Source organism: Microcaecilia unicolor, chromosome 12, assembly GCF_901765095.1.
Source record: "Microcaecilia unicolor chromosome 12, aMicUni1.1, whole genome shotgun sequence".
NCBI lineage: Eukaryota > Metazoa > Chordata > Amphibia > Gymnophiona > Siphonopidae > Microcaecilia > Microcaecilia unicolor.
The window spans coordinates 100423904-100495992 of NC_044042.1; the positions used below are offsets into that span (position 1 = coordinate 100423904).

At 45.7% G+C, this 72089-nt stretch overlaps 1 protein-coding gene across 1 annotated transcript; it reads left to right on the plus strand.

Annotated features, from left to right (window-relative positions):
• Positions 1-8522: 8522 nt before the first annotated feature.
• CCR10 (C-C motif chemokine receptor 10) lies at positions 8523-56951 on the plus strand. Its single transcript, XM_030221467.1, has 2 exons — positions 8523-8605; positions 55799-56951. Exons 1-2 carry the CDS (start codon positions 8579-8581, stop codon positions 56888-56890), a joined length of 1119 nt encoding a protein of 372 aa, XP_030077327.1. The 5' UTR covers positions 8523-8578; the 3' UTR covers positions 56891-56951.
• The last annotated feature ends 15138 nt before the right edge of the window (positions 56952-72089 follow it).

Sequence of the window (72089 nt, forward strand, 5' to 3'; positions counted from 1 at the left end):
CAAGAAAACCTCCAAAAGGGCTTCATCAGACCCTCCTCTTCTCCAGCGGGGGCAAGTTTATTCTTTGTAACCAAGAAGGACAGCTCTCTGTGACCTTGTATAGACTACTGGGGTCTTAATGAAATAACCATTAAGAACCGGTATCCGCTCTCTCTGATTCCAGAACTTTTCGACCGTCTGCAGGGAGCATCGATCTTTACAAAGCTGGATCTCCGAGGTGCCTACAATCTCGTCCGAATCCAACATGGGGATGAATGGAAGACTGCCTTTAATATCCATGAAGGACATTTTGAATATCTAGTCATGCCATTTGGCCTCTGTAATGCACCTGCAGTCTTTCAGGAATTTATTAACTTCATTTTTCAAGATCTCCTGTACTCCTCAGTCATAGTTTACCTGGATGATATTTTGTTTTTTTCTGCTTCTGTTCAAGACCACCCTCGTCATGTCCGCACCGTTCTCCAACGCCTCCGGGACTACCGTCTGTTCGCCAAACTAGAGAAGTGTTCGTTTCATCAACGGTCTATTCCTTTCTTGGGATATATCATTTCTTCAGAGGGGCTACAAATGGACCCCACCAAACTCCAAGCCATCCAGGACTGGCCCATGTCCCAGGGTCTCCGGGCCTTGCAACGTTTTGGAGGGTTTGCTAACTACTACCGGCAGTTCATCCATCTGGCAAGCGTCATCCCTGTTTCTTTTTTTCTAAAAAACTTTCTCCGGCAGAGCATAACTACAACATTGGGGACTGGGAATTGTTGGCCCTTAAATTGGCTCTCCAGGAATGGCAATATCTCCTGAAGGGGGCCTTGCACCCAATCATAGTAATCACCGACCACAAGAATCTCCTATACCTTCAGGATGCTAAGAGACTAAACCCGCAACAGGCATGCTGGTCTCTTTTCTTTGCCCGTTTTAACTTCTGCCTGGTATTTCGACCTGCTGAAAAGAATATTCAGGCTGATGCACTATCCAGGGCCTTCAACCCTCCCGAAGAACCCAAGGAATCCTACCCCATGCTTAATCCTGCCTGTGTTGCCTCCACGACTGTAGTTTCTTCCGTCAGCACGAAGACATCTGTTCCACCCCAGTCCAGGAAGAAGATTCTCAAATGGGGAAACTCCTCCACTTTTGCTGGTCACTCCAGATTCCGCAAGACTTTTCATTTAATCTCTCAGTACTATTGGTGGCCACACATGGCTCAGGATGTCTTACATTTTGTTTCCATCTGTCCCGTCTGTGCCCGAAACAAATCCTCTCCTGTCAAGCCGTGGGGATTCTTACAGCCGCTGCCAGTTCCACAGCTCTCTTGGCAGAAAGTATCCATGGACTTTGTTACTGATTTACCTCCATCCCAAGGTCACATGGTCATTTGGGTAGTGGTGGATCGATTCTCCCGTATGGCCCATTTAATTCCCATGAAATCTCTCCTCTCAGCTGCTACTCTTGCCAAGAATTTCATCCAGCATATTTTTTGTTTACATGGTCTACCTTTCCGGATCATAAGTGATCGGGATTTCAATTCACTTCTAGGTTCTAGAGAATATTACATTCCCTGGTGTGCTGGTCCTGTCTACAGGATTACTTACAGTCTCACCAGGGTAATGTTCTCCTTTCAGAAGGCCTGCTTCCTCCATGGCAGCACAGTGGCTGCCAGATTGGAGGTGGGACAATGTCCCTGTAGGCCTCCTCTATGTACCTCTCTGTCTCCCTCAGCTCCTCCAAGTTTGCAACTCTAGCCTCAAGAGAACAAACTCGTTCTCTGAGAGCTAGGAGCTCTTTGCATCGAGCACACACATATGACATCTCACCAAATAGGAGATCATCGCTGTCCCTATGCTTCTTCCATGGCCAGCATCTCTTTACTTCTCTCCTCTCTCTTCCTTCTGTACCCCCCACCCTCTGTGGTGTGGCATCTCTCTGTATCTACAGTGGTGGAAATAAGTATTTGATCCCTTGCTGATTTTGTAAGTTTGCCCACTGACAAAGACATGAGCAGCCCATAATTGAAGGGTAGGTTATTGGTAACAGTGAGAGATAGCACATCACAAATTAAATCCGGAAAATCACATTGTGGAAAGTATATGAATTTATTTGCATTCTGCAGAGGGAAATAAGTATTTAATCCCTCTGGCAAACAAGACCTAATACTTGGTGGCAAAACCCTTGTTGGCAAGCACAGCGGTCAGACGTCTTCTGTAGTTGATGATGAGGTTTGCACACATGTCAGGAGGAATTTTGGTCCACTCCTCTTTGCAGATCATCTCTAAATCATTAAGAGTTCTGGGCTGTCGCTTGGCAACTCGCAGCTTCAGCTCCCTCCATAAGTTTTCAATGGGATTAAGGTCTGGTGACTGGCTAGGCCACTCCATGACCCTAATGTGCTTCTTCCTGAGCCACTCCTTTGTTGCCTTGGCTGTATGTTTTGGGTCATTGTCGTGCTGGAAGACCCAGCCACGACCCATTTTTAAGGCCCTGGCGGAGGGAAGGAGGTTGTCACTCAGAATTGTACGGTACATGGCCCCATCCATTCTCCCATTGATGCGGTGAAGTAGTCCTGTGCCCTTAGCAGAGAAACACCCCCAAAACATAACATTTCCACCTCCATGCTTGACAGTGGGGACGGTGTTCTTTGGGTCATAGGCAGCATTTCTCTTCCTCCAAACACGGCGAGTTGAGTTCATGCCAAAGAGCTCAATTTTTGTCTCATCTGACCACAGCACCTTCTCCCAATCACTCTCGGCATCATCCAGGTGTTCACTGGCAAACTTCAGACGGGCCGTCACATGTGCCTTCCGGAGCAGGGGGACCTTGCGGGCACTGCAGGATTGCAATCCGTTATGTCGTAATGTGTTACCAATGGTTTTCGTGGTGACAGTGGTCCCAGCTGCCTTGAGATCATTGACAAGTTCCCCCCTTGTAGTTGTAGGCTGATTTCTAACCTTCCTCATGATCAAGGATACCCCACGAGGTGAGATTTTGCGTGGAGCCCCAGATCTTTGTCGATTGACAGTCATTTTGTACTTCTTCCATTTTCTTACTATGGCACCAACAGTTGTCTCCTTCTCGCCCAGCGTCTTACTGATGGTTTTGTAGCCCATTCCAGCCTTGTGCAGGTGTATGATCTTGTCCCTGACATCCTTAGACAGCTCCTTGCTCTTGGCCATTTTGTAGAGGTTAGAGTCTGACTGATTCACTGAGTCTGTGGACAGGTGTCTTTCATACAGGTGACCATTGCCGACAGCTGTCTGTCATGCAGGTAACGAGTTGATTTGGAGCATCTACCTGGTCTGTAGGGGCCAGATCTCTTACTGGTTGGTGGGGGATCAAATACTTATTTCCCTCTGCAGAATGCAAATAAATTCATATACTTTCCACAATGTGATTTTCCGGATTTAATTTGTGATGTGCTATCTCTCACTGTTACCAATAACCTACCCTTCAATTATGGGCTGCTCATGTCTTTGTCAGTGGGCAAACTTACAAAATCAGCAAGGGATCAAATACTTATTTCCACCACTGTACCTCCTTTGGTCCAGTGTCTCTACCCCCCACCCTCTGTGGTGTGGCATCTCTCTCTACCTACCTCCTTTGGTCCAGTGTCTCTACTCCTATCTCCTCTGGTCCAGTCTCTCTCTCTCTCCTCTCCCCCTACCCATCCAGCATCTGGCTCCTCTTTTCTCCCTCCTCTGTGGTCCAGATCGATCTCTCTCTCTCTCCTCTCCCCCGACCCCAGTCCAGCATCTGCCTCCTATCTTCTCTCTCCCCTTTGGTCCAGATCTCTGTCCTCCCCCCCCCCCCAGTCCAGCATCTACCTCCTCTTTCCTCTTTGGTCCTTATCTCTCTCCTCCCCCCCCCCAGTCCAGCATCTGCCTCCTCTTTTCTCCCTCCCCTTTGGTCCAGATCTCTCTCCTCTCACCCCCCAGTCAACATCTGCCTCATCTCTTCTCCCTCCCCTTTGGTCCAGATCTCTCTCCTCTCCTCCCCCCCCCCCCCCCCAGTATCTGCCTCCTCTCTTCTCCCTCCTTTTTGGTCCAGATCTTCCCCCCTCCCAGTCCAGCCTCTGCCTCCTCTCTTATCCCTCCCCTTTGGTCCAGATCTCTCTCCTCTCCCCCCAGTCCAGCATCTGCTTCCTCTCTTCTCCCCTCCCCCAGTCCAACCTCTGCCTAATCTCTTTCTCCTCTCCCCAGTCCAGCATCTGCCTTCTCTCCTCTCTCCCCAGTCAGATCTCTCTCCTCTCCCCTCCCTCCCCTTTGGTTCAGATCTCTCTCTGCCCCCCCCCCCCATACACACACACAGTCCAGCATCTGAACCCTCTTTCCCTTTTGGTCCAGGTCTCTTTCTTACTCTTCCATCTGCCCCAACCCCCAAGGTCCAGCATTACTCCCCCCCCCCCCCATTCCCTCTATGCTCTCTTGCGCTCTCTCTCTCTCTTTCCCCTATTCCCCTAGCATCTCTCCTGTCCTTCTGACTTCTCCCCTGTGCTGTGGCAGATGAAAACTGGCTATCTCCAGCCGGTGGGGCCTTTCCTCTGCTGTATTCCACATTGCTGATGCAAATTTCCATGGGTGGGATGCAGCACCTGGAGACAGCCAGTTTTCAGGGCCTCCTCTGCCACAGCACCGGGGAGAAGCCAGAGGGACAGGGATGGGATGGAACAATACCAGGCTAGTTGTGTGTGGGATGGAGGGGGTGTTGGAGGAGAGGGTGAGAGGAAGGTAGGGATGCCAGACCTGCGGGCAAAAGCAAAATAATCACATGCTTAGGGCACCAAGGGAGGGGGGGGGGGCATACCACAGTGTTTTTCCCCTAGCTCTCATGACCTTAACTCTTTCACTGCTGTCTGCCACACCCACTATCCAACATGAATTTTAGTGTTTTTGTAATCACTATAAATATATATGATATTTTGTTTCGTACAATAATGATATTTCTCAGCACTTATTGGATCTTTTCAGTTAAGCCATTGTTGGGTTGTGCTTAGGGCATCAGTTGGACTTAATCCAGCCCTGTTTTAATGGTAAAAGACTGGTTTCAAATTATTGTTTTGTTTTGAAGTTCTCCAGTGCTCTCCGCTACAGGAAACAATGTTGTAAAACAAACAAAAAAAGATACATTTATCAGATCTCTTATCCTGTTAAGAAACTTGTTTGAAGAAAATAAGATGTTCAACAAGAACAAAATAGTTGTTAACTTTGTATTAGCTTTGGCATTTTCATGGAATCTGAAGCTTTTTAACTTCAGGATAACATTTTTGTCTTTAACTAAGGGCCAGATGCACTAAACTTAACGAGCCATTAATGAGCAAGTAGTAAACCCTGGCATGCACTAAAGGCTTCTCCAAGCCATTTTCTGATCACAGTAGCAGCTAACGAAAATGGAATGCAGATGATCCAAAGGCTATTGCAAGGCTATTATAATGAGATGCACTACGGTTTTCCAATCCCCTTACCGTGAAAAAACTAACGGGAAAAAAATGTTGTCAGGGACGTCCTTTTTGGACGTCCTTCACCTGAAAAAAAAACCCACTCCAAAGACATTCTTTTTTGATGTCCTTCACTTAATAAAAGTCTGTGCCGCCCGAAAAGAAGGCGCCGCGCCACTCACCCCCTCCACGGCCTGCTGCAAGAAGGCTCCGATGCGGCTCGATTGTAGCAGGAGAGTGCAGTTGAGGACATTGTGATTGGCTCAGAGACTTCAAGGTCTATCAGCTGAGTGAAGCACGTCCAAAAAGGATGTTTTTATTATTGGGGGGGGGGGGGGAGGACGTCCAAAAAGGACGTCTTTTTGGATGGACGTTCTCAACTGCACTCTCCTGCTACGATTAAGCCGCATCGGGGCTTTCCTGCAGCAGGCCTTGGAGGGGGTGAGCAGCGCGGCGTCTTCCTTTCGGGTGGCACAAAGGCGTATTTGGCATGTGCAGAGCAGCTAGCATAACGCTTGGCTGCTCTGTGCATGCTCGACCGGCCAACTGGCCGACTGTTTACCGATGGAATAGAGAATGCAAGTGAGCTACAACGAACTGCTCATTTGCATTCCTTTTCCTTGATGCATGCCCGTTTCTTACCGATTCGCTAAGGGAATCGGTAAAGGAAGGGCTTTAACGATTTTTTAGTGCATCTTGGCCTAAGTGCTGACAGTGTAAATAACCTTAGCTAAGCTGGTACACATGGGGCAGGCAGGCATTTAGCCAGATAAGGCAGCCTGACTAAATGCTGTCGTCCTCAAAAGATGGCTACCATAATGCTCGCGTTTCGGAAAGTGTGTAACATTAGTTGTGAATAAGCAAGGTGCTCCTGTGGATGCATTTAGGTCAGGGGCAGAAAATGTATGTGTGCTATTTGACACACACCCTTCCCCCTCCCAACACCTGCAGAAATAGAAGGTGGACAAGGCGCAGATGCTTTTAATGTGAGTGCTTTGCATTTTGTGATTTTCAGAGAAACAACTCAAGCCATTGCTTGAAAATACATGTAAAGTGCACACATTTAACTACCCCCAGAATCTGAAAACTAGGACTGTTGGAAATTTACCCCCACCATGGGTTGTGCCTTAAAATTAGATTTCATTAACCTTTACAAAAAAAAAAAATCTACTTATTAGTGACTCTATGGAGTGATTAGCGTAGCTCTTTTGATAACAGAAGTATAGAAACATAGGGGGTCTTTTACTTTGCAGCAAGACCCATAGGAATAAAATGGGCCCTGCTGCAGATAACTTGAGCTAAGCTTTAGTAAAAGATCCCCATAGTAAAGACTGCAGAAATCTGTGGTGGCCTTCTCACTTCCATGTTTTGAAGCACGACTTTTTTTTTTTTTTTGTTACATTTGTACCCCGCGCTTTCCCACTCATGGCAGGCTCAATGCGGCTTACATGGGGCAATGGAGGGTTAAGTGACTTGCCCTGAGTCACAAGGAGCTGCCTGTGCCTGAAGTGGGAATCGAACTCAGTTCCTCAGGACCAAAGTCGACCACCCTGACCACTAGGCCACTCCTCCACTGTTGCTACTATTTGAGATTCTACATGGAATGTTGCTATTCCACTAGCAACATTCCATGTAGAAGTCGGCCCTTGCAGATCACCAATGTGGCCGCGCAGGCTTCTGCTTCTGTGAGTCTGAGTCTGACGTCCTGCACGTACGTGCAGGACATCAGACTCACAGAAACAGAAGCCTGCGCAGCCTTCTACATGGAATGTTGCTAGTGGAATTGCAACATTCCATGTAGAATGTCCAATAGTAGCAACATTCCATTTAGAATCTCCAATAGTATCTATTTTATTTTTGTTACATTTGTACCCTGCGCTTTCCCACTCATGGCAGGCTCAATGCGGCTTACATGGGGCAATGGAGGGTTAAGTGACTTGCCCAGAGTCACAAGGAGCTGCCTGTGCCTGAAGTGGGAATCAAACTCAGTTCCTCAGTTCCCCAGGACCAAAGTCCACCACCCTAACCACTAGGCCACTCCTCCACTGTTGCTACTATTTGAGATTCTACATGGAATGTTGCTATTCCACTAGCAACATTGCATGTAGAAGTCGGCCCTTGCAGATCACCAATGTGGCCGTGCAGGCTTCTGCTTCTGTGAGTCTGACGTGCAGGACGTCAGACTCACAGAAACAGAAGCCTGCGCAGCCTTCTACATGGAATGTTGCTAGTGGAATAGCAACATTCCATGTAGAATCTCCAATAGTAGCAACATTCCATGTAGAATGTCCAATGATAGCAACATTCCATGTAGAATGTCCAATAGTATCTATTTTATTTTTGTTACATTTGTACCCTGCGCTTTCCCACTCATGGCAGACTCAATGCGGCTTACATGGGGCAATGGAGGGTTAAGTGACTTGCCCAGAGTCACAAGGAGCTGCCTGTGCCTGAAGTGGGAATCCAACTCAGTTCCTCAGTTCCCCAGGACCAAAGTCGACCACCCTAACCACTAGGCCACACCTCCACTTTAGAATGCACGTCCTCAAGATTTAAGATTTGTAGCTTCTTTCATTTCTTTTAGGAAGCAGTTGAAAACATATTTGCTGATTTGAATTTATACTTTTACTAAGCTGTTTTATGAAGAATTGAATATTTTAGATGGTTGTATTCTCTCCATTATTGTAGGAGACTTCTTTAATATGTAAACCGCTATAAATCCCAATGGGAAGTCTAGCGGTATAGAAAACTCCATTAGAATAGAATAGAAAAAAAAAGCCCCTATATCCTCTTCAGTCTGCCCATCCATAACAGTTTTTAATCACTACAGTCCCGTTCTCTTCCTTAGAGATTATCTGTGCGTGTCCCATGCTTTCTTGAATTCAGACCACCTTTTCTGTAAAGAACCATTTCCTTAGATTACTCCTATCCCCTTTCACCTTTATCGTATATGCTTTCATTCTAAAGTTCCCTTTTAGTTGAGAAATGCTTGCCTCCTGTGCATTAATGCCATGAAGCTATTTACCACATTTTCAGCTTCCTTTCTTGTGGCTTTCTGCAACAGTACAAGTCTATTTAAATAGGGTTTCAGTTCTCTCAGAGAGGTAAACTGCTTCTCAAGGCTAAGACAATCTCTGCCAGTAATACTTTCAAATGGAAGAACTTCAGGAGCCATATCAGGTGAGTAGTATTTCCTGCAGCCGTCTGATTAAGCCAAGTCCCCTCTTTAAAACAGTTGTAACAAATTCATTTGATTTTGCAGTCTGTCAAAGCATATTCACATCAGATCAAAGGAAGAAAGTGTAGTCAATGTGCCTACCACTTTATAGTTACTATATCATTACTAATATTTTTCATTTTCTGGTATTTGTATATTAATCTCCTTAGTTGATATGCACTTTTTATTTGGGAGAGGGGGTAGTTATCAACATCGGCTACTGTTATGTCAGGTTGTTTTAGCACAGGTCCCATTTTATGCAATGAGACCCTGTACTTAACACTGAATTGAAATATATTAATATTGAAGTGAGGTTTTAACAGGTATTTTTTTTAAGGGGGATATTTTTAATAAAATTGGATAGATAGGGAGCCTTGAAAGCTTTAAAACTGAATATTGTTTAGAGTTTGGTGTAAATGAAAGGGCAGTCCAGTGCCATGCACCCACATTAAAAAAAAATCATAAATAATACCCAGATTAAAACATGGACTGGAACAGCGTGTCACACAGAGGACACAATCACTGCACAGTAAGAGTTTAGTTTTCTAACAGATTGTCAATAGGAGATGTCCAAAAAACATTTCTCAGTGACTGGACCGTTGGAGTGGAATAAGCTGCCTCTTAGACTTAAAAATGAGCAACATGCACAAACATTTAAACAACAAATGAAAAAAGCACACTTGCTATGCCTAGCATATTATGTGACTGTTGGTGCTGCTTCTTGGTTTAATTAGGGGATTTGGACATTGTTTTTTTAATTAAAATATATTGTCATTTCTTTTCAACTGTGTATCATGAAGAATTTGTTTTAGTTGTTTTATGTTTTTTATTTTTTTAATTTCTTTTCTTTTTAGCTGTGTATCATGAAGAATTTGTTTTTGTTGTTTTATGTGATTTTATACATGTACTTTTGTTCACCGCCCTAGATAAGGGTGGGTTAGAAGTAATAAATCCAATCCAGTAATTTGTTTTTTTAATAAAAGCAACAGAAGCACCAATGTGCCTTTCTAGAGCAGATACCTAGATCAAGTCCCACTAGCACCCAATGCCCAAATTCACAGCTACTGTAAAGAAGTTGAAATGTATTGAGGAACTCACCCCCGGATTCTATACATGGCACCAAAATTTGGGCACTCTTCTGAGATGTATGTGCAAATTAAATGGCTAATGAATCAATTAATGTCAATTGGGTGCTAACAATGAATTATTGACTTTAATTGGCACATACATCTGACTGCGCACTATTCTGTAAGGCATGTCGCCTAACTAATAGTGAGTACCTCAAAAGGGAGGGGTATGGGCATGTTCAGAGTGTTCTGAAAAGTTATATGTTGTTACATAGCAACATAGGAGCCCTTTTACAGAGGCGTGGTAGGCTCTACATGCGTGCAGAGCATGTCAAAACAAGACTACTGCCAGGCTAGCATGCCCCCTGGTGGTAATTTCAGATTTGGCATGCACCCATACCGCGGGGTCAAATTATTTTTTTTATTTCCTACCACGTGTGGTATTTCCGGCGTTAATCGGCAGTTGGCATGTGCCGACCACTCACTGCACATGTAGCATGTGAACTCTTACTGGTAGATCAATGGGTCAGCGCTGTAGCGAGGGCTAATGACACCCGGGGTGGGTCGCCGCTGCGCACCCCTCCCCCGGGTGCAGCACGGCGCAACCCCCCCCCCCCCCTCTGCGGTGCACCCCCCCTCTGGAGCGAAAAAAAACCCCTGGAGCGCAACCCCCCCCTCTGGAATGCATTCTTACCTGCGGGAGGGCCGATCCGCCCCGAGTGCACGTCACTCGGAGCTGCGTCGGCCCCGCTGGTTCCCTGCTCTCTCTGCCCCGGAACAGGAAATAACCTGTTCCGGGGCAGAGGGAGCAGGGAACCAGCGGGGCTGGCACCCCCTGAGTGCGTGCACTCAGGGCGGACCGCCCCTCCCGCCCCCCCCCTTCCTATGCCACTGCAATGGGTGATATTAAGGGCTCAGGCTGTAAATAGGCACACTCTGGTTTCAATTTTACCGCAAGCCCTTTTCCCGGCCCTTTGAAAAAAAAGCCTTTTTTCCCAGATGTTGTAAAAACTGGCCTGGCACGCACAAAAAACACGTGCCCACACTATCACAAGTCACTTTTAGTAACATAGTAAGTGACAGCAGATAAAGATCTAAACGGTGCATCCTGTCTGCCCAACTGTCACATTCATTATCAATTCAAGGTTAAGTCAACAATGAGCGTGATATTATGTACTTGATCATGGTCTTTCTTTGGTGTTTCTGGGACAAAGACTGTAGAAGTCCGCCCGACTCTATCTTATGTTCCAACTACTGGATACACACCTAACTTGAGCACCAGTATTTATATCAAGTTTCAGCACTAAGCCCGATGCTATAAAGGGTGCGTACTTTTATTGAATCATGCTTAGCAACATTTCTTTTCCGACACTGATTTTTGAGCACCATTTATTGAATTTCCTCCTCAATGGGTGTACAAAATCCACATGAAAATTGGAAGTCTACCTCCGGTCTGCCCAAGCTATACATAGATCACCTAAAAGCAGGCACACTCTTTCCATGCATGTAATTTGTGCATGCATACACAAATCAAACAGTTTTACAAAGCCATTTTCTATGCATAAAACAGGCTTTATATGTGGAAAAATTACCCCCTAAAAAACACACACACACACATCGTATGCGCACTAGGGCTCAGCAAACAGTAGAGACAGTGAAGAGCATGACATAATGTTGCAGTGCAAGGCACCTTCTTTACCAAGCTTATTAAGGAATTTGAAGCAGGGTTTGCACCTTTGTTAACCATGCAAGTCACTAACCTGCAGTATCTCAGTATTGCAGATTAGTGACTCCCACAATACATGAATAGCGCAGCACACGATCCACTTCACAAAACCAGGACTGGTCAAAAATTCTACTTCCTGTAACTGGGTAACTTGGCAGCTCTACTGGTGACACGGGTGGTTCAAAATGACTTACATTTCTTATGGAATATTCTCTTTATTAAGTTGTATACATATACATTCTATAGATCAAACGTTACAAAAGTGTGCACATTATATCAAACAGCAATAAACAAAACAATGCAGAACCAACTAAAATTTTGGACTTACTATATCCCACCCCCACCCGCCAATCCACTCCCTCCCCAAAAAGCACAAACTCCTTCCCTCATGAGAAACAGAGTACTGTCTCAGGTATGACTTACATTTTTTAAACAAAATAAAATATACTGATTAAAAAAAATAAAATATGGTAATATTGATCATTAATGCAGCATTGTAATTAGGAATTAGATCAGTTATATATAATTTAGAACTGGTAGACGACATAAAGTATTTCCATGCTAAAATAGTTGAGACAAAAATGTTACTATTCAATGTCAATATATCAAATACATTGGAATTAGAGAAAATCAAAGTCCTGAACTGGTTCACTTCCTATCTAACTGACAGACCATACATAGTCCAAACAGTCAGTTGCGTTCATGCCACTCTGTGGTGTTCTCCGGGGATTCATACTTACCTTCACTGTATTTAGCGTGTTTATGTCCCCTCTACTTAGTGCAATCACTTGATCTGTCTTTGTCTATGCAGACAACAAACAAATATTAACAACCATGTTTGGTGACAATGCCCACGATATCCTCTCTCTAAATGACAGGCTGGCTCAGATTATAGCATGTCTCCAATCAAACAAACTCAAGCTCTAACCAGAGAATTTAGGGGAATTCTCCTGGGCCATATGAGCCCCCCCCCCCCTTAACATCCCCAGTTCTCTAAAGGTACTAGGAGTGACCTTGGATAACACCTTATCCTTTCAACAGCACCTATCAAACATAGTCAAGAATTGTTTCTTTAAGCTGAAAAATATTTATTCGGTTCAACATTTTTTTTAACAAACCTGCTCTTCACGTTCTTATCCATTCACTCATAATAACCAACTTAGATTACTGTAATTCCCTCCTGCAAGGGAAAAGGTCCCACAACATCCATCATCTCTAACTCCTACAGAACTCTAACGTCCAGTTACTGACTGGATCTTCAAAATATGCTCATATCACTCTAAACTTTCATGAGGAATATTGCCTCCCAGTGGCACACAGAATTTCCTGTATAAAGTTCACAACTCAGAACCCCCCGTATACTTGTCGCAGCTCTTGATACCATATTCCCTCTCCAAGAAAGCTCTTCACAACACAACTACCTTGTCAAACCATCATTTTGACACATCTGTTTGACTCTATCCAATCGGAATCTACAGCATTGTTTATTCTTCCCAATGAAATACTCTTCCCTTACACCTACAACTGGAAAAATCATTAGACAAATTCAAGACTAGACTAAAAACGTTCCTCGTTCATGAAGCCTTTGGCTATTGACTCTCTAGCAATCTCCCAATGGCTCCTAAGTGGCCTGAACACTGCTGTGTTGGAATAGCGATACTGCCCTTCTTCTCCCTTCCTCCATCTCTTCCTTGCTTTTCCTCTATCTTGTCTAACTTTGTAGTTCCTTTCTTTTTCCCATCACTTAGTTTATACCAATTTGTAAACCACATAGATAAGGTTCTCTTAGGTGGTATATCAAATATGAATAAACTTGAAACTATATATCAGTTACATACAACAGAATAGAATATTTGTGTATTTCAGATATTAGAAAGCACTCACATAATGTGACGTGGTGGTATTACAAACATGCAGGGCCCACCACCAATACCTGACAGTACTAACTCACTTGTTTCTGGGGGCTTTTAGCATTCTGGCATTAACTCAACTAAGACGTGGCTGCTCAACAATTCTACATTTATATGATGGTAGGTGTTTTATATCAATAATTATTTGAAGCCTTTCATTTAAACCAAATGCATCTTATTTCTTACTCTCTAATTTATCAAGACCTTCTCATTGAGGAACCACATAAACGTTTTATACAATGTAAACATATCAAGCATGTAAAAACAATAAACAAACATAACACAAACACAGGGAAAATGCAGTCAACATTCTCCAAGGACAAGCAGGCTGCTTGTTCTCACATGTGGGTCGACGTCCGCGTCGGCCCAGGAATTGGCAAATTTTTGCAAGCAAAAAAGTAAAGTTTTGCCAGAGTCTTCTGGTGTGCGAACAGTGCACACCGCACATGCACGGACTACGACCATCGTGCGAGCATGCCTCTTCAGTTTTTTCTTGTCCGCGGCGGAGAGACAGCGTACTTCGGTTCATCTCTTCGTTTTTTGGCCCAGGAAGAGTCGACAATTTATTTCTACTTTCTTTTGGACATTTAAAAAAAAAATTTACTTTCTCGTATTTTTCTTAGTTTTAGACCCCTTTTGTAAGTTTTCTTTCTTTTCAAAGCAGCCGTTTTTTTAGGCCGCTCGGTCAGGTCTTACCCCTTTTCTTTTGTGCCTTTCTTCTTTTCAAGGGCACAATCATGTCTTTTGATTTCACAGAAGCCGTTTTTCCTTCCATGTCATCGAAGACACCCAGCGGCTTCAAGCGTTGTACGCGGTATAACCGGAGTATCTCAGGTACCGATACCCACGCCTGGTGTATCCAGTGCCTTGGCCCCAATCATAACCCAGCCGCTTCTAGTCTGAGTCTTCGTATGAAGAAATGGACTCGAGCGTCTTGAGAAGCCCAACGAGAAAAACGTTTTGGGGCTCAGTCTGGTCCTTCGACATCGACATCGGTACTGAGATCGTCGGCGTCAATATCGACAAGAGCATCGACGTCAGGAGGGAAGGTAATGACTACTGAGGGACGCACTGGGAGGTGTTGAGTGGGTCTCCACCTGCCTCGAGGCCTCCTGTTATGCAGCCTCCCGCCTGGGACCGGCCTTTGTCGGACCCGGCCCCAAGGAGATGCGAGGATTCCACGTCCTCCTCATTGGTACCGAGGAGTCTTGATGATGGGCATCGAGCAAAGGCGAAGAAGCACCGTCATCGTTCTCCTTCGACACACGGTACCGGGAGCTCCGGGGCATTGAGAGAGTCGGCACCCGAGAAGTGGCAGCACCAAGAGGATCGCTCCCCCTCCATACAGGAGGTGCCGATGCGTCGGTCACCCAGTAGCCCGGTACCTGCCCCCGAGCCTTTACAGATTCTGACACTGCCTGTCCCACTGATCCTGCAGCCTTCTCTGATGGCGGCTCTCGGCGAGCGCATCCGGGCCTTGTTTCCAGAACTTCTGGAGGGACTGCTACGTCAATCAGCTTCGATGTCGGGGGTGCTTGTGCCTTCTCTACCATCTACTGCAGCGGTTCTGGCCCTTTACCTGTGGTGAGGTTCCCGACTGTGATGCCACCTGCGGCGTCAACGTCGGCTGCCACCCAGGTTGACTCCCCTTCAACGTCAGTGGAGGCAGCTTCGCCGCAGTCGGACTGGGCATCGGCCTCTCGACATCGCCATAGAGGACATCGTTCCTCGGCGTTGAGGCAGGTCCAGTGTCGAAGCACCTTAACTCAGGTTTTATCCGACACTGAGCAGGAGCATTCATTGGAGTCAGATGAGGATCTCAGGTACTTCTTTTCTGATGAGTCCTTTGGGATTCTCTCTGATCCTTCCCCTACGCTAGAAAGGAGACTATCTCCACTGGAGAGTCTGTCCTTTTCCTCTTTTGCCCGGAAAATGGCTATGGCTATTCCCTTCCCTGTGGAGGTTGAGGATGAGCCCAGGACTGAGATGCTCGAGGTCTTGGATTATTCTTCTCCACCTAAAGAAGCTGTCACAATTCCTCTGCATAAGGTACTGAAGGAAGTCCTTATGCGAAACTGATCAGCCCTTCTGTCTGGTCCCGTGGTCCCGAAAAAAGCTGAATCCCAGTATCGGATCCACGGTGAACCTAGGTTGATGAGGTCTCAGTTACCCCACAATTCCATGGTGGTGGACTCCGCCCTCAAGAGAGCCAGGAGTACTAGAGACTATTCTTCGGCGCCCCCAGGCAAAGAAGCTAGGACTCTTGATTCTTTTGGAAAGAAGACGTATCAGGCCTGCTATGCTCGCTGCCAAGATCCAGTCATACCAGCTCTTCACGTGCGTACACTTGTGGGACTCGATACATCAACTGTCCAGCTTGGTTGATGCACTCCCTATGGAGCTGGCCGAGCCTTTTCGCCAGGCGGGCAGGCAGCAGAAGGCGTGTCGCAAGTTCCTGGCCAGGACTAGTTTTGACACTTTTGACGTGGCATCCAGGATCGCTGCTCAGGGTATAGTGATGTGCAGACTCTCATGGCTGCATGTCTCTGACCTGGATCATTCTGTCCAGCAGCAAATGGCGGATGTTCCTTGCCGGGGGGATAATCTTTTTGGTGAAAAAGTAGAGGATCTCGTTGATCAAATCAAGAAGCATAATGATGCTATGGATTCTCTCTCCCACCGGGTGCCTTCTGCTACTGCCTCCTCATCTAGGAGGTTTTTTGGCGGGAGGAGGAGTGCTCCCTATACCTATTCTAGGCGTAGGTACACTCTTGCTTCTCGGCAGCCTGTCCAGGCTCAACCCCAGTGTGCTCATTCTCATCAACAGTGTGTAGCTAAGGCCCATTCTGCTCCCCAGCAAAAGCAAGGGTCGGGCTTTTGACTGGCTCCAGTTCAGCATAGCCTCAATAAAAGTGTCCGTACCGGACGACTTGCCAGTTGCGGGGAGGTTGATGTTTTTTCACCAAAGGTGGCCTCTCATAACCTCCGACCGGTGGGTTCTTCAAATAGTCCAGTTAGGATACACGCTCAATCTGGAATCCAAACCTCCAAATTGCCCACCGGGAGCTCATTCTTACAGTTCCCAGCACAAGCAGGTACTTGCAGAGGAACTCTCCGCCTTTCTAAAGGCCAGTGTGGTCAAACCAAGAAGGGCTGGGATTTTTTTAGATTGTAAGCTCTATCGAGCAGGGACTGTCTCTGTGTCAGGTGTTCAGCACCACTTGCGTCTGGTAGCGCTATACAAATGTTAATAATAATAATAATTCTATTCCAGGTACTTCCTTGTGCAGAAAACGACAGGGGGGATGCGTCCCATCCTAGACCTAAGGGCCCTGAACAATTTCCTAGTCCGAGAAAAGTTCAGGATGGTTTCCCTGGTCACCCTTCTTCCCATGATTCAAGAGAACGATTGGCTATGCTCTCTGGACTTAAAGGAAGCTTACACACACATCTCGATACTTTCAGCTCACAGGAAGTATCTTCGATTTTGGCTGGGAACTCAGCACTTTCAGTACTGTGTGCTGCCTTTTGGTCTGGCGTCTGTGCCCAGAGTATTCACAAAGTGCCTGGCGGTAGTTGCAGCGTCGCTATGCAGACTGGGAGTGCATGTGTTCCCTTATCTCAACTATTGGCTGGTGAAGAGCACCTCGAAGGCAGGCGCTCAGCAGTCCATGCGAATGACTATTCAGGTGCTAGAACTACTGAGGTTCGTAATCAATTACCCCAAGTCCCATCTCACTCCAGTTCAAAAGTTGGAATTCATTGGAGCCCAGTTGAACACAAAGACAGTTCGAGCTTATCTTCCTGAGACAAGGGCAGACAACCTCCTGTCCCTGGTGTCCATAGTTCGAGCGTCTCAACAGATCACGGCTCAGCAGAGAAAATGTAGCAAAAAACCTGCATCAATAGAAATGTCTTTCCATTCTTTCATAAGCCAAGAGCTTTGCTAGTGTCAAGGGGTAACTGGTATTATAAATTTGGAGCCAAGCAATTAAAGGCCTGCTTTCTTGTTCTAACCAAAAGGGTCAGTTTACTAAGCTGTGTTGAGCCCTGATGCAAGCTGAACACAGGAAAAAAAGACCTAACGCAGGACGCACTAAATATGTTCTGTGTTAGTTTTGCCATTTGCACATGCTTAGTGCATGATGTTTGGATTTTTATGGAGAGGACGTGTCAGGGGCAAGGAATAGGTGTGGAACCGCTATTCAGCTAGCACACTGACATTACCGCCATTCTAACTGGTTAGTGCATCTGTAAAGTGGGAGCCCTTAGCGCCTCTAAATAGGAGGCAGTAGGTGCTCCCGTGTTAATTTTTTTAAAAGGCTGCATGCTAATGCCACCATTAGCGCATGGCCTGAAATTAAACTAATAGAAAAATGCCTATGTTATGGCTGTACTAGAAATGGGCTTAGCACATGGGAAAGTCCCATGTTACGATGTGCTATGCTTATTTACTACTGCAGCTTAGAAAAAGGGCCTCCAAACAAGATGAGAGCAAGAACAAGAATAGCCATGCTGAGTCAGACTACAATCCCCATCCTCTCTCTGACAGTGGCCAGTCCGGGTCACAAGTACCTGGTGGATCCTAAAAAGTAGATCTGTTTCCCATTGCTCATTTCCACTATTAATAAATCATGGGCTGTCCTTAATAGCAATGATTTTACAATATCTACTCTTGAAAAATCAAAATCATACCAATTACTGTACAAACGACAAACTTTATTAATAAAACTAACCTTAAAAATATAGTTGCAGACTGACTAGCTGAGAAACACAATAAACATAATTTGTCTTGAAAACCTTGTATGTAGATTGAAAAAACAACGTTCTACTACAAGGTTTTCAATGCTAATTTTTAATGTGATATCTAGTCAGTTAGTCAGCAATTATATTTTAAGGTTAGATTTATTGCTCATTTCCAAGGATGAGTGATAGCTTTCATGAGCCTACATGACTAATAATTTTTTTGTCTACTTTTCCTTCAGGAACTTGTCCATACCTCTTGTGAACCCTGCTGTGGTGAATTAACCACATCCTCTGGCAACACATTCCACAGCTTAATTTTGTGCTGTGCGAAAAAGTACTTCCCACACTTTGTTTTCGATCTACTGGGCTTTAGTTTAACTGAGTGTTGTCTTTAGTATTCTTTCAAAAGTTTGTATTTCAGAAACACAGAAGCCACCACATGCTTCTGGCAGCTTGGTTGCATGTTGCAGAAACTTGGGTGAATCTCTTCATAAATGCGGTTAATAAACCCCAATCCTATATAATAAAACCCACCTCCAACGTTCTGAAGCTGGCAGCGTGGACAAAAACCTTGAAGCATTCATGCTCCTGTATCCATCTCCAGATGACATCTCGCAATAACAGATGCGTCACCAACGACTGTGCCCAATCACAACACAGCAGCGGGAGTCTCCAATGTATTAAACAAAAAAACCACCAACAGCGCAATAAATTCTACACACGAACAAAGAAGAAGGGCAACAGCACTTTCAGAAACACCAGGTTAACCCCCACACCAACCCACACACTCCACCCCCCTTCCACGGGATAAAAATCGAAACACCGCCCTCCAACTCCTCCCTCCCTCTCTTCTACGACGTCGGAACACCGCCCTCCATCTCCTCCCCGACCGACTACCTCCCGACTCCACCAAAGCCGTCAACAACAACAAAACAAAAAACAGTGCAGGCTCCGCTCTGCCCTTCACACACACGCAACTAACCCCCCCCCCCCCCACCATGGGATAAAATCCAACGCCCATCCAAAGTGAACACAAGACCACAATAAATGGCCACAGCCCCCCTCACCCACTCTCCTCCCCAAAACGCCCCCCGCCTAACTCCCTCTCTAATACAACCTCACATACTCGAAACACCTCCCTCCAACTCCTCCCTGACTGAGTACCTCCTGACTCCACCGAAGCCATCAACAACAACAAAAAAAGGGCAGGCTCTGCCCTTCTCACAAAAAAACAGTGCAGGCTCTGCCCTTCTCACACACAAAAAAACAAACAAACTGCAGGCTCTGACCTTCTCACAAAAAAAAAACCGTGCAGGCTCTGCCCTTCTCACACACACACACACAAAAAAAACTGCAGGCTCTGACCTTCTCACACACAAAAAAAACAAGTGCAGGCTCTGCCCTTCTCACACACACAAAAAAAAACTGTGCAGGCTCTGCCCTTCTCACACACACACAAAAATAACCGTGGAGGCTCTGCCTTTCTTACACACACACAAAAAAAAAACCCAGTGCAGGCTCTGCCCTTTTCACACACACAAAAAAAAACCAATGCAAGCTCTGCCCTTCTCTCACACACACAAAAAAGTGCAGGCTCTGCCCTTCTCACAAAAAAAAAAGTGCAGGTTCTGCCCTTCTCACACACACACACACACACACACACAAAAAAAACAGTGCAGGCTCTGCTCTTCTCACACAAAAAAAAAAACCAGTGCAGGCTCTGCCCTTCTCACACACACACACAAAAAAAGTGCAGGCTCTGCCCTTCTCACACAAAAAAAAAAAAAAAAAACAGTGCAGGCGCTGCCCTTCTCACACACAAAAAAAAAAAAACCCATGCAGACTCTGCCCTTCTCACACACACACAAAAAAAAAAACGTGCAGGCTCTGCCCTTCTCACACACACATACAAAAAAAAACAGTGCAGGCTCTGCCCTTCTCACACAAAAAAAAACAGTGCACACTGTGTCTGTGTAAAACACACCCTCTCTCTCTCACACACTCACTGTGTCTCACATACGCACTTGCACACACTCTCATTCTCACACACACACTCTCTCTCTCTCACAGATACACTTGCACCCAGACTCACTCTCTCTCTCTGTTACACACACACACTCGCACATTCACTCTCTCTCTCACACACAGTCACTCTCACACAGTGGCGTACCAAGGAGGGGCGGTGGGGGCGGTCCGCCCCGGGTGCACGCCGCTGGGAGGGTGCCACAGCGCGCGCCTGTCTGCTCCCAGTTTGCTACGCTCGCTAAATTCTCTCGTTCGCTGCAGCAGCTCCCTCCTTCTGCCCCGGAACAGCATGAGGATGCTGGAGGAGAGAGAGAGAAAGTGGAAAAGTGCAGGGGAGAGCCAGGGACATGCAAAAGAGCAGGGGAGAGTCAGAGAGAGATGGGGAGAGAAAGAGGGGACATGGAAGAGAGCAGGGGAGAGCCAGAGAGAGATGGGGAGAGAAAGAGGGGACATGGAGAGAGCAGGGGAGAGCCAGAGAGAAGATGCTGGATGGAAGAGGAGAGAGAGAGAGAGAGATTAGTGGAAAGATGGGGAGAGAAAGAGGGGACATGGGCAGGAGAGAGAGAGAAGCTGCTGGGGAGAAACTGGGGGAGACCCTAGCTGTCAGACGGAGAAATGCTGAATGAAAGGAGGGAGAAAGAGGGAAGACACTGGACGTAAGGGTAGGGAGGGAAAGAGGAAAGACACTGGAAGGATGGGGATAGAGAGGACATGCTGAATGGAAAAGGGTTGAGAGAGAGAACTGTTTAGAAGGAAGGGGAGACAATGGATGGAAGGAGAGGGAGACAATAGACGGAAGGATTGGGAGAGGGTAATGGGTAGAAGGATGGAGAGAGAAAGAGGGATAACACTGGATGGAAGGGTAGAAGGGAAAGAGGGAAGGTGCTGGACATGGATGGATGGAGGGGAGGGAAGAAAGGAGAAATGTTGGACCAGGATAGAGGGAAGGAAAGACAAAGGAAGGAGATGCACACGGATGGAGTGGAAGGGAGAGAGGAGAAATGCTGGACATGGATGGAGGAGAGGAAAGACAGAGGAAGTTCATGCACATGGATGGAGGGGAGGGGAGACATGCTGGATATGGATGGAGGGGAAATTGCTGAATTTAAGGGCTGGATTGGAACACTTTGAGGGCAGATGCTGAAACTGGAGAAAGGATAGTATTGCTGCATGCTGAGTCTGACTTCTTGAGGTAATTTTCCAGTTTTGCCTTCATATCTGTTGTGTCATGTGTTTTTCATGTGTAATCAAGGTGCAGTATTCTACTAGTGTGTAGTATTTATAGCCCTTTTTGGGTTGTTTTTTTGTTTCACTAGGTTGTGTACTGGTGTTTTAGAGCCCGGTGTAATTACAGTGCTGCTTTTCCACGCATAAGGTTGTGGCTCGTCCTGTCCTTGGAATTAGTGCTGTTATGGTTTGCTAAGGTTATGAGTGTGTTTTTGCACAAGTTTGTGCATAGTGTTTTGCAGTGGAGAGATTGTGTATTGGCATTACTGAGGTGGCAGCAAAACATCAAAAAGGGTTTTAGAGCCTAAATCATGACACACTACCTCTTGAAGGATCTACATATAGTTGTTAATAAAAGGAGCTCATTGTGAACACTATCCACCCTAAAAGGATGTTTTGTGGCTCTACATGAGAATTGTGATATTATGATCCCTTGTTTCATATTGTTGACGGTCTGCATTTTCTATATGGGTGGTATATTGGTGTATTAGGGTCTGCCTAGTGTTATGGTACAGTAAGGTTCTGAGTGTGTTTTTGCACAAATTTGTGCATAGTGTTTTGCAGTTGAGCGATTGTGTTTAGTATATGCTTTGAGCAACCACTTTATTCTTTGACATATGATACATATCTAATATCTAAATTTAATAAAAGGTATTAATTGTGACTATTTTATTTTTACTTATTTTTTTTCTGTGTTAATTGTGGCTATAAGCTCCGCCCCTGGCTCCACCCCCTAACCCCGCCCCCTTTAGCCTCCCCAAACAGTTGGGCCACCGACCGCCTATGCGGCTATGTCGATATTCAGACATAGCCGGTGTTATCTTTAAATCAGCCAAACAGGGTTTGACGCGGCCAAATATGACTGCCAAACCTGGTTTAAAAATCGGCAGATAGCTGGTTATATCGCATGATACAACCAGTTATCGATCAGCCGCTAACTGCAGATGTTCAGCGGAGGATAGCCGGTGAATATCGGTGGATAGCCGGTTAAGCACTATTTAACCGGTCGGCATCTGTTCTGTCCGGTTAAATAGTGCTAAATCTCAGATGGAAAGGGTTTCCAGACCTTCCAAGTTACCCAGTTTGGGGAGGGAGATTTTAGGTCAGTCCTGGAATTCTAACAACCCTATTCAGTCATATTATGAGACCTGCAGTGCTAATTTCACTGGATTGAATCAGGGAGTACAAATCCCATACTGCTTTGGGATATAAGTGTAAAGCCAGCACTAGCCAAAAAATCTCTCTCTTGGAATTGACTATCTTGGTAGTTCTGGGTCACACAGAGTAAGTGGAAGGAGGTAAAATCCAGTACACACATACCAAGTTTACTGGTGATGTACAATTTGGTGTCCTAACCACTAGAGCACTGCTTCTCAGGGCACACCCAGCAAGTCAATGTTATGATTGGGGTCAGAACCCCTCTCAAACTTACCTCTTTCCTGGGGGTCAGCTTCTTAGCTGGCTTCTATTTCTTTTCTCTGTCCTTTCTGAGCTGGCTCTGTCTCTCTGTGCTGGCAGCTTCCAGCAGCATGGGGTTAATTGTTTTACTTTACTACAGCTGTGTAGGTGGACTGAGTTAGCTCTACCTCTCTTTGGGTGTACTGGCTTCAAGTACTTCACGGTGTTGAATTGGTGTGGGTTGGGCCTCTCTGGGTCAGTGTGCTTTTGCCTAGGTCTAGGGAATGTGACATCATCAGGGAGGGCCTTGATAAGGAAGTGGTGTTGTTTCCTTCAGAGCCTTTGCAACGGTGGTGTTTGCTTTAGGTAGGGTGGTGCAGTGTGCACTTCTGACTTTGTGTCTAGTTTCCCTGCTTGCTTTTGCTAAGGTCCAGGTTAGTGTTAGTGCAGTGTGCACTGGTGTTTGTGTGTTTAGCTTTCCTGCTTTTCCCTCATGGTTTTGGAAGCATTGCTTTGTGTAGGGCTTTGGAAGCTCTGTTACTGTTAGAAGTACTTCAGGGTTTGGTGTTGTTAGCAACACTACAGATTTTGCTGTTAGAAGTACTTCTGGTGTTTATGCTGTTGGGAACATTGCAGTCTTTGCAGTGGCGTTTGCTTCTGGCTACTTGCTTTAGGTCCAGGTTAGTTTAGTGCAGTCAGTGTGCACTTGTGACTTGTGTGTTTGACTTCCCTGTTTTTCCCTTTGGCCCCTCTGCTTTCCCTTTTGCTACGGTGTGTAGCACTGCTGTTAGTGCAGTGCTGGGAGTTTGGTGCTGGGAGCACCCTTGTTATTAAGTGTTTAGGAAGCACCTTTTGTTGTTTGGGTATTTGGCTTTCCTGCTTGTTTCCTTGTGCTTTCCCCACTTTTCCTCGTGACCTGTGTTTAGCTGCTGTAGCTGGGTGCTTAGGAAGCACTGGGGTGAGAACCCATGTTTAGCTGCTGCAGCTTGGTGTTAGGAAGCACCAGGGTTAGGTCTGGCGTGTGTCTTCCCTTCTTTTTCCCTTGTGGCTTCCCTGCACTTCTGTTAGTGTAGGGCGTAGGGGCACCCCTGTTAGTTTCTGTTAAGAGCACTGCTGTTAGTGGAGGGCTTAGGAGCTCTTTGGTTGGTGCCGGGCTTAGGAACACTTTTGGTCAGTTTAGGAGTTAGGCGCACTTCAGCTACAGCCTGTTCTAGTCCTGGTCCCTGTGTTGTCCAGTAAGTCCTGCCTGCTACTCGAACCCAGGAGCTCAACTCCTGGGGGTCTCAGTAGCTAAGTGCAGGTGAAGCTGTGTGGACCAGTTCGGTGTGCTCCAGTCCAGTGTTCCAGTCCTGTGTCCTCCAGTCCGGGGAATTCCAGTCCAGTGTTCCGGTCCGGGGTTCCAGTTCTGTGTCCTCCAGTCCGGGGAATTCCAGTCCAGTGTTCCAGTCCGTGTGTTCCGGCTCGCTGGGCAGTGCCTGCAGTCCCTGCCGGTGTCGGTGTGCTTGCCCAGCGTTGGTTGGTGGGTTTTGCCTGCTGCTGTCGCTCCTCATCAGCAGCCCAAGGGCTCATGTTTGCTCCAGAGCCCGGCCCCGCGGGCTCTGAACCTGAGAACCTGACAGTCAAGTTTTCAGGATATCCACAATGAATGTGCATGAGATACATTTGCATAACAAGGAGGTAGTGCATGCAAATTTATCTCATGCATATTCTTCATTTCATATATATATCCTGAAAAACATGCTTGCTGGATGTGTCCCCAGAACCCCTGCTCTAGAGTACAGTTCAAGCAACAGAATCATTAAGGTCTCCTCTGCTTTACCTCTCATTCCTCATTAGAAAATTATAAAACTTCGATCCACATTACCACTCAACACCACTGATCATGTAAAATTTATGGACTGCTTGGACCCTACTCCCGGTGAATACCCAGCAGACCGAATCTGGAATGATTTCGAACTGATAACCGAAGAAAACATCACTCAAGCACTCAACAAATTCTCCAAAACCCACTCCAAACTGGATATTTGCCCCAGTAACCTATTAAGGCTCACCCCCAAACGCTTCATAACAGACCTTACATCACACCTGAACTTCATACTACAACATGGACTTTTTCCCAAGGACAAAGGAAACATATTACTTACACCCATACCCAAAGATTTAAAGAAAAAGCTAAATGATACAACTACTACTACTTAACATTTCTAAAGTGCTACCAGGATCACGCAGCGCTGTACAATTTTAAACAAAAAAACAACTATCGACCAGTTGCATCTATCCCCCTGATAGTAAAACTAATGGAAAGTATAGTAACCAAACAACTCACCAATTACCTAAACAAATTCACAATACTACATGAATCGCAGTCTGGATTTCGATCCAACCATAGCACTGAAACAGTGCTAACCACTCTAATATCCAAATTTAAACAACTAATTGCAACTGGAAACAATCTACTACTCCTACAATTTGATATGTCCAGTGCGTTCGACATGGTCAGCCACCAAATACTCCCGAACATACTAGACTACTTCGGGATTGGAGGAAACGTTCTCAGATGGTTTAAAGGCTTCCTAACAACAAGATCCTATCAAGTGATCTCAAACTCAAAAACGGCAACACCATGGAAGCCTGAATGTGGAGTACCGCAAGGCTCAGTGCTCTCACCAACCCTGTTTAACTTAATGATGACACCTTTAGCCAAATCACTATCTAACCAAGGACTTAACCCATACATCTATGCTGACGATGTCACAATATACATCCCGTTCAAACAAGACATAACTGAAATCACAAATGAAATCACACAGAGCCTTCAAATAATGAAGTCATGGGCGGATGCATTCCAACTAAAGCTAAATGCAGAAAAAACACAATGTCTCATCCTGTCTTCACAATACAACACAACAAACCCAATACCATAAACACCCCAGATTATACACTTAAGGTCTCAGAGAGCCTGAAAATTCTGGAAGTCACAATTGACCGAAATCTCACATTGGAAGACCATGCGAAAAATACAGCAAAGAAAATGTTCTACTCAATGTGGAAACTTAAAAGAATCAAACCTTTCTTCCCAAGGGAAGTATTCCGCAGCCTAGTACAATCAATGGTGCTAAGTCATCTAGACTACTGCAACGCCATTTATGCCGGATGCAAAGAGCAAATCATCAAGAAGCTACAAACTGCTCAAAACACAGCAGCCAGACTCATATTTGGGAAAACGAAATACGAAAGCGCAAAACCCCTAAGAGAAAAACTACACTGGCTTCCACTAAAAGAAAGAATTACATTCAAAGTTTGCACCCTGGTCCATAAAATCATCTATGGGGAAGCCCCAGCCTACATGTCAGACCTAATAGACTTGCCTACTAAAAATGCAAAAAGATCATCATGCATGTTCCTCAATCTCCACTATCCTAACTGTAAAGGACTGAAATATAAATCCATATACCAGGGGCGTAGCTACGGGTGGGCCTGGGTGGGCCCAGGCCCACCCAATCGCAGCTTAGGCCCACCCAGTTTTCCCTGCTCCTCCAATCAGTGCAGAGCCAGCCTTTAGCCCCGCAGTTGACAGGAAAGAGCAGCTCTGCTATCCTTCCCGCATCACTGCGAGAAAGCAGTACACATGCTGATTTACATCCGCTAGCGATCATCCACAGCGAGCGGAACGTGGTCCACCAATCAAGACGAAATCTAGCAGTGCAGTAGTGACGGGGCAGCAAAGTCAACCGTCAACGGCCAGCTAAAACAGTGGCAAGCGCAGACTGCTAAATAAGAATCGATTGCGTAGCCGTATCGAGGTGAGTAATGGTTTGGTATAATTGAAGTTTAGAGAAAATATGGCAAAACGAGGCAGTCTCGGTAAATTTCGCCAGGATGGGCAATAACAGTGAAGTAGAGGCAGTGGGCACTCACGTGTGATAGGCCCGTTAGACCACGGTATGCTCCGGCTCAAAGCAGTTAATTAAGCAGAAGTCTTCGAGAGGTGCTCAGCAAACTGCTCACAATGAGCTTTTGACAGATCGGGTCGAAATCCAGTCTATTTTTTTTTGTTGTTGAATTATGGCTGATTATGGTCCGTTATTCTTGGCTTTTGATGGCGCTAGCTATTCCACAGCCATCTTCCCGTCGGCCATCTTACAATCTGGGGGTTAAGTGTCAGGTGAGAATCAAGAATAAGGCCAAGGTAATGGAAGGAATCAACAGGTTGAATAATAGTACCTAAGAGGTGAAGGGGAATGGTTGGGATGGGAGAGCCACCCATAAATCAGCAAGCAGCGGTTTTCTGTTTATTTAAGACTAGTTTATGTTAATAGTGATCACAGAACTTATTATACAACCTTTCTATTGTCACAGTCCGTTCCCAGGTTCATTTCACTGCCTGCTCAACAATTCCTGATTTTGGAGCCAGGTTGGTCAGAGAGCTGCTGTCCTGAAGAGGGAGCTGCTGGGCAGACTTATACAGTCTGTGCCAGAGCCGGTGGTGGGAGGCAGGGCTGGTGGTTGGGGGGCGGGGGGGGGGGGGGGGGGGATAGTGCTGGGCAGACTTATACGGTCTGTGCCCTGAAAAAGACAAGTACAAATCAAAGTAAGGTATACACAAAAAGTGGCACATATGAGTTATCTTGTTTGGGAAGACTGGATGGACCGTGCAGGTCTTTTTCTGCCGTCATCTATTATGTTACTATGTGGTTTGTGTGGGGATCTCTGAGTCTGGCTTTTACTATGGGATGTGTATTGCTGTTGTGTATAGGTACTGTTGTTGGTATTTATGTTCAGAATTGGTGTTAAGATTTGCAACTTAGGGGCTCATTTTCAGAGCACTTATGTTACTATGGTAGACTTATGTTTGGTCAAGTTTAAGATATGGCATAATGTAACTAATATTTAAAAATATTGTTTTTCCATTAAGTGGTTTATGTTGATGCAGGGCAACTGTTGAGCAGAATAATTAGAAATCCATCATCAAGTACATTCTAAGGCATTATTTTCTAGTATCCGAGAAATACTACCCATACTTATGTACATAGTGCCCACCCATATTGGCTTTGGGCCCACCCAAAATGTCAGGTCTGGCTACGCCACTGCCATATACGCGACCAGTTTCTCATACATATGCACACAGATATGGAGTGCACTACCGAAGGCCATAAAAACAACACAAGACCTAACCATCTTCCGAAGGCTACTGAAAACGGACCTTTTCAAGAAGGCATACCATAAACATCCATCTTAAATACTAAATATTAATATTATACTTGATCTATACAAGATGAACTTTTATCGCTCGACTGCCTAATCTCTATGATACTAATGATCAAGCATTACCACTCTAAACTGTTTGTCGAATAGGGTCTCCCTATAGTCGACGATCTAATGTATGGTACAATCTAATCTATTACTTAGAGATATTATTACATCACATTAATGTATTTTTCCTTATCATGTATGTCTGCAAATAGTATTTACTTACACCATGAGCTATCCCATTTAAATCATGTTCCATGTATTTCTCCACGTATGTATGCACCCTAACGCAATACCATTTGTAATCCTGTTACAATGAAATGGCAACTGCCATTCCGGAAAATGTAAGCCACATTGAGCCTGCAAATTGGTGGAAAAATGTGGGATACAAACGCTACAAATAAATAAATAAATTAGTGTTTAAGGGGTCCTTTTACTGAAGTGCGCTGAAAAATGAACTGTGCTGGTATAGACGCATATATTGGACATGTGCAGGTCCATTTTTCAGCGCACCTGCAAAAAAGTCCTTTTTGGGGGGCTGAAAATGGACGTGCAGCAAAATAAAAATCAGCACGCGTCCATTTTGGGCCTGAGACCTTGCCGTCACCCATTGATTTAGCAGTAAGGTCTCACGCATTAACTGGGCAGAAATCATCAGTGCACGTACACTGCTGATTACCGCCTGGTTAGTGCCGCATGCTGGAAATTTTTCAGCATGCAGGGTGGACGCACGTAAAAAATGAAATTACTGCCGGGGCACATGGTAGCCAGGCAGCAGTTCCAAATTGGCGTGCATTGGGCATGCGTAGGCACCTATGCGGCTTAGTAAAAGGGCCCCTAAAATTTTACAAAATCTCCTCCTACACCACCACCCAATATTCAAATGAAAATGTCTGCTAAAATGGCACTTAAGCGGCTATCCGGCACTGAATATCCCCACTTAGCGGCTTAAAGAACCGGCTATCCGACGGTTATTAAACTGAGAGCAGAGTGGAGGAACTTTGGCCAGTCTCACTTTAAGCGGCCAGCATTGAATATCAGCGTGGCCGGTTAAAATTGGGCCAGTCAATGTTAAACCAGATAAATGGACCAGCACTGAAGATTCAGGTTTAACACTGACTGCGGGAGATAACCCGGCTATCTTCCATGGTCTGAATATTGTGGCCTTACACTGTTATGAATCTAAGTATGTCAAGGTCTGTGCTGCCCTGATTCTCACAAGTGTCACTTGTAAAGTAATAATATAGAATAAAATAGAAACAGAGGCATTTGTGGTGAATTAAAACTTCCAGACCCGTCCAGTTTTGTAACATAGTAAATGACAGCACATAAAGAGCAGTATGGCCCATCCAAGTCTGTCCAGAAAGGTGCTTAGAGTTGTATCTGCTGCTCCATGCAGCTTATGTCTTCTGTGCTATAGGACAGGGGTGTCCAACCTCAGCCCTCACCAGGTTGGGTTTTCAGGATTTCCCCAATGAATATGCATGAGATCTATTTGCATACAATGGAGGCAATGCATGCAAATAAATCTTCTGCCAGTTGTTCCCAAACCTGGTCCTGGAGGCACCACAGCCAGTCAGGTTTTCAGGATTCCCACAACGAATATTCATGAGAGAAATTTGCATGCAGTGGAGGTAGTGTATGCAAATCTCTCTCATGAATATTTATTTTGGATATCCAGAAAACCTGACTGACTGGGATGCCTCCAGACCAGGTTTGGGAACCACTGTCTTATGCATATTCATTGGAGAAATCCTTAAAACCTGACTGGATTGCAGCCCTTGAGGACTGAGGTTGGACAACCCTGCTTTAGTGTGAAAGTCGTTTAACTTTTGCTCCGAGTACAAAAACTCTTTAGGGTTTATATTCTAAGCCAGGGATGTCCAACCTCATTCCTTGAAGGTCATAATCCAGTCAGGTTTTCAAGATTTCCCCAATGAATATGCATTTGATCAATTTGCATGCATTGCCTCCGTTATATGCAAATAGAGTTATGTATTTATTTATTTACACGTTCTTTTTACTACTACTACTTATCACTTCTATAGTGCTAAAAGGCATACGCAGCACTGTACACCATACATGAAAAGACAGTCCCTGCTCAAAGAGCTCACAATCTAAATAGGACAGGCAAACATACAGAACAACTAAGAGGTAGGGGAATTAAAGAGGTGGGGAGTACAGGGCAAGTGAGTAGTGGTTAGGAGTCAAAAGCAGCGTTAAAGAGGTGGGCTTTTAGCCTGGATTTGAAAACAGCCAAAGACGGGGCTTGACATACAGGCTCAGGAAGTCTATTCCAGGCGTGAGGAGCAGCAAGATAAAAGGAACGGAGTCTGGAATTAGCAGTAGAGGAGAAGGGGACAGACAAGAGAGATTTATCCACAGAACGGAGTACCTGAGGGGGGGCGTAGGGAGAGACAAGCGTGGAGAGGTACTGGGGAGTGGTAGAGTGAATACACTTATAGGTCAGTAAGAGAAGTTTGAATTGAATGCGGAAACGGATAGTGAGCCAGTGCCACTTGAGGAGAGGGCTAATGTGAGCATAGCGACTCTGACGGAAAATGAGTCGCGCAGCAGAGTTTTGGACTGATTGAAGAGGAGAGAGATGGCTAAGTGGGAGGCTGGTGAGAAGCAGGTTGCAATAATCTAGGCGAGAGGTGATAAAAGTGTGGATAAGAGTTCTGGTAGAGTGCTCAGAGAGGAAGGGACAGATTTTGCTGATGTTATAGAGAAAGAAACGACAAGTTTTGGCAATCTGCTGAATGTGAGCAGAGAAGGAGAGAGAGGAGTCGAAGATGACCCCAAGGTTACGAGCTGATGAGACGGAGAATGAGAGTGCCATCCACAGAAATAGGTGGGGTACAGTATAGATATATATGAATAAAAACAGCAAAACAAAATATTAAACATATTTTCACCCAGAATCATACATTTCAATACAGCGAATCCCATATCTTAATATACAAAGGCTTTGCCCTCAACCTACACAAAAGCAAGCCTGCACAAGCAAATATGCTTTAAGTTGTTTCTTGAACACATTTAGCTCCTTCACTGTTTGTAACCACAAAGGTAGTTTATTCCACACCATTGGCCCTATCACAGACCAGGCTGCCTCCACAGTAATATTATAATGCATTCATTGTGGAATCTTGAAAACCCGACTTGTTGAGGGCTGAGGTTCGACAACCCTGTTCTTAATCAGGCAGGAGAGGCCCCTGTCCAGTTACATCATACTGGCTGCCCAGTGCCTCTGAATATCTGCAGGACCACCGGCTGTCCAGAGGTGGTTGAGACAGGGGCATAGCCAGACAGTAGATTTTGAGTGGGCCAGATAAGAAGTGGGTGGGCACCAAGTGTTCTCCCCACCCCTCTTCGTCAACGTAAAAAAAATATCTCAACTGCTGGGAAAACACTGCTCTCCAGCTGAGCAGTCTGCAGCAGGCAGGTGCTGAAAACTGAGCATGCGCAGGTGCCGGTTTGCGCAGTTTAGGAAGCTCAGACTGCTGAAGTGGAGAGCAGCATTTTCGACACCAACAGGGGGAGGTCTTCAGCTGGCAAAACTTGGAATCCCCACCAGTTACTGCTAAGGTTGTACCTCTGTTGGATGGGCCTGAGCCTAAGTGGGTGAGCCCCGTCCCACTCAGGCCCACCTGTGTCTACTACTACTACTATTTAGCATTTCTATAGCGCTACAAGGCATACGCAGCACTGCACAAACATAGAAGAAAGACAGTCCCTGCTCAAAGAGCTTACAATCTAATAGACAAAAAATAAAGTAAGCAAATCAAATCAATTATTGTGTACAGGAAGGAGGAGGGTAGGTGGAGGCAGGTGGTTACAGTGGTTACGAGTCAAAAGCAATGTTAAAGAGGTGGGCTTTTAGTCTAGATTTAAAGGTGGCCAAGGAAGGGGCAAGACGTAGGGGCTCAGGAAGTTTATTCCAGGCGTAGGGTGCAGCGAGACAGAAGGCGCGAAGTCTGGAGTTGGCAGTAGTGGAGAAGGGAACAGATAAGAAGGATTTATCCATGGAGCGGAGTGCACGGGAAAGGGTGTAGGGAAGAACGAGTGTGGAGAGATACTGGGGAGCAGCAGAGTGAGTACATTTATAGGTTAGTAGAAGAAGTTTGAACAGGATGCGAAAACGGATAGGGAGCCAGTGAGTTGGGTTGGGAGTTCTGTGGGCATTAGCAGTGGCAGCCCTACAATTAGGCCAACTGAAGCAGGGGCCTTTGGCGGCACTGTTCACGGATCAGTACCTCACTCCTTTACATCCACCCATACCAGCTGCGATCTGGCATCCCCCCTACTCTTCATTCCTCAACCCCCTTCCCCTAATCTATCTTCTTTTCTTGTTTTGTAAAAGGTGGCGGTAGCAGCAATTCCCATAGGCTATTCTGCTGCCAATATCTGTCTCTTCTCTCTACTGCAGCCTGCCTCTCTGGCATAACTTACTGTTTCCTCAGAGGTGGGCTGCAGTAGAGAGAAGAGGCTGGTGCTAGCAGCAGGGCAGCTTATGGGAATCGCTTCTGCCGATGACTTTTGGAAAACAAGAAAACAAGGTAGATTCGGGGAAGCAGGTTGAGGAAGGAAGGGAGGAGAGGTTAGACTGTGGTCGAGGGAAGGGAGTTGGGAGAGAAAAAGAGACTGTGAGCAAAGAGATGTCGGATGCGGGGGGCTGGGGACCGGAGGCGGTATCTCATCCCTTACCTCAGGTGGCAGATTGCTTTGGGCCGCTCCTGGGCACTGGCAAATATTCAATTTTGGTGTCCACATACCTAACCAGGCAAGTAGGATTGCATAAATAAATAGCCACGCCAGTCACTGTCTGCTGGTTAGCTATGCAGATATGGCACTGATTATCAGCCAAACCCAGATAGCTTCCAGCAAGGAGGTTTTATGACAGGAGATGGCATGAGCCTATCTGGCTCATTCTGTGGGCTGAAGCCAGTGGACAGTATTGTGTGACTCCAAACATTCGAAGACACTATTAAAAACAATAGCAAACTTGTGAGGTTTATGACTACCTATGTGTGGTTTTCTTTTTTTGACAACTTTTTTATTTATTTGAAAGCTTCCCATATGTAAACCGAGGTTTTTTAAACCTCTTGGGGGGGGGGGGGGGGGGTCTCGCTGTGGTCTCACTGCAGTTGCAGGCACTCCAGAACGGCATACTTGTTTATGGAGCCATGGGAGTCCCCACAACTCGGTCCCCAGGGCTCAGGCTGAGCCGGGGCATTTCTTAAAGCTACTACTACTACTACTTAACATTTCTAAAGCGCTACTAGGGTTACGCAGCGCTGTACAATTTAACATAGAAGGACAGTCCCTGCTCAATGAGCTTACAATCTAAAAGACAAGTGTACAGACAAAGTGGGGCTGCCCCTACAAAAAAAAAAGAGCCTCACAAAGCTCCAAAAACAAGTCTGCTGCTCCGGAGCATCCACACCAAGGCTGGGACCACAGCTCTTCCCCAGGACCCCCCTCCCCTAAAGAATCAATTTACTGCCAATTAGCACATCTACTTGAAGCCTTATTTCTTATACTCTCATTAGACTCTGTTTGTGGCAAGTTTGACAGCATTAGCTGTGGGAGGGACAGGGGGGAGCCTCCCTGGCTTTACTCTGCGGTTCCTATTCTCACTGCTTAATCGGTGGCCTTTTACCTATGGAGGCCTCAGGGGCTGACTCTGCTGACCCGTTCTCTCTTACAAACAACAGGGACTGGAAGTCAATCATATCCTCCACTACCCTTGTGGTTTGCAGCTTTAGAAGTTTTGTAGGTCCTGCACTTGGGTGTAACACAACCTATGCCCTCATTTTCTTGTTGGTTTACTATTCTTTCTCCTCCACCTATGAAGCAAAGAAATTATTTTTCTGCAAGCACTTTAAAGATGGTGAAAAAAGATTATACAGTTAATTATATGATTCTCACTTTTTAGGCAACACAGGTCTTTGGAATAAATATTGCATGAAAACATGCGCAGACCACCATACATATTCTGAATTTCAAATTGGAAAATGATTTTAATCCACAGAAAACTGTAGCTGCACAAAAAAAAGAGAGGCACAGACTTCAATACAATAGTTTTTGAGGTGCGGTAAAATTTGGGCTTTTGCCACACCTTAATTTCCTACAGGAGTGACTAACGTGGTATCTCAGTGCTACAAGTTAATCACTCTCACATTATATGAATAATGTAGTTTGCAATAAGCCTTTCAAAAGGACCTTATATGGGAGCTTGACCAGTATCAGTAGTACTGTAAGACCACCACTAGGGGTTACCAGTGCCATTTTGAACCCATGCTGGCAAAGGCAGGAACATAGAAACATGATGGCAGATCAGGGCTATATGGCCCATCCAGTCTGCCCATCCTCAGTAAACACTAACTCCTCCTTTTCCTAACAGATCCCACATGTCTGTTCCATGCCTTCTTAAACTCTGACACAGTCTTCATCCCCACAACCTCCACCGGGAGACCATTACATGCATCCACCACCCTTTCAGTGAAAGAGTATTTCCTCATCAGACACAGTCACCCCCAAGTAACGACTGGGGATCATTCCTGTCCTGACTCCACTAGACTTCAGGGAATTTCACAAGGTAGGCTGGTGGGGAGGGGGGCCTAAGGGAGAGAGGAGGAACTTTTGGCCAAAGAGAAGCTTCAGGGTGAAGGGGGCAGGCCAGCTTCTGTTTTTTGGCTCTGGCCTCTTTAAGAAGCAGCCTGGTGCCCCCAACCAAGAAAATAATACCATATTTTAGCTGACATTATTTTATTTACATAGTAATAAGGTATTTTGCATACATTTGCATGTTTTGCATCTAATTATAATGTCTCCCACGATAACTTAAATTAACGTGTTACGGTAATGTAATACAAATTATTTCCCTATAACATGTTTTCAGGTTCAAATAGGGTCGTAATTCACATTAACACACCTTAATAACTAGCCCCTTAAATATCTAAGGGCTTTCTTTACAAAACTGTGCTAGTGATTCCCATGCAGCAATGCCAATGAAGCCCATTCAAAGTGAATGTGCCTTGTTTGCATTGCCACACCGGGATCACTAGCGTGGTTTGGTTAAAAAAAAAAGTCCAAAGAATGTAACTTTAAAAGTACATCTTGTACCAAATACACCAGAAACTGAAAATACACTCATAGCCTGTCTTTCTTGTGATGCCCGTTGCTTAAAAGCAAAATTAAATACAATAGCAATCCGAGTTAAAATATTCAACAAGAACAACAAAAGAAGCGCTAATAATTTTCTGTGAGGCAGACAGTTCAGAGACAACCAATCTGCAACAGTGTATCCTTTAAAGTAATATTCATATGTTATTTATCCCCTTCCCCTCCTCCCATTCCCCCCCCCCTCACAGAGTCTGAAAGGTCCGCCTTTCCTCGCCAGTAATGGAGCAGCCTATCTTCCTTCCACCCCCCCCCCCCCCCGTAACCCCTGTACATCCAAGACTTCCTATTGATATCTGAGGAGACGCTGTGTAAGTTTATTGAAATGTTATGATTTATTTTGAATTTGTTGTCAATAAAAATCATTGAAACATAAAGTAATACTCATAAAGTTAGAAAATATATAATGTAAAACTACTTTCATCAATAGAAAAATCTGAGAAATAAGTAATTTCCACTAGGGTTTCTATAGGTTTCTGGATTCACAGAGATCCCCTAAAATACCTAAGGCATGAGATATTAAAAACAGAAATAGATGGCTAGGTCTTAGCTGACTTTCTAAATCAGGTGTAACTGTGAATTACACTGTTTATGATGATGCTTTGGGACAGGAAAAAAAAGAAAGATATGACTCTAAGCAGGCTTCCTCCTGTACGTTCCATTTACAAAATGCATCTGATCACCTTTCCCAACCCTGCACTGGTTGTCATTTTTCCTATGAGAGTTTTGCTCTCCTATGCCTCTCTCTCCTCCCTCCCTTTGTGCGGGCACGCTAGGCATACCTTTGCTGGCAGCCAATAAATGGACTGCCACCACTCCCAACGTCTTGCTCTGATCAGCATGCTGGAACCTCTCTCACATGCTCGAGAAGTCCCAGCCTGCTGCCCAGAGCTGGAAACAAGGAGCTGGGAGCAGCAGTAGTCTATTTACTTGGCTGGCGGGGCTCAGCATCCCCACCAGCAAAGTAAAAGATAATTCAGCAGGGGGCCCAAGCCCACATTTTGGGAGCCAGTTGTTAAAGTAGCCATGGAGGGCCCTACTTTAACTTTTATGCTTTTACTATGGTTTTTTTTGCCTCCAACGCAATCTTTTATTCGAAGTCCCTCTTAGCCTTCCTTATCAAATAGGAGGTGTTAAGTGCTTCCATGTTATTATTATTAAACTTTTTATTGAAATATAAACAAATACATCTAATTCAATCCACAACCCCCCCCCCCCCCCCAGCTAAATGGCAGTCCCTCTTCAGACAAACACAGCAAACTGTAGCAAGAAAAATGCACAAGATGGATCAGTTTATTAATTTTTTTAGAAGGGGCTATGGAGCAGGTGTTTACTTGGAATAAATAAAATGTAGGGAAGAGCTGGGATGGGAATTTATGATAACTTGGGGTTTTATCTGTATATGTGATTTTAATTGAATTAGATGTATTTGGATTTGATCCACTCTGAAAACCAATATTTGTTGAAAAATAAAATACAAATGCTAAATGACATTAAATTCAGGAGAAAAATTTCCCCTAAAAACTTACAGGGGTATTTTCGATAGAGAAGGGCGCCCATCTTCCAACACAAATCGGGAGATGAGCGTCCTTCTCTCAGGGTCGCCCAAATCGGCATAATCAAAAGCCGATTTTGGGCGTCCTCAACTGCTTTCCATTGCGGGGACGACCAAAGTTCCCGGGGGCGTGTCGGCAGTGTACCAAAGGCGGGATGGGGGCGTGCTCATAGGCGCCGACTCCGTGGGTGCTGTGGGTGCTTGAGCACCCCCAATGTTTTCACCCGCCCAGGCAGGGGCGGGGGGCGCCGCTTACCCCTCCGACGTCGCAGCACAGTACCACCTACGCAGCGTCAGTGAAAGCGCTGCCCGCTAGTCTTCCCTTCGCTTCGCTTGTTCATTCCCTGACAGTGTCCCACCCTCACGGAAATGATGTCAGAAGAAGGTGGGACACTGACAGGGAACGAACGAACCAGCGAAGCGAAGGGAAGGCTAGGGGGCAGCACTTTCACTGACGCTGCGCAGGCTCAGCTGCTGCGACGGAGGTAAATTTAAAATATTTAGAGAAGAGGGGAGGGTAGAGCAGATGGACATGGGAGCAGGAGGGCAGGGGAGAGCGAAGCATTGATGGATGAATCTGGATGGGAGGAGAGGGCAGGGCCCAGGGAGAGCGGAGAAATTGCTGTACAGGGAGGGAAGGGAGGAGAATTGCTTGAGATGGATGGATGGAGGTGGGCAGGGGACAGAGGAGCATGGATGGACGTGGATTGGAGGACAGGGCCCAGGGAGAGAGGAGAAATTGCTTGATATGGCTGGATGGAGGTGGGCAGGGGACAGAGGAGCATGGATGGGAGGACAGGGCCCAGGGAGAAATTGCTTGATATGGCTATATGGAGGTGGGCATGGGACAGAGGAGCACGGATGGACATGGATTGGAGGACAGGGCCCAGGGAGAGAGGAGAAATTGCTTGATATGGCTGGATGGAGGTGGGCAGGGGACAGAGGAGCACGGATGGACATGGCTTGGAGGAGAGGGCCCAGGGAGAGAGGAGAAATTGCTTGATATGGCTGGATGGAAGTGGGCAGGGGACAGAGGAGCATGGATGGGAGGACAGGGCCCAGGGAGAGAGTAGAAATTGCTTGATATGGCTGGAAGGGGGTGGGCAGAGGACAGAGGAGCACGGATAGACATGGATTGGAGGACAGGGCCCAGGGAGAGAGTAGAAATTGCTTGATATGGCTGGATGGAGGTGGGCAGGGGACAGAGGAGCATGGATGGGAGGACAGGGCCCAGGGAGAGAGGAGAAATTGCTTGATATGGCTGGATGGAGGTGGGCAGGGGACAGAGGAGCACGGATGGACATGGATGGGAGGACAGGATCCAGGGAGAGAGGAGAAATTGCTTGATGTGGAGAGGAGGGCAGGGGAGAAAGGAGAATTGCTGGATATGGATGGATGGAGGAGGACAAGGGAGAGAGGAGGACCCAGCTTTTACTTATGGATATAGAGCAAGAAATGAAGAAGAAAGGAGGAAAGTAAAGAAATAAATGGAAAGGAAGCCATGGAAACGGAGTTAAGAGGACAGATAGCAGCAGAATCAGATACTGGGCCAGCATAATCAGAAAAACAAAGTCACCAGACAAAGGTAGAAAAAATCATTTTATTTTCATTTTAGTGTTTGTAATATGTCCACTTTGAGAATTTACATCTGCTGTCTTGTTTTGCAATATATATCAATGTGTTTCTTTCTGTTTGTCTGGTATTGTGCTGCATGCAGGGTCTAACTTCTTAGGATTTCAGGTTAATTTTTGAAGAATTTGAAGAGGGGCTAGCTCTGTTCTGCATGTGTGACTGCAAGGCCAAGTGTCTGAATAGGGATCTGTTAGATTCTGAGATTTTGCTAACACATTGTTTTTCAGAGTTGGCAAGACTGTTCTCGTATGCTAATTTGGTTTGTGTCATTTAGAGTATAATGGAGCTGTAACAGCTTACAGAAACTATTTATAATGAAAACAAAAAAGAAACAAGTTATTTTTCTTCTTTACTGGTGTAATATTTTCAATGACGCCATGGCTGGTAAAAGGGGTGTGACTACTGTGATCCCACCCCTGGATGGGTAGGGGTACCGACTAATAGGCTGCAAGAGGGTGCCAGAAATCCTAGGACCAGCTCTGCACCTGCCGGAAGTCGGAAGTTCCCTTCCCAGCCAGCCCACCTGCCCGGTGCCCGCCCTCTTCTCCTTCAGTTCTCTGCCGGTCCGTCCTCGCCTTCCTGCGTGCCGCCCAGAATTTTAAAACTCATCTTACCTCGGGGTCCCAGCGGCAGCAGTGAAAGGTGAGCAGGCTCTGCGCTTCAGCCTTCCCTTCTCTCTCAGCTCTGGTCCCACTCTCATTTTCTGTTTCCGCAAGGGCGTGACCAGAGCTGAGAGAGAAGGGAAGGCTGAAGCGCAGAGCCTGCTCGCCTTTCACTGCTGCCGCGGGGACCCCGAGGTAAGATGAGTTTTAAAATTCTGGGCGGCACGCAGGAAGGCGAGGATGGACCGGCGGAGGACTGTTGTGGAAGAAGAGATCAGGCTGGGGTTGGGACTGGCATTCGGAGGAGGGGGGCCTGGAACTTGGGGGAGGGGGGCAGCGAGGGGGAGGGAGGGGGCGGGGGAATGCGCCACCTGTTAAAAAAAAAATTCAGCACCCCCAATCATTTTGAAAAGTTGGCTCCTATGGGCGTGCTTAACAGATGGGCATCCTCGGCCGATAATGGAAAAAAGAAGGGCGTCCCTGACAAGCATTTGGCCGACTTTACTTGGTCCCCTTTTTTTCACGACCAAGTCTCGAAAAGGAGCCCAAACTGACCAGATGATCACTGGAGAGAATGGGGGATGACCGCCCTTTACTCCCCCAGTGGTCACCAACCCCCTCCAACCCCCCCCCCCCCCCAAAAAAAAAAAAAATTAAAAACATTTTTCCAGCCTCTATGCCAGCCTCAAATCACAGCAGTATGCAGGTCCCTGGAGCAGTTTTTAGTGGTGCAGTGCACTTCAGGTAGGCGGACCCAGGCCCATCCCCCCCCTACCTGTTACACTTGTGGTAAATGTGAGCCCTCCAAAACCCACCCGAAATGGGGACAGGAACTATGATGAGTAGGGAAGTGAGATTTGCATCCTGCTCTCTCTGGCTCTCAGCCCATTGCTTTAATCACTAGGCGCTCCTCACCTTTCAATTCTAAAATCCCAGAACACCTTCTTTTGGAAGTTCATAGAAAGATTGTAGTCTAGGTCAGTAACTAATAAAATGCATTCCACTCTATGTTGTTATCGAGTAAATCCATTGTTCTATTCTCCAAAGAGATTTTTTTATATCCCCTTTCCTCTTACCCTTAGAAACTTGATCTCTGACTATGCATTGTAATTATTAAAACTTATGATTCAATTGTTGGCAATGTTTAACCAATGGAGCTTCAACCTTGTTATTAAAAGTGCAATGACCATGTTCAGTAACTCTCGTCTTAAATTTCCTTGTAGTATGCCTTATGTATAAAAAAAAATCACATGGGCATTTAAATGCATATATAGTACATTAACCGAGTTGTACGTGGTTTGATGTTTCAATTTAAATTCTTTATGTCCTCCTTGCCATGTCAGTGTAGAACTCTCCAACGTAACTGAACATATAAAACAATGTCCACATTTCCTGTGATACCTTTGAATCAACCAAACGTTCAACTTGCTCAATTTATCCTGCAGATTACAATTGCAAGCATAAGACACCATTAATTTTTGTTTGTAAAATTGTCTATTTTTTTATGTAATTGAAGTTATAGTCGATGACTATTTGGTAAAGCTCAAAATACAAGGAAAAACCTCAGATTTTTTTTCTAACCCTAGGATCCAAAATAAGATCTCGATTTGTTATATAATGCTCTTTTATATGATTTCTTAAATTAATTTCTCCAGGTATCACTTTTCCCAAAATTTAACTTTCAACTTCTCAGAAGATTGATTATATTGTTGGTTAGTGCCACATATTCTTCTATATCTTAAAAATTGTGAAAAAAGGGACAACTGTTAAGATGAACCAGATGCATACTTTTATATGCTAAAAAAAAATTTCTATCTGTGGGTTTGGAATAAACTTCCGTGCTGAGATAACTGCCTTCTTTAAAAAAATTTTTATTTTATTTATTTTTGTTACATTTGTACCCTGCGCTTTCCCACTCATGGCAGGCTCAATGCGGCTTACATGGGGCAACGGAGGGTTAACTGACTTGCCCAGAGTCACAAGGAGCTGCCTGTGCCTGAAGTGGGAATCAAACTCAGTTCCTCAGTTCCCCAGGACCAAAGTCCACCACCATCATGGCCACTCCTCCACTGTTGCTACTATTTGAGATTCTACATGGAATGTTACAACATTCCATGTAGAAGTCGGCCCTTGCAGATCACCAATGTGGCCACGCAGGCTTCTGCTTCTGTGAGTCTGACGTCCTGCACGAGCAGGACGTCAGACTCACAGAAACAGAAGCCTGCGCAGCCTTCTACATGGAATGTTGCTGGTGGAATAGCAACATTCCATGTAGAATCTCCAATAGTCTCTATTTTATTTTTGTTACATTTGTACCCTGCGCTTTCCCACTCATGGCAGGCTCAATGCGGCTTACATGGGGCAATGGAGGGTTAAGTGACTTGCCCAGAGTCCCACTAGCAACATTCCATGTAGAAGTCGGCCCTTGCAGATCACCAATGTGGCCGCGCAGGCTTCTGCTTCTGTGAGTCTGACGTCCTGCACGTACGTGCAGGACGTCAGACTCACAGAAACAGAAGCCTGCGCAGCCTTCTACATGGAACATTGCTAGTGGAATAGCAACATTCCATGTAGAATCTCCAATAGTAGCAACATTCCATGTAGAATCTCCAACAGTAGCAACATTCCATGTAGAATCTCCAATAGTAGCAACATTCCATGTAGAATCTCCAATAGTATCTATTTTATATTTGTTACATTTGTACCCTGTGCTTTCCCACTCATGGCAGGCTCAATGCGTCTTACATGGGGCAATGGAGGGTTAAGTGACTTGCCCAGAGTCACAAGGAGCTGCCTGTGCCTGAAGTGGGAATCGAACTCAGTTCCTCAGTTCCCCAGGACCAGCGTCCACCACCCTAACCACTAGGCCACTCCTCCACTCTGCCTTCTTTTTTAATCCACACATCTAGAAAATTGAAATGTCCATAATAGAAATTACAGTCAAACTTGATGGTAGGATAACATCCATTAAGTTCTTCCACAAATTGGAGTAACAGCCAGTAGTATTCCGTAACAAAAATGTCATCTATGTAACTCACCCAGTACACAACCTTATTGTACCCTGCTGTGGGATAACCACACCTGATTCACTTCTACCTCATTTGACCACAACACAATCTTGTATTTGTTATCAACCAAAATGGCAAAAGCCATTACGGTACTTTGTAAGCCACATTGAGCCTGCAAATAGGTGGGAAAATGTGGGATATAAATGTAATAAATAAACTTGTATGGTTCTGCAGGCAGCTTAATGTTGTCAAAGACTCAGTTATTTAGCTGTGCACAGCACTAAAGATAAATCAGATAAGCAGAAAAATGGAAGAAAACCTAGAGATTAAGATGACTTCAGTATTTTAGATAACATTTATTTGTTTTTCTAAACACAGTTTTTGTCATTTTCTCCTTCCCATCAGTCTTAGTCTTAGGGTCCTGGAGGTAGCTATACATCTCTTTTTACCCACCTTTGAATTTTGAAAACAGGTCTGTGCTCTAACTAATGTCAGTTTACTCCAGCAATAACCCTCTTCTCCATTTAGCAAACATAACCAGTTATTGCATGCCAATTAGAAACCACCAGATGACTGATACAACTGTTATCACTAAGCGATATTATAGAACTGCCAAGTAACTCAAAATTTCATAACATTTAGGAGGAAATATTTTTTCACTCAAGATATAGCTAAGCTCTGGAACTCTTTGCTGGAGCAAGTGGTAAAAGCAGTTGATGTAGCTGGGTTTAAAAAGGTTTGGACAAATTCCTGGAGGAAAAGTCCATAAGCTGTTATTAAGGTAGACCTGGGGAAAGCCACTGCTCATTCTCGGGGTTAAGCAGCATGGAGTCTCGTCACTTTTTGGGACCCTGCCAGGTGCTTGTGTTGGTCACTATTAGAAACAAAACACTGGGTTAGATGAACACTTGATCTAACCCACCTCTTACGTTCTTATATTAAATTCCGGCCTTCTGATCGCACATGCTGTCTCCACCACTCTTTCTGTACAAAAATATTTCCTTTTATTACTCCTGAGTCTATCCCCTTTCACATGTACCCCATTTGTTCCAGAGCTTCCTTTCAATTGAAGGAGACCCACCTCCTGTTCATTTATGCTTTAGAGATAGTTAAATGTCTCTATCATATCTCTTCTCTCCTCCCTTTCTTCCAAAGTATATAAATCGAGATCTTTAATCCTGCCCCCATATGCTTTATGATGGAGACCACTAAGCATTTCAGTAGCCACCCTCTGTACCGAATCCATCCTGTTTATATCTTCTTGAAGGTGTGCTCTCCAGAATTGTACACGATACTTCAGATGAGGTCTGACCAGAGTCTTATACTGAGACTTCATCATCTTCTTTTTCCTGCCGGACATTCCTATCCCTATGAAAACAAATAGGCAGGCGACTCACAAAATCCAGCACAGAGTTAAAAAAAGAAGCAAATCACCAAAAATGTTTCATAAGAAGTTGAATTTATTCACCACAAAATCTTTAAATATATGAACAGTCATGAGCCTGACACAGCTGCATTTCACCCTCCTAAAGGGCTGTGTCAGGGGCTTGATATACCAGCCCAGTGGTGCAGTCTAAACAATTCACCACAAAGAGAGAAGCTGTTTTAAGTCCAGTAGGTGAAATCGTTGCACCATTGGGTTGGTATATCAAGCCCCTGACACAGCCCTTTAGGAGGATGAAACGCAGTTGTGTTGGGTGATTTGCTTCTTTTTTTTTACTCCATTCCTATCCCTATGCACTGAAGCATCCTTCTGACTTTTGCCATTGTATTTTCTGTTTGACCCCATAAGATCATCAGATAATCAGAAACAGAAATATACTTTTTCACTCACCTGCTTCTGGCAGCTTCTTTAGGTCTCCTAAAATATCTCTAATCCATGATTCTCCAGTTACAAGCAGCTCATTAATTGGCATTGATCCTAGACATTTGTAAAATCTGTGTTTTCACACTATTCAAATTCTGTAACAATCTGACTCATGCCGGTTTCTAAATGACTCTCCCTTTTCATCTATCACAAATGCCAACTTGTTCTCATGATACCTGGCACGAAGACTGCAGACTGATTATGGGAGTTTGGCATCTTCCTAATTTTGTATTTCAGTTTGTTGAGAAAAAAAACATTGTCTTAATTAAGACAAAAATGAAATACTTGTTTTGAAAATTTACGCCTCAATAAATCAATTAGTCTATAAGATGCCAGCAGCCTGTTTGTTATTTTTGCTGAGGGTAGGTTGGGAGTTTGTGTGAGGGTGGGTGTGCTGGGGAGGGGAGTATTTACTGAGACCCTCCTCAATAATTCTGCCAGCAGGGGATGTGCTCCCAACTGGGTAGCTGCACCAGGCTTCACCACAGAGGTGTCCTTGATGGATTCCTCTAACACTAGTGAATAAGGCTTCCCGCCAGCATGGTGGTAGCCTTTCTCCCTTCCTTTGCTGGCAGGGCTTGGGGTCCCTGCCAGCAGCTGGTGCTGATTTCCATTGCTTCCACACCATTGCCCCTTTTCTCCACTGGTGTGGAATGGGGCCTCCACTGGCCTGCTCTTTTTATTCCTGCATCTGCAGCCTTCATTTCTTCCTCTTCCAGTGGGGATTGGGGTTCCCATTGGCAGTCGACCCTCCTCTTTGCTACTGCACAGCCTCTGTGGATTCCTCTGCTGGTGAGGGCTGGGGTTCCTCACAGCCTGCTCCTGTTTGCTGGGTCTCCCTGTCTTCTAGTGCTACCTGGGAATGGTGTCCCCGCTGGTAGGTCCTACTTGTGACCCTACAATAGGAGTTCCTTTAATAGACACAAGCAAAAACAAATCTATCCATACAGTTGGATGGATGGACAAGAGGATGGGCCCTACCTAAAAGCTTAATGGTTAGTGCAGTGGGCTTTGATCTTGGCAACCTGGGTTCAATTCCCACTGCAGCTCCTTGTGACCTTGGGCAAGTCACTTTGCCCCGGGTACAAAATCTTAGATTGTGAGCTCCCTAGGGACAGAGAAAGTACATGTATATAATGTGTGCAGCACTGCATACATCTAGTAGCGCTATAGAAATGAGTAGTAGTATTACTATCACTTGGGCAAAACATATACAAAGTAACAAAAGTGAAAGAAAATTCCCCACACACACACACCTCTAGCTTTACCTGGGCCTGGAAACACAGGCTTGCTCCAAGTTTGCACAGAGTATCAGCAAAGGAATGGGGAGGTTGAATCTTAAAATCTGTGACCAAAGAATTCTCCCAAGTCACTACCCAGTGCTTTCATCACAGCCCAAGCCTCATCTTAAGTACATAAATGTAGCCATACTGGGACAGACCAAAGGTCCATCAAGCCCAGTATCCTGTTTCCAACAGTGGCCAAGCCAGGTTACAAGTACCTGGCAAGATCCCAAAACAGTACAATACATTTTATACTGCTTATCCTAGAAATAAGCAGTGGATTTTCCCCCGTCCATTTTAATAATGGTCTATGGACTTTTCCTTTAGGAAGCTAGCCAAACCTTTTTTTAAACCCTGCTAAGCTAACTGCTTTTACCACATTCTCTGGCAACGAATTTCAGAGTTTAATTACATGCTGAGTGAAGAAATATTTTCTCTGATTTGCTTTAAATTTACTACTTTGTAGCTTCATTGCGGGTCCCCTAGTCCTAGTATTTTTGGAAAGAGTAAACAAGCGATTCACATCTATCTTATTAAAACAACATTTTACAATATTAACAAAATAATCCATTTTCCTGTATTTGCAATCAGCTGACACAGGTTATCAAATCCAACTCTTTTTTTTGTGCTATACCAAGGTTTTCACCCAGTCTTCAGGACTCACCAGCAGGGGCGTGGCTACGGGTGGGCCTGAATGGGCCCAGGCCCACCCAGTTTAGCCTCAGGCCCACCCGCCCACCCAGAAGTAGATCCTTACTCTCTCCCACCCCTGCCGCTGCAGTGCTTCATTTAATGCTGTAGGCACTGCTGTTGCACAGTCTCCCACCCCTGCGGCGGCGCTTACACTTCGCTATGGCGCTGCCTGACAGCAACGCTACAGATGCAGCACCGACGTCTTGCTCCAGGGCCTTTCCTCTGCCACGCTGATGTAACTTCCTGTTTACGGAGGCGGGACGCGGAAGGCCCCGAAGCAGGACGTCGGACGTCGGTGCCGTATCTGTAGCATTGACGTCAGGCAGCGCCATAGCAAAGTATATGCTGCAGGGGTGGGAGACTGTGCAACAGCAGTGCCGACAGCATTAAATGAAGCGCTGCAGCAGGGGTGGGAGAGGGTGAGGAGGAAGTCAGTGGGGTGCTGGACTTGCCAGGGGCAGAGGGTTGGAGGGAAGTGAGAGAGGTTTTGGATTTGCAGAGGGGAGGTTGGAGGGAAGGGGAGAAGTTTTGGATTTGCAGAGGGGAGGTTGGAGGGAAGGGGAGAGGTTTTGGATTTGCAGAGGGGAGGTTGGAAGGAAGGGGAGAGGTTTTGGATTTGCAGAGGGGAGGTTGGAAGGAAGGGGAGAGGTGCAGGAGAAAGAGCCAGATGCATAAGGGGAAGAAAAGAGAGGAAGAGAAGCTGGTTGTGGGTGGGATCAGAGAGGAGAGGGACACATTGGTGTGGAGGAGGGAGAAAGGGGACATAGGGAAGTATACAGATATAGAAGGGAGGTTATGGGCATTAGGTGGGAGCATTTGGACAGGGACACAAATGTGAGATGCTCTATGGGGATGGCACATGGGCACAGAGGAGTAATGCCTGACAAGGGGGGGGGGGGGGGAACGGGGATATGGAATAGAGATAAAATGCTGGATACTGGAGAGGAGGGTATATGGACACGGGGGTGGGGGGAGAGATACCAGACAAGGGGGAGAATAGGAACACAGAAGGGATATGCTGGGCATGGGGTGCATAGGTGCACAGAAGAATGATGATGGATGAGGGGATATGAACACAGGGGAGATACTGGACAAGGAAATATAGGAAAACAGAGATGGATGATGGACATGGAGAAAGAAGAAATGTCAAATAGGAGACCCCAGCAAGTGAGTTAAGAGAAGACAGAAGGAAGCAGAAACCAGAGACTGGGACCAATATGTTGTGAATATAATATGTTGGATTTGGAATGTACATCTTGCCAAAGTTGATGTTAAACATGGTTGGGGTCCAGGACAGAAATCTAGGATAGGACCCCAAAGTCCATTACCAGGCTAGACCTTCAGCTCCAGCATGCAGGCTTTCTCTGGCCAAGGAACCAAGCACAATTGCCCTAGTTGCAACCCCTAACACCATCCCTGGCATGTGCCATCTTTATATTTCGCACAGGTGCAAATGCCTTTCTTTCTTGTTTCTCTGGTGTTGTACTACATGCAAGGTCTAGTTTGTTGGGGTTTCCGTTTAATTTCTATTTCTAGAGTTTGTGGTCACTTATTCTGTATTTGGCATTTGTGTCTTGTGTGTGTGACTGAGGTATTCTGTTAGCATGAAGTTTCTATGTAGCATTCTGTAGTAATTTGGCTTGTTCAGCTTTCCTGATAAATGTATTTGTATTTTAGGGCCCTACTATAATATTTAAGGTACTTCTTTTTCATAGGTAGGATCTTTGTTTTTGGAAGTTAGTGTTGGCATGGTAGATTTGCTCTAGGTTCTGAGTGACTTTTGTTTTATAGATTTTTTTAAAGTTAATTGATATTATGTCTGTAATTGAGATTACACTAGAAAACAAAATTTCTTTGTATGATGAGTTTTATGGAGAATTGTCCTTGCTGTGCTCTGTATCCATTGTTGGTGGAGGGCCAGGAGGTTCTTTGGATGCAGAATGTGTTTGGCTTCAATACCATATATGTGTTGGAGGACCATGGCTCAATGGGGCTGAATAGTGCAGTCTATTATAGTTCCCTTAGCTCTCAATTGGCCTGCAGCCACTGAAGCCTGCACTGCAACCTTCATTGAAGTTATGGGGAGTGGGGTAGGGACAGAGCATGGGTGCATCAGGTTGCTGTTTTTTCTCTTTCAAAAAAGTTGGCAACTCTAGTGCCCACCCATCCAACCTGTTGGCCCACCCAAAAATTACCTTCTGGCTACGCCACTGCTCACCAGGTTAATCAGGTTTTCAGGACAACCACAAGGAATATGTATGGGAGAGATATGCATGCATGGAGGCAGTGGATGCAAATGATCTCATGCATATTCATCCTGAAAACCAGATTGTCTTGGTGAGGTCCGCGGACAGGGTTGAGAACCCCTGTTCTATACAGATCTTCAGACAAGTCTACAGCAGATTGGGCAGCCTCAGTCCTTGAGGGCCACAACCCAGTCAAGTTTTCAAGATTTCAGCAATGAATGGTCATTTCAGCAATGAATGGATTTTGCATATACCGTTTCCATTGTATACAAACAGATCTCATGCATATTCATTCTAGAAATCTTGAAAACCCAACTGGGTTGTTGTGGCCCTCAAGGACTGTGGTTGCCCACCCCTGGTTTACAGAAACACTTGAGAAACAAAATGTTTCTCCTATATAAGCACACAACTACGGAACGCACTGCCAAAAGCTGTGAAAACAACATACGACTATCTAAACTTCAGGAAATCACTAAAAACCTACTTGTTCAAAAATGCATATGCCACCGACCCAACATAAATACCCACACTCTGCAACAAAGCAAAAACAAAGCTCGTAATGGACACTTTATAACCTTCACTCTCCTTGACCCCCTCTGTATTTGAAACACATGTATCTTACTTGTCCACAATATCACCTTGTATTTGTTTCTTTTACCGGACCTGGCACACGCCTTCTCGGTATTATGTAAGCCACATTGAGCCTGCAAATAGGTGGGAAAATGTCAGATACAAATGTAACAAATAAAAAATAAATAAATAAAATGTTAGTAACTGCTCAGTGTATGCAGCAGTCCTTACACACGTGGGCAGAAAAGTTTTCCCTTATTGTGGTTAGAGTGAGAAACTGTCTCATTTCAGATTTTTTTTCCACCTACCTACAATTCATCTGTCTGTACACTCATTTAATAAGACTAGAACAGCTAAAGAGTACAAAGGCTCTCATTTCGACTTACAACCCAGTTACATAACGAGCTAGATTATGTCTTTGTGAAATGTAATGTAGCTTTTCAGTTTTATTTGCAAAATGCTCCAGATGCCTGAATGTTGGTGCTTCTCTACCGTTGTTTTCTGTTTCGGGTTATCTAGGTGTTCATTTAAAAAGAAATGCTCACTTTCCAAATTAGGGTCCTGCATTTAAAAGCTTTTGCAGCCAAATTTAGGAATTGCAGGCTATATTTCGAGACACACACTGTCCAGATAGTGCCAAGGGGGGTCACAGGATATATTTCGGGGCACACACTGTCCAGATAGTGCCAAGGGGGATCACAGGATATATTTCGGGGCACACACTGTCCAGATAGTGCCAAGGGGGATCACAGGATATATTTTGGGGCATGCGCTGTCCAGATAGTGCTGAGGGGGGGTCAGAGGATATATTTAGGACATTGCCAGAAATTGCCAAGGAGGTCAGAGAATATATTTAGGACACTGTCCAGAAAGTGCCGAGGAGGTCAGAGGACTTATTTAAGGGCACTGTTCAGAGGTTACCAACAGAGTCATAGGACATATTTTAGGGGCACTGTCCAGAGATTACCAAAAGAGTCAGAGGACATATTTAATGTCTCAGTCCAGAGAGTGCTGAGGGAGTCAGAGAACATATTTAGGGGCAGTATTGTTGCTGAATATCCTTTTTTGCTGGCATTTAACTGGTCAACGTCGCCTTCTAACCAGACAAGTGCCTGTGAATATCAGTGCCTAAGTTTATAGGGGAAATTTTTCTCCTGAATTTAATGTCATTTAGTATTTGTATTTTATTTTTCCCAAATATTAGTTTTTAGAATGGATCACATCCAAATATATCTAATTCAATTAAAATCACATACACAAAAAAACCCCCAAGTAATCATAAATTCCCATCCCAGTTCTTCTCTACATTTTATTTATTCCAAGTAAAAACCTGCTCCATAGCCCCTTCTAAAAAAAAAAATTAATAAACTGATCCATCCAGATTTCCTTATGTTATTATATTCCTAAGAATCTGAAACATTTTTCCCAGCGAGCCTGATGTTATGGATCCGGTAGAATCATTTAATTTAACATTTTAGAAACTTCACAGGACAATTTCTCAGAGCAAACCACCCTCTTAGTATCTTTTTTTATCTGAAAAAAACAAGGTAACGGTATTGAGGTCTTATTTTACAAAGAAGGGTTATGTGTTTTTTTGGTGGAAAGCTGCAAATGTTTCCTGATGTGGATCGTGCCACAGTTATCTAGATAATAATTTCTTCAGTTGAAACCACATGTGCTTGTAATAAGGGTAACTTTTTTTTTAAAGCTTGATAAAACCTTCTGATTCAAGTTATACTTTTCTTTTTGTAATTCATCTCAATTAGAGCGATTTCTGATAGAGAAAGAAGTGGAATGAGTTCTTGTTTTATTACAGAGATTATCAGTTAGGTGGGGAGTTAGTTGAGAAAGGTCTAATTGTATGGATGTAAAAGTGGCAGAGTAATTGTATATCTGCTTAAATTGTCTTTTTTCTTTGCTTTCTTTCATTTTTTCTTTATTTATTCATACTTGTATCTCACAATTATCCAAAAACGAGTTTCGGATCAATGTGGCTTACATTTAACAGTTGTTAGAGATTACATTGATTCAATTACATTTACAAGGTTGTATGATGCTGTGTTTTACAGTGGTTGGCAAGATAACTATTAGTGCTTATGGAATAGTAATTGGGTTTCTTGAGAAGATATGTCTTAGTTCATTTCTTAAATGAAAAGATGTGTTACAGTTAGAGGTTGTGTTCTGTGTTGTTGTTCCAGAATTATTACTGCATATTTTACTAATAGAATTTCCTGAAGAGGTTTATGATTTATACTCCTGTGTTCTCCATAATGTGGGGACTTAAATATTGCCTTTTTGCAATTGTGGATATGTATGTTTGAAAATTCTAATAAAAGCTTTTTTTTTTTAATGATCCATCCAGAATACAATAAACGCCAAAATTTTTACTTCTCAATCAATTTCAAGCCATCTGACCCTTCATCAGAAAATGAATCCACTCCTATCTGCATAAGCCATGTCTTAAGCTCCCTACTGAAAATTAGATGATTTGACGCGACTTTAGTTTCAAAGGCAGCTTGTTCCATAGAGGGAGGGGGGGGGGGGGGGTTTAGTCAGTGTCCAGTTGCTAGCAGTGTGCCCTTTAAGGTAAGTGCATGAGCGATCACTCATACAAATTGGGAGTCTTGCTCACTTAGGGTCAATATTCGTTCACTTCGGAGGGCGCTGTCACGCCGAGAGTCATGGTTACTGTGGATGCAGGAATAAAACTTTTTACCACCCCGCAAGAACAGTAAAAAGTTTTGTTCCCGCAGTAAAAAAAATCCTTTTCTCCCTTCCCATCTTCCTCCCTGCAGTTCTCACATACAGGATCCTGCAGCCAACAGCAATTACAGTAAGAGGCTATCTCCGTGGCCTTCCTCCTGCCACATCCCGCCCTCTCTATTGCAACTTTCTGTTTAATGTCAAAACAGGAAGTTGCAGTAGAGAGAGCGGGATGCAGCAGAAGGAAGGTCATGGAGATGGCCTCTAACTATGAATTAATGCAGGCTGAAGGAAGTTGTATGTGAGACATGCGGGGAGGAGGAAGGGAGATGATAAAAGTGCTGGCTGGATACATGAAAAGGAAAGGAGAGATGGGGGGCTGGACTGGACCTATGGGAGGAGGGGTAGGGTTAGGGCAGGGGCTGGGGCTGGAGCTGGAGAGAGGTGCTGGCTGGACCCATAGGAGGAGGGAGAGGAGAAGGAGCAGCTGGAGGGAAAGGAGAGAAGTGCTGGCCATACCCATGGGAGGGGGCGGGGGAGGAGAGAGGTACTGGGTGCATTAAAGAGGGTTGTGAAGGAGCAGAGCAGGGGGAGAGCAGAAGGATTGGGGAGAGCAAGTGACACAGCAAAGGAGAGGAATGCAGGGAGGAGCAGAGGTGTAGCTCTCCCTGGCTGTCTCTGCCTCATTCTTTTTCCCTCATTCACTTTTTTTGCTTATCTCTGAATCTTTTCTTCTGTATATCTCCTAAATTTTAAGGGGTTTCGACCTTAGCTTACACCCAACAAACAGGATTTAATAAGGATCTGGGTTTTCTAACTTTACTTGGTCCCTTTTTTTTCACGACCAAGCCTCGAAAAGGTGCTCGAACTAACCAGATGAGCACTGGAGGGAATCAGGGATCACCTCCCCTTACTCCCCCAGTGGTCACCAACCCCCTCCCACCCCCCAAAAAAAAATTAAAAAACATTTTTTTCCAGCCTCTCAAATGTCATACCCAGCTCCATCACAGCAGTATGCAGGTCCCTGGAGCAGTTTTTAGTGGGTGTAGTGCACTTCAGACAGGCGGACCTAGGCCCATCCCCCCCCCCACCTGTTACACTTGTGGTGGTAAATGTGAGCCCTCCAAAACCCACCCGAAACCCACTGTACCCACATGTAGGTGCCCCCCTTCATCCCTAAGGGTTATGGTAGTGGTGTAGAGTTGTGGGTAGTGGGTTTTGGGGGACTCAGCACACAAAGTAAGGGAGCTATGCAGCTGGGAGCAATTTGTGATGTCCACTGCAGTGCCCCCTAGGGTGCCCAGTTGGTGTCCTGGCATTTCAGGGGGACCAGTGCACTACGAATGCTGGCTCCTCCCACGACCAAATGCCTTGGATTTGGTTGTTTTTGAAATGGCCGTCCTCAGTTCCCTTTATAGGCGAAAACCGATGTCGGCCATCTCTAAGGTCGGCCTAAATATTGGGATTTGGGCGGTCCCGGACCGTATTATCGAAACGACAGATGGGCACCCATCTTGTTCGATAATACGGTTGGCTCTGCCCCTTCCCGAGGCTGTCCCCAAAGATGGGTGCCCTTAGAGATGGGCGCCCCCGTTCGATTATGCTCCTCTATGCTACCTTCAATGTCTCTAGATCCCTCTTTTCCATTTAGTAGCATTGAAATTATGATTTGAAATGAATTTTTAAAAATGATTAACACTAAATCTGATCCACAGATAGCTCAGATGGATCCCTCCTCCCTACTCCACACACACACATACTCTCTTTTTTTGGTTGCTAGGCTATTTTTAGCATTCACTCGAAAAAAAAATTAGCACGCAGCAGGTCGCTCTATAGAGGGAACACTGGTTGCCAGCTGAGGTCAGTTTGACCTTCTTTGTTGTCAGAATATGCAACTTCAAATCCTGACCTGATACATCCACATTTGAAAATTTATCGTTCTCCACGGCCAAATATCTGCTCTAAACCAGGGGTTCTTGACCCAATTCTCAGCGCACACCCAGCCTCTCGGGTTTTCAAGATCTCTACAGTGAATAGGCATGAAATAGATTTGCATACAATGGAGGCAGTGCAAGCAGATTTGCCTCATACATATTGTAGCTGGGTCACCCCTCCAGGACCCAGCTAGGCTCAACCCTGCTTAGCTGTCTTCTCCTTCACACGGCTGTTGTCTCACTCCACAGCAATCTGGCTGCTCTGAGCTTCAGCTCCAGGCCCTGAGAACTTCCAGGACTTCTTCCCCCCTCCATTCCTTTCACAGAGGCACATTCAAAGCACAACGTTTATAAGTAAGAGAGCTTTATTTTCTTGCTTCCAGTCAACATAAACACCCAACACCTTAACTCCAGGTTGTTTAGGGCTTGCTGCCCAAAGCACAATTCAGGTTCAAAACAGTCCATGTAACTTCACTTCACTTTAACCAAGATTACTTCTCTTAGGGAACAGTACATTATCAGAAAGAAAACACAGTAGCTTGGTAGGTTGCAGCCCCAGACCTTTTCAGTATGAAACAGTTTACACAGTCTTTCTTGCACCTTCTTACAGCACAGCTACACAGCTTTGTTCCCACCTGGTTCAGGCTGGGGTTTCAATTGTGCCCAGCCCTTTTTCTCTCCCAGGGGCTGCACCTGTTTCCTCTTTAGTAGAGATCTCCCCCAGCACCTCAGCCTCTCTCCTCCGGTCTTCCACCAGTCTCTCCAAGGCACGGCTAGCCACCCTCTTATGGCAGCTTTTCGGGTTTGAGCCAGAGCTCCAATCTCCATCTGTTCCTCCTCTAGTCCTTCAGTAACCTCCATTTTATCCTCCTCTTCAACTTCCCCCGCCCCCAACCTCTCCAGCTGGCACTCATCACCTTCCTTAGAGACCATTTCCCAATCTTCTATCTCCTCCCCTAACTCTTGCACAGCCGGGTGGGGAAGAGAAGGATTCTGGGGCTGGTAGTTCCTCCCCTTCTTCCTTAACCCGGCCAACCTCTCTACCTCCGGTAGCCCAGCTTTCTGAATGTGGGTGTTGTGCACATGAAATCTGCCCCGTTGGGGTTCCCCGGCTCCCTGCACTCCCTTTGTTCGTGCCTTCCCGGATCCCCTTTCACCTGCACTCTCACAATATTCATTGTGGTGATCCTGAAAACCTGACTGGCTGATTTGTACCAAGCACTGGGCTGAGAACCCCTGATAGATAATTGTGTATGGGAAGTTTTTTAAGAGGTTCCCATGGCTTTTGGGGGGCAAATTTTATAAATGGCACTCAAAATTCGGTGCTGGAAACTTTTAGTGCCAGACTTATGCCTGCTGAAACCTGCTGTAAATGCTGGGGCCCAAGTCAGGTGCACTGAGGCCGTCTACTGTAACAACACATGTAACTTTTCAGAATGTTCCGACATACCCATGACCCTCCCTTGACCATGCCCCTTTTGATTTACATACTATTAGAGTTATGTGCCATCCCTTATAGAGTTGTCAACACCCAATTATTAATGTTAATTGGCTCGTTGGTCAATTCATTTGAACACTCATCTCAGGAGCACACCCAAATTTTGGTACACAAATCTAGGCACCATATATAGAATTTGTGTGTGTGTGTGTGGGGGGGGGGGGGGAACAGAAATGGCCTTTTCTAAAATTGCCTGGTGCCTATCCACAACTTATGTGCATACATCCTGTGCATGCATCAGTTTGTGCTACTTGGATGGAGGGATTGGGGCAGGCTTTAGACATATGCACATATTTTCTAATGGTCCCAAAAAATAGGCAAAGAAACCGGGAAGTAATGAAACCAAAGACCTGGTGCAAAGCAACTAGGAGCAGCGGAAAAATACCAAAGAACTGCAAAACACCAGTATAGTGCATAGAAGACAATTTATTGGAGAAACTCAACGTGTCCACGTTTCAGTGGACACCTGCAGCAGGGGTGTAATGTCCACATTCAGTAAAGGGAATGAATTTCCCAAATAACAACAATGAATTGAATGGGTGGAACTTGGTCTGTAGAAACAGAAATCAATCTTTAGTGCAAATAAATTGTCTTCTATGCACTAGATGGGTTTTTTGTAGTTCTTTGGTATTTCTCTGCTGCTCCTGGTTGCTTTCCACCACATATTTTATAATTTACAAGTGTGTGCATGCAAAACGAACCAGCAAATTTGTACGTGCCAAAGATTAGGTGTATATGTATGCATGTACATTTAGAGGAATCATTTTAGTAAGGAAATCTGGTGACACTTATGTACAAACCTGCCACACAGAGTGGCCTGTTATATAATTATTCCCATGGTGCTGTTATAAAGTTATTCCCATGGTGACCTTCCCGTACTTCTTCCAAGTTTGTTTGTTAGATGGCATGCCTACTATTTTCCTTTATTCTAGGGCATGGATTTATCCTAGAAACAAACTCTTATCATTTGAGAAGTACAATGTAATTCCTAGCAATTACTAGTATTGCTAACAAAGTTACACTTTCTTTAGACTCAAAGCTCCTGGACAGAAGAGTTCCTGCAATCAACTACCGACTTTTATGGTGATGAAAATTCAGTGGATTACAGTTTAATGCCAGAGATGTGTGAGATGCATGACGTTCAGGAGTTTGGCAAAGTGTATCAGCCCTGCATCTACTTTCTTGTCTTTCTGCTAGGAGTTGTTGGAAATGGTCTTGTTCTGGTAACCTATGTTTACTATAGGAAGATAAAATGCATGACTGATATCTATCTCCTTAACTTGGCCCTGGCAGACCTCCTTCTGTTGAGTACTCTTCCCTTCATGGCCATAAGTTCAATTCATGGTTGGATATTTGGCAATGAAATGTGCAAGATAGTCCAAAGTGTGTACACTGTCAACTTCTTCAGCGGCTTCTTTTTTCTGACTTGTATCAGCATTGATCGGTACATTGTGATTGTCCAAGCGGCAACAGCCCACAGACTTCGGCTGAAGATTGTCTACTACAGTAAAATCACCTCCATGGTTGTCTGGCTGCTGTCCATACTGCTGACTATACCTCAGCTCATCTTCAGCAAGGTAGTACTCAGGGAGGAGGTATTCTTGTGCAGAATGATCTTCCCTGAGGATGTCACCAAGAGCATCAAAGGATTCAGTAACTTTGCCCAGGCCATCTTCGGCTTCATCATTCCCTTCCTGGTGATGGTCTTCTGCTACTCCATCATCATCAAAACCCTTCTGGGAGCTCGTAGCTTTGAGAAGCACAAAGCTTTGAAGGTCATTATTGCACTGGTGGTCATCTTTGTGGTGTTCCAATTCCCCTATAGCCTTGTCCTGTTTCTGGAGGCCACTGATTTCTTGTGGAGCAGGGAGATGAGCTGCAAGGAGAGCAAGCAGAAAGCTGTAGCTATCATTGTCACTAGCAGTGTGGCCTTCACCCGCTGCTGTCTCAACCCAGTGCTCTATGCCTTCATTGGGGTCAAGTTCCGGAACGATGTTCTCCACTTAATGAAGAATTGTGGATGCATTACCCAAGCTCAATATACCAAGTTTGTTGGGAAATATGGCATCAGCCATCAGCACTCTTATTCCACAGCTGGCGAAACGAGTAGTTTAACCCTGTAGGCAAGTGTAATGGAAGTGAATTTTAAAGATTGTTTTTCATCTCTGTCTTGATCGACCAGTGCACTTGGGGTCTGTATTGTTGATTAGAAGTAATTCTGTTTAAAAATCATTGAAACTTTGATTGTGTGAAAATAAGTTGGAATGCAGAAGATAAGGCACATCTCTAATTAATTTGGTATGTGAAGGGGAGGATGGCACTTGTTTTCCAGGCCCAGCTTGGCCACCTGGACTTGGGAAAGCATGTGACCACGTTCCCACAGTATGGCTTGTTTACCTAAACAGAGAAGCATTCTGTAATTTTCCTTAGAAGCACTCTGTAACTTTCCCTAGCTCTGAAAATGAGCTCAGAGCCTAATAAAAAGGGAGGGCTTGTCACAGCAGAGTGGGAGCTCATCTGTGAGCAACGTACATGCTGCGCAGAGGATTGGTTCCTGGTCTAAGAAGCTCCTGGCTCTCGCTGTGAACCGGACTCCCCCAGCTGATGTTACAAGCCTGGATGATGTAAGGACCAGTGATGTATGTATTATTGCTTCTTTTCCTGGTCTAAGAACTGTTTCCATTGCTTAGATGTAGAGACCAGGGATGTAATGATTGTTTAGCTAATCATTGTATATGTGCTAACCATTGTATATCCCTTAATCATTGTAGAATTTAGCTCCTCTAATAAAGGTCTTATTTACTTGATACGAATCCAAAATAATCCACAGTAATTATTGGGTAGTCCGTGTCAGTGAGGCAGGCTGTCCGTAGCAGTTCAGCAAGCTTGAAAAAAAACTGCCTTCTGTTCTGGCTGCAGACTTGGGTATTGCAAAATGCAAGAACAAAACTGAAAAATAATCTTCTCTAGTCTTTGAAATAAGACACAATCCACAAAACAGAAATGGCCATTTTCTTCACTAGTGATAGCAACCAAGCAAACAATTGCATTTGCCATGCTTGTTAGTGCTGGACATATCTGAAGCAACAAAATAATATAGAGTACAGTTATTTCAAAGAGATTATCCTGAAGTAAAACAATCCATCACAGTTAAATATAATGAGAGAAGACCAAGTGATAACTTGACATACGGCTGTGAAGAGGGAAGTGACCTCTTATCCTTGGCTTGGTTTAAATTGCAGCATATTTAGGTTTGATATTAGGTAACACTTTATTACTGAAAAGGCAATTAAGCCAAAGTCTCTACATTGGGTGTCTTTTACACCACTGGTTTGCAGTCTGGTACTCAGAAATCAACTAGGTTTCCAGGTCTCTATAATGTATGTTCACCAAATACCTGGGAACCTTTGAATTCTAGTCATCCTGAGAATAGTATAAATTAGTGTGAGAAAGGCAATGAATGTATAGCACATTTTGATAAAAGAGGGGGTAAGGTGGGAGGTCTAGTCATTTATATTCGGAAAGGGATTCCATTTGTCACTGATGAAATCTATAGAGATGATTTGGGCCATTGTTTAGCGGTCAGAGGGCTTCTATATGGGAAATCTGTGACTATTGTGAATATCTATGCACCCAATTCAGGGCAGGGAGAGTTTTTTGAGCATATAAGGGAGGAGCTTCTTCAATTCCAAAGAGGTGGGATGATTATGGGGAGAGATTTCAATTTGTGGAGCACATCTCTGGATCATTCTAAGGGGCTCAATACACCACATAAGCCTCATGCTCGGAGTTTGAGGGCGCTTACCTCAAAACTAGATCTACTGGAGGTTTGGCGACTTAAACATCCGTCTCAGAAGGCCTATACTTTTTTTTCTCACTCTCAGAACTCTTACACGAGGATAGATATGATTTGGTGTAGCCGTGCATTATGGGAACATATCATAGATGCAGATGTGGGTTCCATTTCAGTCACGGACCATGCCCCAGTAGAGATTGACTTGAAGGGTTTGGGAGAAGAGGATAAACAGAGATTTTGGAGGCTTAATGAGGGAATTCTGGGCGATAAAAAGGTATGTGAGGATATACGTAAGGTCATTAAGGATTATTGCACTATGAATGACATGGGGGTGGTATCGTAGGGAACACTTTGGGATGCCTTAAAGACGGTGGTGCGGGGACACTTAATTAAATGGGGGGCCCGGAAAAAGCGGGAACGGGAGGCTAAAGAATTAGAGGCCAGGAAGAGACTAGCTTATTGGGAGCGTAGGCATCAAGAGGGGGGATTGGGGGAGGAGTTGCTGGAGGTACGTAAATGGAGGGTGGTTTTGGACCAAATACAGGTTGAGAGGGTGGAGTTCCTGAGGAAACGTCTTCAGCACAAGTTTTTTGAATTTGGCAATAAGTTGGGGAGGATGCTGGCTAATTGTTTGCGCCACCATCAACGGGACTTGCTGATTACGAAAATTAAAGGGCAGGGGGATCAGATGCTCTATAAGGATAGAGATATTAGGGATCGATTTTTGAGATTTTATAGCACATTATATACTAGCGATCTTGGTGTGGAGGGAGATGAAATTAGAAAGGAATTGAGCTCTCTTAGGTTGCCCAAGTTATCTCATGAGGATTGTGAAAAGTTGGAGGCTCCTTTCCACTTGGAGGAAATTAGGCAGGTTATAAGAGGGCTTAAAGGGGGGAAGGCCCCAGGAGTTGATGGGTACTCTGCAAAGTTTTATAAAATCTTTGCTGGGGAGGTAGGGCCATTGTTGGTAAGGGTGGGTAATACTTGTTTTCAAGGCAGCTCCCTCCCATCTAGTATGCATGATGCCGGTATATCGCTTATCCTGAAACCAGGCAAAGATCTGTCTGCATGTGGGTCCTATAGACCAATTTCATTAAGAAATTGGATGTTAAGATTTTATCCAAGGTACTTGCAACCAGATTAGGAGGGATACTGCCCAAATTAATCCACCCAGATCAATCAGGGTTTGTGGTGGGGAGACAAGTGGCTGATAATATACGTCGTGCACTCCATATTATCTGGGAGGCTCAACAGAAGGGGAGGCCTATGGCTTTGTTAAGCACAGATGCTGAAAAAGCCTTTGATAGGGTGGAATGGCCCTATCTATGGGAGGTCCTGGGGCATATGGGTTTTGGGGAGGGGTTGATAGGATGGTTGCAACGGTTATATGAAGGACCCACGGCGCGGATTGAGGTAAACGGGGGTTATTCTAATGCTTTTAAGATAGGGAGAGGTACGAGGCAAGGCTGCCCACTATCTCCCTTGTTATTTGCGCTGTCCATTGAACCACTGGCACAGAGGATAAGGGAGGTAGGTGATATAAAAGGGATCACAGTGGTGGGCAGGGAACATAAGCTGGCATTATTTGCCGACGACATTCTGTTTTTTGTTATGAGTCCCCTGACAACTTTACCAAACTTGGTGAAAGAGCTCAATCAATTTGGTAGGATCTCAGGTTTTAAGATAAATTATGACAAGTCTGAAGTGCTGGGGATGTCTATCCCACATGGTAGACTTGTGGAAGTTCTCCAGGGGTTCTCATTTCGACTAAACAAGGGAAGCATTAAATATTTAGGGGTCCAGATACCCTCTGAGTTGAGTCAGCTGTATCCACTAAATTATGAGCCATTGTTTCAACAAGTACGTAGGGATATGGCGGGATGGCAGGGAAAATGGCTATCTTGGTGGGGGAGAATAGCCTCAATACGAATGAATATCTTACCCAGGATACTGTTCCTGTTTCAAACTTTGCCCATACAAGTACCTAAAAGGGAAATAAATAAGCTCCAGGGGGAGATTATGAAATTTATATGGGGGGGGGGGGGTAAAGCACTGAGAATACATAGGAAATTGATGTGGGAGAAGGTAGACCTGGGGGGTAGGGGGGTGCCAAACTTGGAATGGTATTTTTGGGCTGCATAGGTAAAGTTTGTAGTGGCATGGAGTCAGGAGGCTCCATCGGTGGTGGCTATCTTAGACCAAGAGATGGTACGGTTTTATACTGTAAATTGAAGTCAGTTATATGGGCCTCAATGGAACCGCGGCTATATGGACAGATGACAACAAACCCATTTGTGCATCATTTGTTGACCTTATGGGCCTCTTTCAGAACTCGGTTCTGGCTGAAGAAGAAAACTTCCACACTGGCATGTATAGGTGGGGAACCGGCTTTTCAAGTAGGAATGGGGCACCAGGTTGCAGGGTGGTGGGAAGACTGTAACATGATGTCAGTTCAATTGTCAGAATTAAATATGCAGCAGAATTATTGAAATGTGTAGCATAATATTGATTATGCTGAATCAGATTCAAAAAATACAGCTTTAAAAAATATATTTGAAACTGCAGCAGAAACTGGCTTTGATAGCAGGGCTAGTCAATTACAAACACTTAACAGAGACAAAAGCTGGCTGGGAGGGTCACCAAGACATCTCTAGAGAACAAAAAACTGAAGCAGACAGAGAGACTCCTATGACTCAAACTGAAAAAGCCCATCTATATGACAAAAGAAACTCCACCTATCACAGCAGACTGAAACCTGTGCAAAAGCCCTCAAGCTATAGAAAAGCCATTTGCCAGCAGATATCCAGGAAACATGTGACCATGCTTCCCTGCAAACTACAATACCCAAGGTGCCCTGCAAACTACAGGACTCAGGGAACATTATAAAAAGCCTGGAAACAACCCAGCTCTCTCTCTCTTGGGACCTGCTGCTCTCTCTTGGAAATCTGCTGCTGTGAAGACCTCTCTGCCTCATGGCTCTTCACTGGACCACAGCATGCTCTATAACAAGGACTGATCTGTAAGTTTTGACCTCCTGATTTAAAAACCTGCTACTTTACTTAAGCACAGATTATCTGTAAAGATCTCTTAAAAGAACTATCTCTCGCTTGTAACCTTTTATATGATTGCATTAGTCATATTGTAACTTAATAAACCCTTTTGAAGCTAAATATATATATGGTCTGTTCTTTCTTAAACCTGGTAATGCAGGTTAATGCAATCCAATAAATATATTTAATTCCTTTCATTCAGTGTAATTGTAGATCTTGTTGCTTTAATCGGCAACTGGTGGAGAATTAAAAAAAAAAAAAAAAAAAAAATATATATATATATATATATATATATATATATATATATATATATATTAAAAATGATAAATATTAGTGAGTGCTCTAGAGCTCTTTCCCCCAAGATTTTCCCCCAGTGCAAAATCACTTCTTGTAACATTTAATTGGTGGAGACATGCGGCCAGATATACTGTGCGAATAAGGTAGCAGTGTTCTTAAATTATATTTTTGTATTTTGCTGTTTTATAATAGAGAACTGAGTATTGAGTTTCATTAATTAAATTCCTAATTGATAAATTGATAAGGTTTTCAGGGCACTACTTAAGATGTTGCACGTAATGGACATTTGGTCTCTGCACGTATGGCAATATATAGGTACTTATGCAATTATGTACTTTATAATCAAATCTTTAGTCATGCTCTGGCATAAGATAAAAAATGATTTTGGAGCTTATTTGGCGGAAAATAAGTTACTAACCAAAGAGAGAGAATGCATGCAGATAGACACAGAAAAGGATTTTCTAATCACAATGGCTAGTTACTTAAATGAGCAAGTAGATTCCCTTAGACAACCAGTACAATGGCAGGCAGCACAGGAGACTAAAATGAAGGCTCGAATTTTAGCTTTAGAAATGCAGGCCAGCCAAGTTCCAGGCTTGAAGCATTTAATCAGAGAATTAACACTGCAAGCGCCCACTAAAGAGGAGATAGAAATTTTAAGACAAAAGGTACAGGATTCACATTTGCAGGGGTCAGCCATTACGGGTCTCCCATGTGCCCCTCCAGACCCAAACACAGCTACAGCCATGCCTGTCTCAGCCCTAGCAGGAGGTTCAACTAGAACCATTAGTTCCCAGGCCCCCTCACAGCATCCAAAACCCCAGTGCATAGGAACACAGCCTGTTCTGTATTCTGATTTAGGCACTCATAAAGGTGAGCCTTCAATTAAATATTCAGCTCCTCAGCACATATATGCACAACCTGTTCTGCAGTCTAATTTAAATGCTCATGAAAGTAAGCCACTAGTTGAATATTCAGCTCCTCAACACACAGATGCACCACCTGGGCTGCATTCTGATCTAAGCTCCCATAAAGGTGAACCTCTAATAAAGAAATCAGCTCCTAAGTATGTAGATACTGAAACCCACAAGCAAGCATGTGACATTTTGAAATCTCATGGGGAGAATATTACATATTGGGAGAACAAACCCACTGGTGTCATTACAGCAAGGGCCTTGCAGATATTGCAGATAGGTAACAATAACAAGAGAAATTTGCCACCAGATAAACAGGAACTTATAACTGCAAGTCCTGCTGGACCAGAAACTGACATTCCGTCAGCTCTTCCTGCAATTTAATTCCTAAGAAACATGAGGAGACGCGTCCAGCCTGGACTGGACTTCTCCACAGCATGATCCACTCTGCAGATGGCAGTGGGATCCAGGTGGTTGATTTTTAGTATAGGTTGGACAGGAATATAGGAAAATGTTTTTGCAATGAACCTTTTGTAACACTGTAAAGAATTTAAAATGTAGCTTCGATTGTTCTTTTGAATGTGTAAGATTTAATTATGTCTCTCTGCAATAAGTAAGATTTAAAATGTCTCTCTATGATTAGCTTCTATTGTAATTTATTTTTGATAAATATTGTTTAAGGATTTAGAAATTTCTTTTTTTCTGATAAGTGACTCCCACTAGAGCTGAAACTGAATACTAAAAGGTTTTTTAAATGCCTCCTTATAATAGGTAACTCCCGCTGGAGCTGAAACTTAATATTGTGCTTTAATGTGAATTAACAAGTTATGCTTATTTTTATAGAATGAACTTTAAAGCCTGTCTGCACGCTGCTTGCATGCTATGGTCTAAGATTGTAGGAAGGAACTGTGGAGCAAGAGAGAGAATCCCCCACCAGAACCAGCCATGTGACCTGTTTTATTCATGTGAAAGTGGCTTTTTCTGTCTTTTTCAGAGTTCGAGTTTTAATCTAAGATTTTTATGGTGCTAGTAATTAATACATACATGGCTGTCTCAGATATATTTCTAAATAAACAGATCTGTGCTCTTTCTACTTATGAGATAGTAATATTTTATGGTGCTAGGAATTAATACATACATGGCTATCTCAGATACCTTTAAAATAAACTGATAGTGATCTTGTTCTACTTATGAGATAGTGACCATGTATAATTTTGCTAATTTTCGCTTATTTTGCGCATAAGAAGTACCTCTAAATGAGTGAAACTGCTAGTGATCCTGTTCTACTTATGAGATAGTAATGTTTGCTTATTTTGCGCATAAGAAGTACTTCTAGATAAATGAAACTGCTTTGGGAATCCAGGTTGGATTCCGCATACGTGCTTTTGTGTTTACTTACAGGTTAAGCTCAATCCTGGATCTAGAATGGACGATCGGAGACCTAAAGGCCTAATAGAGCTCTTTGTTTGTTTGTCATGTGGCCTCCATGTTTATATGTTTGTTTTATGTTATGGGGTACCCAAGAAACTATACACAGACATTCATAGACCCTCCCTACTACCAGTCCCTCCATTAGTTCACATTGTACCATGTCCTTTTCCAAGAAAGGAAAAAGAGATCATTTTCACTGGCAGGCAAGCTATAGAAAAAGAAAACTATGTTCATTATTATAAAAGCTATGGCTCACATATAATAAGTTCTACTAATTGCTATCTAAGGTTATATATTCACATGTGTATATTTGAAAATATGAGCAAAGGTTTCTCTTTACATGATCTACCAGATACAGTCAGTATAGTGAATGTTTCTGACCTTTTCAGCTTATTCTACATCACAGCCAGTACATATACAATGTCTCTCTCTGGAATGAAATATTGGCTGTGTGCAAAGCACAATTAACATATCTTTTCTAAATTCTTTACAACATTAAACACATGAATATTGTCCATTAAATTACTACATTGAACACTGCTAAAGCAGATAAATGTGGTAACCGTTTACCACACTCATTACCCATAAATAGTTTCTCTCTGAAAAAAAAAAAAAGTTTCTCTCTGAAAAGTATCTCATGGTACTATACCATGACTCTGTTTTTGCTTATTTGGTCAATGATTAAGTAGATATTGTGGTATAGGATTGATAGGAATAATTATTTTCTTTTTGTGTATTATTATGATAATTGCATACATATGCCTTTCTTATTTCTAATGATAACAGTAGTATAGTAATTCCATACTACCTATTCCCTTAGATGTTATTGCTATTAATACATCAGTTAGCCTCTGAAATAGAGAATATAGGGAAACATTCACAGTGTCAGGAAACATTCATAGAATATTTTTCCTTGGAATGTCAAATGCTGAGAATATGACTGAATAGATTGTTCCATCCCATTGTGGTGGTAAATTGGTCAATTGCGCACTCTCATGCTATTGATTTGACTAGCATACTGGGTAAGATATCATGTGGCATCAATTTACGCCCCTGAGCAGGTGACACAAAAAGAGATGGTCTCTGGAAATAGAGCAATATGACACTTGCATGGCGGAAGTCATATAAAGTGTACTTGCAAGCCTATTTTAAACCAGAGCAAAGCCATACTCTGCCACCTGACTGAATAGAAGTCTAATGAAACTGACCACAGAAAATTTAACCCTAGCTATCTAAACGTAAGGCGTGAGTAAGAGCAAACAAAGGTAATAATGATGAGTCTTTTGCTTATAACAGTCATATTCCAACTAAGGACATATTCCAAGATTCATAGTGACGTGACATAGTAGGTGACGGCAGGAAAAGACCTGCACGGTCCATCCAGTCTGCTGAGGTGGAAGGAGGTGTTTCAGAGAGCTCTGCAGACTTCCAGTGGGAGGAGAGTGAGGCCTAACTCCCTCCCCAAGGATGTGGAGGGCCTCTGGGGAGCGTTCCCCAGGACAGGCCCAGGCCATGGGGCCTCTTGGGCTCAGGGACCAGAGGGTCAGGAAAAGCGGTCTCCTCCCTTGCAGTGCCGCAGGGAGGAGGGAAAGGAGCCCTGTGGATAGAAGAGGGCCAGACTCCAAGGGAGGAAGCCGGACTGGTACCCCCCTCGCGGCCGCACGACGTCCAGCAGGTGAGGGGGAGAGAGATCTGGCGGAGACCCTAGAGAAGAGCTGGTCTGAGAAGGAAAGAGTGGTAATGGAGATCTGTCAAGAGGCCCTGCCGGAGGTGGAGGAGGAAAGCAGTGAGGATAGTGACGATCTAGAGGAGGAAGAGCTTGTGGACTACTGCCAGGATCCAGAGGACCCGGCCAGTGGCATAATTAAAGTGGTGAAGAGAATTAAAAGTACGGAGAAGGAGGTGGTGGACCTGGGGAAGCGAGTCAAAATGGCAAAAGCCCTGAGCAGGCTGGCCCCAGCAGAGCATCGCAAAACCTATATGAAAGAGGAAACCAGGCTGCTTAGGCTTCTCCAGAGAAAAGAACAGCTGCTGAGGGCCCTGAGGAAAGGCCCTGGAAATCCTCTGAGAGAACTCTATATCAACAGAGACAGGATGGCCTCGGGGGGACAGGCCCCGTCAGCCTCGGTACAGTGGAAGCAACAAACAGAGCAGGAAGGAATCAGCCCAGGCTTTGGACCCCAGAACATTGAAGCATCAGGGGAGCTGCCAGGAACTAGCACCCAAAATACATTGAAATTCATGCAATACCTTGCTAGTCAGTCAGGGCCTCTGCAGGCAGCTTCTGGAGTAAGCAGGACTGAAGGTGGGGCTGTGGAAGCCTCATTGAGAGCACCTGAGTGTGGGAGAACAGAACAGGAAAAAAACTTAAACACTAAGACTTTTCACATTGTTGAAACAGAGGCTGCAATTTCAGGAGAGAAACCTTTTTCCACAGAAGTGGTGGTGGAAGTTGAAACAGAGAACTTACCTGGAGAAGAGGAGGTTGTCCTGTTCCCATTGCCTGTAGTAAAAGCAGACGGCAAGGAAAAAATGCCTGGGAGGCCTCACCCACAAAGCTCTGAGGAGCAGGATGTTCCAGCCAATCAGCCTGCAGCAGGGCTAAGGACTGAAAGTGGAGATGTTCCTGCAGGGAGCTGCCTCTTAAAGGAGAATGCAGGAAGAAAGGCAGGTGAAGACAAGGAGTGGTTTTCCATAGAGAAAGCACAGGAGGCCACACAGTGTTCCCCACAAAAAGGTTCAGAATGGCAAGGAACTGCGCTGCCGGGTGGCGGGATGCCATGCCCGCCCAGCACATTGGAGCAGGAGGCGCCAGCCAATCGGGCTGGAGGAGCAGGGATGGCCGCAGAGGAGAATGCTACAGCGCAGGAGGATTCCCCATGTTTGGGAGAGCGAGTGGTGCTGGAGTGCGGGAAGCCACTCTTACTTTGCAAAACGGCAGAGCAGGAAGTCCCAACGAAGCAGGACGCCAGAGGGGAGACCAGTTCCCAGGAAAACAGCGGGCCCGCACAGGGAAAGCTGGAGCAGCACGTTGCAAGGAGGGACCCAGCACAGAGAGCAGGTTCCGGGGGGGAAGGAGGGGGGGAGGAGCGGGAGGTGTTTGCCTTGCAGTGTGCGCCAGAAGGAAACTTGACTGGTACCTTTGACTTTGCAGTTGGCCAGGCTGCAGGGGTGCGAGCCAGGGGGGAGTGTTCGGGCCGGGAGGGGAGGGTTGGCTCGGTGGGCGGGGGAGGGGGTCAGGGGCATTGGGAGGGGAACAAGTATTTAGGGGAACCTGCTCTCACTGTCTCTAGCGAACGTTTTGAAGGGGACAATGGCAGGTTTTTTGCTGCAGGGGAAATGGTACAGAAGCACACTGTGAAGGCAGGGGATGTGCAAAGTCTGCTGACAGAAGGGAGAGAAGGGAGGGAGGCTGAGAGGGAAGGCAAGAGAGAGAGGGGGGGTACGGCGCAGCAGGAGCAGGGGGGTCTCAGTGCAGGAGATGGAGGAGGGGGACGGTGGGGGGGTGCTCCATCCTTTGCGGCGGTAGTAGGTGGGAGGGGCGGGCGCAGGGGGAATGGGGGGGCAGGAAGCATTGGGGAAGGATGGGGGGGAGGGTGGGGGGGCCAGGTTCCCAAAAGGAGGAATGTGATTCAGTTAAGGTGGGTGGGGAGGGGGGGATGCCAAGTAGGGATGAGGCCCTGAAGTTGGTCTTGGGTTTAGGATTTCTCCCAGAGGACCTCTATGCCTGTATCCACCCGGTGAATATCCCAGAGTATGATGTTAGTTTTCTGACCCAGCGAGGCATGGAGGTCTTCTGGGAGAAATACGAGGGGGTAAGGGGGAAAGGGGATTGGAGAAACTTTAGGGCCGTACCGATCAGCAGACCTGACCTGGTGCAGGTAACCCTGCTGGTCCGAAATGAATCCATTTCAGGGGCGGACCTGGCCTTCTGGCTACAGCGGTACGCAGAATTGCGTACCCCCTTGTCCAAACTCCCTGACCCCAGTAGGGTGTGGGCGGGAGGATGGTGTGCGCAGGTTAGGCTGAAGCAGGCAGGACACGTGACCCAGCACATTCCCTCCGCGGCGTTCATTGGCAGGGATCGGATCCTCTGCTTTTACAAGGGGCAGCCGCGGCAATGTCACAAGTGCGGGTCATTCAGACATTTTAGTATGTCGTGCCCAGTACGGCAGTGTGGGAAGTGCGGGTCTAAGGAGCATCCTACGGAGTCTTGTGCATCTATCCGGTGTAATTTGTGTGGGGGTCTGGGGCATGCATTCAGAGCTTGCCCTTGGGCCTCCCATAACGGGGGAGAGGAGGACATGGGAGGGGGCGGTCCAGTTCAGAGGGAGAGGGGGGGAGTGAATGTAGGGCGAGATCAGGTTCCCGGGGTGGGGGGGAAAGGAGCTGCGGAGGGACAGGGAGTGGGAGGTGGGGAAGGGTTGGGGGAAGGGCGGAAGCGGCAGGACGGGGCAGATGAGGGTTGGACGCGGGTGTCAAAAAAACAACGGAAGGTGACGGGGGTACGGGAGGAAGGGGGAGGGGAGGCAGAAATGGGGATAGAAGTAGAGAACAGATTTAGGGGATTGGAAGATGAGGGAGGGGGTGACGAACTGGCAGGAGAGGAAGGAGAGGATGGGATGAGCCGGCAGGATGGGTTGGAAAGCATGGCAGACGCTGGAAAGGGAACAGCGGGTAAAAGGAAGAAGAAGAAGAGGGAGAAGGTTTTGAGGGACGAAGAGGAGGAAATGGTAGTGGAGGAGGTCGGGGAGGAGGGGGGCAGATTGGGGGGGGCTGAAGGGAGGGTGGGGGAGAAAAGGAGGGTAGGACAGGAGGCAGGGATGAAGGCAAGAGAGGAGAGGGAGGATGGGCTGGAGGCAGGATTGATGGAGGGGGTCGAAGAAGGGGCAGAAGGGGCGGGAGAGGAGGCAGGGGGGGGAGGGTCAGTGGACGACTCCCAAGAAGGGAGGGAGGTGGGCGAAGAAAAGAGGAAGAAGGGGAGGAAGAAAGTAAGGAAAGGGGGGGGGGCTTTTTGAGCTAGGGGTCCGGGACTGGGCGGACGAGGAAGGGGAGGGTGAAGGGGAAGGGATCCCTGGAGGTAGTATGGAGCAGAGGGAAGGTAGCCAGGAGGGCGGGGGGTATGGAACGGCACAATGATGGCTGGACTGCTGTTAACATTCGCCACACTTAATGTGGCTAGTGTCGCCTCCCAGAGGGCGAGATGCTTGGCGTTCGATGGCCTCTCTGCCGTGGCGGTGGACTGTTTTCTTCTGCAGGAGACCAGGCTGCGAACGCTGGAGGAGGTTCGGCGGGCAAAGCAGGCCTGGAGATGGGGGCCCTCTATTTGGGGTCTGGCAGGGGAACGGTATGGGGGGATAGGCATCCTCTTCAAAACATTTAAAGTAGAGATCCAGAGGGTGGTGGAGCTGGGAATTGGGAGGTGTCTGGTGTTAGATGTGAGATTGCGGGGGGTGGCTTTGCGGGTGATTAACATCTACGGGCCGCAAAGCAAACGGGGAAGGGCAGCACTGTTTGGGAAAATTCGGCCGTACCTTTACACCTCACGGCAGCTAGTTTGGGGGGGGGGATTTTAACACAGTCCTGAGGAAGGAGGAGGGCGGCGCAAGTAGGTTACGATGGGGTACGGCTAGCAGGGATCATGAAGGGAGCGGGATTGGTGGACGCGCACATAGAGTTTGGTGGTGGGACGCAGGGTTTCACTTTTGCCCGGGGCACTTGTAGAAGTAGAATCGACCGGTTTTTAGTTCGGGGAGGGGCGTGTGGGAAGGCACCAAGGGTGGTAGAGGTTGATTTCTCAGACCACAAGATGGTGCTGGTCGAGCTGGGGGGAGGGGGGATTCACGGATTGGGGAAAGGATTGTGGCGTTTAAATCAGAAATGGTTGAGGGAGGGGGTGTTGTACCAGGAGTATCTGGAGTTTCTGGCAGACCAGGTATCCATTCAGGGTGTCTTCCCTTCCCTAGGGGACTGGTGGGAAGTTTTGAAACACCGCACCAGGGGGTTCTTTCTCCGTCAGGCGAGGAGGCAGGGGAGGGAGGTCACCCGGCTAGGAACTGCTCTGAGGAAGCGAAGGGACAATTTGATTTCCAGGGGAGGGAAGAGGGAGGACATTGAGGCCTTGCAGCAGGAGGTGGAACGGGTACAATACAATCGGTACTCTTCCCTCGTCTATGAGCGGGACTTCGGGAAGCTGCTCAGCCCGAACCCTTATGACTGCTGTAAGGAAAGAAGGGAGAGGAGGGTGGTAGAGGGGTTAAGGGATGAGGGGGGGACGCTCCAGCAGTCTAGGGAAGGTATCTTGCAGGTGGTGGGGACCCACTTTGGGCGGGCCTTTTTGGACCAACGGTTGGGGGAGGAGGCCATGGCGAGGTACATTGAGGAAACCCCAGGGGTGGGTAAGGGGGGGCCTCATCTTCGGGCCTTGCTGCTGCCGTGGACGCTGCGGGAGGTACAGGAGGCCATTGGGGCCTTGCGGCGCAGGACGGCGCCGGGGCCAGACGGACTCCCGGCAGAGTTCTACCAGCAGTTTAGGGATCAGTTGGCGCCAGTCTTGTTGGCAATCTGGGAGGCGGCACGAACAGGGGGATCCTTGCCTGAGTCGATGGGGGCATCAGCTTTGGTCCTTCTTAGCAAAGGCAAGGACCCCCAGGATGTGGCAAATTGGCGGCCGATTGCACTTCTGAACACCGACCGGAAGATCTTCGCTCACATGCTCCTTGCCCGCATGAGGAAGATCTCCGGGGAAGTGCTGGCAGCCCCGCAGGGGTGTGGGGTCCCGGGAAGGGGGTGCTAGAGGCAGTGGCCTGGGTGAGGGAGGGCCTGGAACGTAGTCGGGTGGGAGAGGGCAGGCTGGTCGTGGCCTTGGACCAGGACAAGGCTTTCGACCGAGTGCAGTGGGGTTTTTTATGGAAGGTCCTAGACCACTATGGATTCCCGGGGGAATGGATCGCGCAACTTCAGTTATTGTATGCGGGGGCGCGATTCTTTCCCCTGGTGAATGGATGGAGGGGGGCGGAGGTGGGGATCTCGGCGGGGGTGCGGCAGGGGTGCCCGTTGAGCCCCCTGCTGTACGCTTTCGCCATTGATCCCCTGGTGAGGAGGCTGGAAGGGGGGGGGGGGAGGACGGGCTCAGAGGAGTGGAAGTAGGCAAAGGGAATGTGTTGCGAGTCATCGCCTATGCGGACGATATCACCGTCTGGGTGGCGGATCGCAGGGAGGGGAGGAGGCTGCAGGAGACCCTTGCAGCATACTCCCAGGCTTCGGGGTCTCGGGTAAACCTGGGCAAGAGCACCAGCTTGTGGGTGGGGCCAGAGGGACGGCGGTTTAATTTAGGTGGAGGGTTCCCGGATGGGATAGAGAAAATGAGGGTTTTGGGAGTGTATTTTGGGGGAGGGGATTACGGGCGGGAAAATTGGGAACAAAGGATAGCGGAGGCGAGGGAGAAGGTGGACCGCTGGAAGGGGTGGCGGATGCCCATGGAGGACCGGGTCCGGTTGCTGAAGAGCCAGGTGGTCCCCATGTTCCTGTTCCTGAGCTACATCTGTCTCCTGCCGGAACGCTGTTTCACGGCAATTTACAGCGTGTTCTTTCAACTCCTGTGGGGGAACAGGATGAACCCAGTTCGACGTAATTTCACTTACCGGTCGCGGGAGGAAGGGGGGGTGGGAATGGTAAACCCAGTCTTGCTATTCTCCTCCCTCTTCATCCAGTTTAACCTGGGGCGGGCGGGGGGTCTGAATGCCCCAGGATGGGTACACAGTGTTGTTCAGTGGTGGGAGGGATTTTGGGGTCCTTGGTTGGGGGGAGGTAGGGTGGGACGGTTGCGGAA

Coding starts and splice junctions, on each gene's coding strand:
- CCR10 (XM_030221467.1), top strand. CDS start 8,579: ATGGAAGAACTTCAGGAGCCATATCAG. Junction 8,606..55,798: donor AACTTCAGGAGCCATATCAG/GTGAGTAGTATT, acceptor CACTTTCTTTAG/ACTCAAAGCTCCTGGACAGA.